Here is a 72,089-nt window from a genome sequence, read left to right on the forward strand (position 1 = left end):
GACCCAGAAGAAGCTCTTGGCTTCTGGCTTTTGGCCTGGCCCATGGCTGGCATCTGGGGAGTGATACAGTAGATGGAAACTTCTCTCTCTCTCTCTCTCTCTCTCTCTCTCTCTCTCTCTCTCTTACCCTCTCTCTGTAGCTTTTTCAAATAATAAATAAATATAAAAAACCAGAGAGACAATAATTGCATGGAGGCTCTACCAAGGAACATGGAGTACACTTTCTTATGAAAAAGCATTTTCAGTCCTGATTTACTATCTTTTTCTCCTTCATTTATGTAAAACAAACAAACAAAAAAACATAAAAATTTAAGAGGTAAAGACTGTAGGAAGAGAGAGACAGAGAGAAGAAGTTCACATCTGCTCATTCATTATCCAAATACTCACAATAGCTATAGTTAGGCCAAACTAAAGCCAGTAGTGAGGAACTCAATTCAGGTATCCCGCACGGGTGAAAGGGACACAAGCACTTGACTCATCACTGTTGTCTCCAAAGGTGCTCATTAGGAGGAAACTGGTCAGGAGCCAGATCAAAGAATCAAGTCCAGGTACTCTGGTGTGAGGTGTGGATTTCCTACATGGTCTCTTAACCACTAGGCCAAATGTCAGCCCCTTCTTCATTTTTGTCTTGGAATCTTTGAGTTCTATAATATCTTACTTGATAGAGAGAGTTTCCTCTTTATTTGTAGTAAGTGACGTAGATGGGCAAAGCCCAGCTGGCGTTGAGAATGGAAGAGTGAGCGGGTTGACGCTTGGCCCTTTGGAAAGCCAATGCTAGCTCAGTCGTGACATTTCTTCCTCATCTGGCACATCTATTGAAATCAGAAGCAATTAGTCCAACCTCCTGTCCAGGCCTGGTGCTAACAATCTTAAGTTTGAATTTCCCTTGTGTTGTAGAACACATTCTTACTTCACTACCCTTCAGACTAAACACAACACATATTCATCAGTCTGCACAATTCTGGGCCAAAGTTCAGTAGTGACAGTACTTCATTTACAGTCACATTCTTGTCTCAGCTGATCCTGTCCACTGGATTCTTTGAACTCAGCCTGTGCTTGTGTGATCCTTACATATACACTAAATACAAGGCAAAGATGAGGTGTTAAGGCTCTAGTTTTTTTGGATTTCCAGAAGCTCCCTAGACGTATGTTGGTAACAGTATTTTGCTGGAACAGAATTCTAATCATTGACAAAATACACTGGAATAACCCACCATTGCCAATTCACTATAAAGGTTCAAATGTTGAAACTCTTTTGTCAAAGCAACACATTCATAAAGCCAACTCCACAACTGAAAAGTCACTTGCATGGGTTAATATAGGGTAAAAATTATGAATATTCAAGAAACCATTTCCAATGTTGGCATCCTGAATTGGAGTGCTGATTGTAGTACTGCCCACTCTGATTCCAATCCAGCTTCCTGCTAATGTTCTTAGGAATACAGTGAATGATGGCCAAAATGCTTGGGTCATTGATACTCCTGAGGGAGACTTGACTGGAATTTCTGGCTGCTGGCTTCAGTCTGGTCCAACTTTGGTTGTTGCAGACATTTGGGGGAGGGAACCAGTTGGTAGAAAATCAACCTCTCTCTCTCTTTCTCTTTCCTTCTCTTCCTTTACTTTCTCATCCTCCTCCACTTTCCTATCTCTGATGCTCTGCCTTTTTAATAAATAAATACAGCATGGGCTATGATTAGGAAATCACAACTTAACGGTATCTGCTCAAGCCATGCTTAAAGCCAAAATCATTTCTTGCATAATTTGTTCTCCTAAATTTTGCAACTTGCTTACGTCTCCAGATCCACAACCCACACATGGACTTACTGGAGAGGGACAAAATGAACAATATTCCTTTTTGTCATGACCTGGATCATGGACTAACTGAGAGATAAAGTTTTCTGCACATAAGAATTAAGTATTTCCTTCATTACCAGTAAAGTGTAGGTTGGAAGACAAGACCTGCATGTGAGCAATCAGACTTGCTAGACCTCTGATTCAGACACATTGACTGATCCAGCCATAGAATATGCTACCTTACAAAACTTCCTGTGTGGAAGGACAAGGAACAATGCATTGTGAATGCATCAGCTAGAGATGACGCTTTCAAGACACATTGTTCGTACGTGGAAAACCATCTCATTTTCCTTCTATCAGGGATGACAGTGCTGGACCCTTAGAGGAAGTTAGAAGAGAGACCCATATGTGAATTAGGTCTAGAGTTTTAGTAAGAACTTTCCATGTGGAAACATTAGTGGGTGAAGATTCCAGTATTAAGTGGCATGCTGCGCAATTGTAGTGACACATGATTTTTTTTTTTGAGAACGGATAAAAAATTTGTCATTTTTAAAGTATGAGAAGTAAAATAGAAGAGTAAAAATTAAAGAGACAAGGAGTTATCAACTTATAAAACCTGTTTGGGAAGTAATTCAGAGCTTTTGAATGTTTTAATCAGGAGAAATTAGTCATTTTCATGCTTTGACATTTTTTGTTTGTGTGTCCAGTATATGTTACAACATAGATCACAATGCCTTAGGCAAATAAGAATAAAGAACAGCACTGCACTGAGCCACTGAGCGTTTACTCTATACCATGAATTGTGCTAAGCTCTTTACATGCGCCAGTTAATTTAATCTTCAAGGTTTTCTAAAAGGAGGGTTTAGTATATTCCACATGGCCTGGAAAAAGTTACCTAAGTCCCAAAGAATTCAAGGACATAACCTGAAGTAAAAATTAGTAGTCAAGCTTCAAACTGAAGGCTGACCTCTCCAAAGTCAAAGCTCTCAACCATTGCTCTTTACTTCATGTATAAGTCCTTTGCTCCCATGTTTTGTCTGAAAAACAGCATTTTACATCAAGAATGAAGGTGTATGAGGTAGGTGTTTGACCAAGAAGTTAAAATCTGATTAAACATCTGTGTCCACGTTGAAGTACTTGGGTTTGATTTCCAGCTTCAGTTCTGGACTGCAGCTTCCTGCAACGTGAAATGCTGCAAGACGGCAGGTGACAGCTCAGGTAGTGGAGCCCCTGCTACCCATACAAGAGACTTGCTTTGAGTTCCTAGCTCCCAATACCTGCCCCAGCCAAGACCCAAGTTTTGTGGGTGTTTGTGGAGGGAATCAACTGATAATAGCTATCCCTGCTATATCTATCTCATTACCTCTTGAATAAATAATGAAGTTAAAGTAAAAGAAAGGAGAAGTAGAAAGACATCGGTGCTTGGGGAGTTTGATTGGTGCCCTTCAGGAAGTAACGAGTTGGGTTCTATGTGAAGGAAACTTTAAGAGAAAAGACTGAATCAAGTTAAAGTTATCTCTGAACAGGACTGGAGAACCAACCTTGAGATACATCTATCAGATGACAAAATACAGCTACAAATGAAAATTCAGCTAGAGATAAATATGAAAAGGAACTGAGACATCAAGGTAGGAGGGTACCAGACAAAATGCTGCACAAGAGGGTAAAAATCTGGTCTAGATCAGGAGGCAATCTGCTTAAGATTCAGGGTAGGGTGAGATAATGTGGTGCAAAAATATCTGGAATTCAAATAGAATGAACAGTTGAATAGTGTGTGACTATCACAGAATTTATATTATTAGCAATGGTGCTAATAATCACAAGAACCTAGTAGACTTTAATGAAAGCATAGCACTGCTGGAAAATTGCTTAAGTTTGCATCCCAGCATTACTATTTACTAGCTCTGTGACCTTGGGAGGTTGTTTAACTACTCTCCTCCTCAGCTTCCTGATCAGTAACATGGAGTCAATGACACTTACATGCTATGGTTGTTCTCAGGATTAAGTAGGATAATATGTGTAAGACAAATTTCAGTGTCTGGGGAATCCCATAATGCTTTCTATCAATATGCTTGGTATCAGCATATGGAAATGGAAGTACAGAAAGGCTTATGACTTCCCACAGATTAAACAACTGGAAAAGAGCAGAGCTCGAATTTGAACCAAGGAAGTTTGGTTCTATAATCCAGGTATCTAGACACTAGTTAATGTTTCCCCTTGCAACATTTTGTGACCTACTTAGGGTCTTTACTAATTTATCAATTCAAAACTTGAAAATATCAATTGTATCAATAAAACAATATCTGTCATAACTGACTTTTGTGTGTCTATCCAGTCATCCATCCAATATTTGCAAGAATACATTTTGTTTTTAATATTGACTGTATTAATGTATATTCATATGTATTACATATAGTAAAAGGTTTCCCTCATGTGATTTCTCATTACATTTGAAATGCTGTTCATCCCTAGTGAAAACTGCATTGATTTAATTTTAAGTCCTCAAAGAAAAGAAGGATAGACCAATCCAGCTGTTCACTTTCTCTGGCAATTTGTCTCTGCTACTATCAACTTGTTCTAGCACTACTTCACTCTCTCTGCCAATCAGTTAAGGCCCTGTTGTCAAGGTGGCTTGATGCCAGGGTTCTGCCATATGATTTTCACCATTTCAGGTGAAAGTAGTGGTAAGTTGTGAAGTGGGGATAATCAAAAAAGCTAGGTATGGAACAGAGAGGGTGAAATTCAACTTTGTGAGTGTGTCATCCTCAACAGTAAAACATTCAGTTTTTCCTTTTACTAGAAACTCCATGCTGTCAGTGAACCAATCACTGGAGACTCTCTGTGTGGAAGATGTGAACTATACATAAACACACACACACACACACACAGAGAGAGAGAGAGAGAGAGAGAGAGAGAGATATCTTCCATCCGATGGTTCATTCCCCAATTGGCTGCAACGGCCAGAGCTGAGCCAATCTGAAGCCAGGAGCCAGGAGCTTCCTCCGGGTCTCCCACACGGGTGCAGGGGCCCAAGGACTTGGGCCATCTTCTACTGCTTTCCCAGGCCATAGCAGAGAGTTGGATCGGAAGTGGAGCTGCTGGATTGGAAGTGGAGCTGCCAGGTCTCGAACTGGCGCCCATATGGGATGCTGCCGCCTCAGGCCAGGGCATTAACGCACTGCACCACAGCGCCATCCCCTCTACATAAACTCTGGTTTCATCTCACCACCCTCACTCTCATTCTGCACCCCCAGTCAGACAGACTTAGAGAGGGTCCGAAGCTCTGTATCACTGATCATTGCTGTGATTTTACTAGTTCTGTTCTGGTTGAAGTATTTTCTTTTCCCCTACTCTGTATCACTTATAACGTCAGACAAAATGTTCATGGACAGATTCTATTAAGAGACTTTTTTTTGGCACAGAATTTTTGTTGAAATCCACACATTGTCTCATTGTGGGCATTTTTCATGGACTTTTGAAGCCTTCTCATGTGTTTATATCTCTTCCACAAGAGGTTACTGGAGCTGCTGGATCAAAGTCCCAATGACTGGGAGGCTTAAAAAACAGAAATTTATGTTATCACTGTTCTGGAAGCCAGAAGATCAAGATCAAGATGTTGTCCTAAGGCCTCTCTCCTTGACTGGTAGATAATCATCTTCTCTCCTATTCTTTACAAGGTCATCCTTCACTAACTACTTGTCACCAAATATCTTTATATGAGGACAACACTTGCATTACATTAGAGCCTATCCTAAAGAACTCATTTTAATTTGATGACCTTTTAAAGGACCCTCTTTCCAAAACCAGTGAGATTTTGAGGTATCGAGAACTAGGACATGAATGAATTTTTAGAAGCCGTAAATCAGTCCACAATAGCCTTTAATCCTATTAGGGTACTTTTGCTGAGATTGTTGGCAAGCAACATATACCTCCATTGCAAATGGATCTAGCTGTGTTGTGACTCTGCATGCTCTTTTAATAGACTGCATTTTCTCCAGCTATGGCTTGGATGTTGTTTCTCTTTCCTCACGAATTATGTCGCGATCTTCCTCAGAATATTGGTGGCTAGTATATTAAACTGGTATGTGACCCAGGTAAAGTAAAGAAAATTAATGGAAATATATATATGTATATATGTGTATATATGTGTATATATATATATGTGTATATATATATATATATATATATAGGTGGTTGTCTGGCACAACAGTTAAATCACTGCATGAGATGTTCATATCCTACATCCAAATGCCTTTTTTGGGTCCCAGGTCCTCTGCTTCTGATAGAGTTTCGTGTTAATGTACAGCCTGGGAAGCAGTAGGTGATGGCTCAATTACTTCAGTCCTTACAACCCAAGAGAGAACTGGATTGGGTTTGGAGCTGCTGATTATGGCCTGGCCCAGCCCTGGTAGTTACAAGAATTTAGGGAGTGAGCAAGCAGATGGAAGATTTTTCTCTCTGTCTTCAATATAAATAAATTAAAATTTAAAAATGTATATACTTAGTAGATATAAATCTGTATCTACCTGTCTATTTTGTGTGTACTACTTAACTCCCCCTTTTACATCAGATTTGACTCTCTCAGTTGTATTATACTTGAAAAATTAATTGGTTTTGATTTTTTCATCAACTTTCAAGGTGACGCTTGACTTTGTTCTTCAATACGCATCACTTTCCTTTCCTTTTTATATTACGAAGTATCTTAAAGGAAGCTCCTCTTCAAATAATGTACAATTAGTAATAGTTAATAGACGGCTGTAAGGCAGGATGCCTGTGGGTGATTTCCCATACAAGAGATGATTAACCCAGACATTCAAAGTGAGCAGGGGACGAGATGCAGGAGGTGATCTCGATCAAGACTAAATGTCTGGATTGCGGAAAGCAATGTGCAAGCCTCTTTCCACAATTCTCTTCTGGTCAAATGTGGATTTAGGTAACAGGACCATGAAGTTGCATGAGTTGTTTTACCTCTGTATATTTTGGACAGTCTTGTATTTGATTTCACCAGTAACTAGGGAACCTGAGGAGATAAAAGTACTAGGAAATAAGCGGCAAATAAGTGGACAGTGAGACCTGAGATGGCAGACATGAGAGACAAGGAAGATACCTGCTTCATAAGATCACCTTGTAAATCTCTGGAGATCCTCTGTGCAGCCCTGCACGCTCATGGCAGTGTTTGCTTCAGGTGTTTAATGAACTCCCAAGAGATCAATAGCACATGGCAGGTAACTTTGAAAAATTTCCCCTGATTCAGTCAAGTGTTTTAATTTCTCATTAATTCTGATGATGCAATCTCTTTTTGATTAGCTCAGTTGTTAAATATCCATTCACAAGTGTTGATAAGGGTGTAAGAAACTTCTTTTTTTGGACCTCTGAATTCTATGTGAACTTAGCACAGATAAGCCATGAAAAATTACCTTTCCAAATTCCCAGCCATTAAGTGCATGCATTGAATCTATTCTGGATTCAGTTAGATTTTTCTTTATCACCTGTTTCCACAAACAGTACCAGAACATTTTAGAAGCACCTATTCATTTATTAAAATATCATGCATCACCCAGCATTGTACACAGCATTGAATTCGTCTTTCAATACAGACAGGAGGATGATTAAGGCCTGAGTCTACAATGTGGACAGAGATTCATGTGTGTGAACAAATTATTTCAATATAAATCATATGTGAAACTGGTTTTATCAATCACACTGGTTTGTAAAGGTAAGAAAAGCTAACTTCATTCTTTTTCCATTGATCCTTACAACTTACTGTCTGTGATGGCACCTTCTTTATTTCTGTTCGAAGCTTTAGAAATATTGCATAATGTTTTGATTTCAATTAGAAAAATATTCCATTCTTCCATTTCCTTTGAGTGGTGCTGGAAATCCATTCTCTTTGAGTTACCAGGTAACACCAGTTCAGGCCACTGTGACATTGAACATTCAGGACTCGGCCACATTAAGGCATGGATCTCATTTAGCTTTGTATGTCTGCAGTGAGGTTCTTTTCCTTTTGTCTCTCACATCATCGGACTTGTTGCTATGCATCACAAAACGTGCTTAGATCACTATATGACCTGAAGTTTTTGTGTCATAATGCACTCCATACGTATTCTGGAAATTCCTTTTTAGCCTAAGATAGCTAATAATAACTACATTTGAAAGTCACTGAGGGCCAGTGCTGTGGCTCACTTGGTTAATCCTCCGCCTGAGGCGCCGGCATCCCATATGGACGCTGGGTTCTAGTCCTGGTTGCTCCTCTTCCAGTCCAGCTCTCTGTTGTGGCCCTGGAGAGCAGTGGAGGATGGCCCAAGTGCTTGGGCTCCTGCACCCACATGGGAGACCAGCAAGAAGCACCTGGCTCCTGGCTTCGGATCGGCACAGCGCCAGCCAGCCATGGCGGCCATTTGGGGAGTTCAACAGTGGAAGGAAGCCCTTTCTCTCTGTCTCTCTTTCTCATTGTCTATATCTTTATCTGTCAAATAAAAAAAAAAAAAACTCATCTTTGTGGGGAGCAACTGAGACTAGACTAAATTACTGGAACTAGGACTAATCCTATGCATCTGCTCTCCCACAATATGGTGCTGAGAGAGAGACCAAACAACTTCTACGCAGCTGCCTCATCAGTTTGATAAGCTGCAGGAGCTGATCCTGCTCCTGATTGGAGGAGAGCAGCGTGCTCAGTGTGTGGGCAGCAGAGTTGGGATTGGTGGAAGAGGACTATAAAGGAGGAGAGAGACAACATGCACCAGGAACATCTGAGGGAACACCTGAGGAACATCTGAGCAGCCCCTGAGAGAGCCGGCCGGCGGTGTGCCGCTCCTCCGCGGAAGCTGGGAAAGCGGCGGCGAGTGGGCAGCTAACCTGGGACGGCGTCGTTCCTCCATGAGTGAGGGACCGGCAGCTAACCCGGGAAGAGCCGGGCAGAAAGAACAGCACAGGGTCCAGTGTCGTTCCTCCGTGAATGGGGGAGCGACAATCTTCAGTTTTTTTTTTTTTTTTTAAAGAAAGTCACTGGGAGTTCCATAAGTATCATTGCTGAACGCTGAAATCAAAGTTAATGAATTCATACTTTAACTTCTCCATAGGCAGATCCAAAAATGCCAATGACTTTTTGGGTGCTATTGACATGAGGGAAGTTAGACTTGTAGGAAAAAGAAATAGTGGTTAAAATATATTACTCTTGGAAATTTACAAAAAAAAAAAATAGGACATATGAACTTATTGCTAGAGTCCTTCTTAGTAGAAATTCAAACTAGAGAAAGATTCTGAAAGTTAAGATTTATGAATTAATCCACTACTGAACCAAATAAACAGCTACTGGTGCGAGTCTCAGTGCATCTTAAAATTATCCCAATCTGTTGAGGACACTCTTGTGTGCTGTTCATATGTCTCCTTCAGGACTGAAACATGTATCCTTCAGCACCTGGGAGTTTGGGCAGCTGATGGGTTTTGATGAATCATTACTAGTAATGACCCTTCAGTGAAGGTAACCATTGTAGTGGAACTTTTACCAATAACATCACTCAGAAGCCTTTAACTGATATCTTCACATGTCTGCTACAGTTGCAATATATGTCACTCAGTCTCTCCCCAAATATGAGAGAAACAGACACCTACTTTGTTCTCCCTGTAACCCCAGGATATATCACTGTGCACAATATATAGTAATGATTTAGTAAATGTTTATTGTACAAATCAAATCACAAAGTTATCTCAGTATTTCATCCCAGACCCCTTTTATTTTTCCATCAAATGGAATCTTTCATTCACCATCACCCCATACCTTTTTGTGCTCAAAAATTTCTTGGCAACTTTTATAGCAAGACCTTTTATAAATGAGAGGAAACAAACAAAATGAAATAACAGCCCAAGGGGGAAAATCTCCCACCATCGCTATAATAGTACTATCTCGCTGAAATAGAATGTATGCTACAAGTGAAAGCTATTTTGTGTAGTGTTCAGTTTCCCTGGAGCCACAATAAATTTTATAAAGGTAAAATTAATTTCACTAATGTATTTATTGACTCTAATATATTCAAATATTATTTCAACATGTAATCAATGAAAACATTATATTTTATTCTGTATTTCTTTTTGATGGCATTTAAAATCGAATGTGCATTTCACACTTCTGGTACAACTCAATTGGTACTAATAATATTTCATGTTTTAAATAGCCACAGGTGTATATTAATTACTACCATATCTGACAGGGCATGCATATAACATTAATTTTCAAATGTATTTACTTAAATCCTACAGTATTATTTATTTGCTATTATTTTTTTGCACACACACACACGTGTGTGTGTGTGTGTGTGTGTGTTGTTTTTGTTGTGGTTGTTTTAGTTTCCAAATCATGCTTCTCTAATTCTCTTTGCCGGCAGTAACCAGGGCCAAGATTTATATTTGATTGCTTTGAGGCAGATAAAATGTTTTCCTGCATATATTAAAGAAATGTTACAAGCGTGAGTCAAAGTTTTATTACAGTCTTGCATGAGAGATTTTTACAAAACCCCTAGTGGGCCAATTCAAAGATTTACTCTTGGTAGATATTTTACATTGCAAGAGACAGAATCAGTAACTTCGTTAGGTTTTCTACTAAATATAGATCATCACATTAGATACCCAAAGAAAAGAAAGTCTCTTTAAAGGTCACTGGATTCTTGACCGACAGTCGGCTGGCAACCAATGGGGTGGGAAATGTTCCCAGAATACAGCTTAATTGTATTAAGATTCAGCAGAGAATCTCTTCTCATTGTGTCAGGAATATCAATTTCTCCCCAGAAGGAAGGTTCTGTGAATTAGGTCATTCAAAGTATTCTTTCTCCTCTATGCAGCAGCTTTTCCTGTTCCATACTGCTGATGTCATTACCCACTGTAAGATTTTTCTTTCTAGAACCAATTTGAAATTTTTTGTTCCTCAGACTGGACCATTGAAAAGTCTTAAATTGTAACAAATAGAGTGTTGGTAATAAAGTTTTCAGGAAATGAAATGAGAAAAGGTAGTTGGTACTGTGAGTTTTATATGCCACTTTCAGGAGTTTTGGTCTTAAGTTTCATCTCTAGAGCATCATGACCACATCTGAAGAAGCAGAGGTAATTGAGCAAAGTATTTTAATAAGCCCACCTTGGGAACGGTGAGATTGCTACTCATGTCCCGGCTAACTGGATGTTGCCAACGTTTACACTGAATGATGGCATTTGAATAAAAAGGAATCAAATCTTTAAATACACATGATGGATAACCCACTGTTACTCACCTGCTCTCCATTTTTTCCAGCATTCATTCAAGAGTTTTCACTGCTCACAAACCTTTCTTATTCTCATATTCAGCTTCCACTTAATTCTCCAAATTGTTCCTGTCTTGTTTCTTGCAGCTCTTCCCTTCTCTGAACCAAATATTGACCAAAACATTAAGGGAAACTCTTTTTCCTTAATTTCCTCCAGACAATGCTTTTCCCAAGTAGAATTAGCTGAATTTGAGGGTCAATGCCAAAGGGTCAATCTACAGAAGTCACAGTCAATTATTGGGTAGATCCACTTTTCACAGTTTAACCCAGGGATCTATTACTTTGATGTCTTCCAGAGACACTGACTCTCATCTTGAGCTTGTTACTTTCAGTCATGAACTCTTATATCTCTTTATGTCTGAGAACAATTATTCTTCCTTCCAACATTGCCCGCAGAAAGCCAAAATTCTACCTATGTTTATAGGCAAAGCAACAAGTTGTCCTTATCTTAACTCCAGGCCATTTGTATCTTAGCCTGAAGAGTCTGCTTTATACCAAGTGTTCAGCAAAACCTTTGCTAAGCCATGTCTATATTCCCCCTGAGGAACTGCAACTGGCATTTAAATTATCTCTCTCATTCACTCCATGCAAACTTTTCGTCTGCCTCAGAAATATTTCCAGGAAAGGTAGCAGAAAATGTCCACTGAAATCAAAGGATAGATCCCCTTACCCCAAAGATGTAGGACTGATGTGACAGCTGGATGCAGATCACTTTCCTTTCACCAAAATGAAAGGGGTGAGGGTCGCCATGGTTGGAGCCTGGTGAAACTTCTATGTTCTCCCTGATAAATACAACTCTTAATATAAAACCCTGGGATTGCCATGGAATCTCTGAATGCTCTACTGTTACTGAGAGATGTCACCCACCTTTCTCAAAAGGCACCTCAAAAATCATACCATTTACCTAAAAGCAAAAACTAAGACATCATCAATTATTTAAATGGTTCATCCAAGCGAGACACACATCAGAAGAGAGATTTCTGGGCTAGCGCTGTGGCATAAGTGTAAAGCTGCCACCTGCAGTGCTGACATCCCATATGGGTTCCAGTTCAAGTCCTGGCTGCTCCACTTCTGATCCAGCTCTCTGCTATGGCCTGGGAAAGCAGTAGAAGATGGCCCAAGTGCTTGGGCCCCTGCACCCACAGGAGAGACTTAGAAGAAGCTTCTGGCTCCTGGCTTTGGATCAGTGCAGCCAATTGAGGAGTGAATCAGTGGATTGAAGATCTCCCTCTCCCTCTCCCTCTCCCTCTCCCTCTCCCTCTCCCTCTCCCTCTCCCTCTCCTTCTCTCTTTGTGTAACTCAGACTTTCAAATAAATAAATCAATCTTTAAAAAAAAAAAAAAAAGAAAGGAAGAGAGATTTCATCTGTTACCTGCAGAATGTGTGATTGTGGCATTTCTCCGTGGCTGTGATGGGCCTCTGCATGAGAAAATACAACCGCCTGGCAGGTTCATCTAAATGCTGTTGTTCTGCCGTGTGTGCACAGGGCGCTGCCACAGTGCAAGGTGGCAGGAGCACATGCTGCTTCTAAATGAGGGATCCCTGAAGCAAGGTGTCCTCAGAGCTGTCACCTCCATCCAGACACACGATCAGCTCAAACTTGGCATGATTGGCCTTGCAGCATCTCCTCTTCACAGCCGAGCTCTCTGGAAACCAAAATTGAAATGCAGTTTGAAATGTCTTGCATGTGTTTTGGTTCTCAGTCTTCTTTGTCTTGCTTAAAGTAAAAAAGATGAAATGAACAAAATTTTCTTTTAATCAACCAATACTAAATATGTTTGTGTAAATTAATGTGTACCTAAAAGCCCCACCCTCTTGTATATTTTATCATTACCTTCCAAATAGGCCAAAGTATTACAAAAATGGTTTGCTTCAAGTTGAGATGTTTTATTGGAGCTTATCAGAAAAGGCACAAAGGTTTCCTATGTTGGAACAGAAGAGTAAGAGAGGCATTGTGCAAATATTCCTAAAATTCCTGGCATCTCTTTTATTTCTGTGGTTATTATTACATAGCATTTACCATTTGTTGGGCTAATAAAGTCATCTGAAAAATTAGAATACCTTAAATATTTTATTATTTTATTAGTGGAAGGACACAAGGGTGGGAGAAACAGAGATCAATGTATCTTGAGCCATGTTTGCCTAAGCACTGGAGTAGATGTTTTAAATGTTTTGTCATATAATCATTACAAAAATCCAAGAGGTTTGCTCTCACTTCAAAGACAAGGTAAATAAAGTCAAACCTGCATTTCCAGGGAAGTGATGTAGGATGTTCAGATAACATGTTATCAGGATGAGAAATTATTATGTTCCACCCTCACTGAACAGGGACCTTCCAGAAAAGGGATCAAAACTATAAAAAATAGCTGGCATTGTGGTACAGAGGGTTAGTAGACTACTACAATGTCAGTACCCCATATGAGCACCGTTTTGAGTGCTCCACTTCCAATCCAGCTCCCTGATAGTGTGCGTGAGATAGCAGTAGAAGATGACCCAAGTTATTTATTGGGCCCTTGCCATCCACATGGGAGACAGAGATGGAGTTCCAGGGTTCTGACTTCAGCCTAGCCTAGCCTTAGCCATTGTGGCCATTTGAAAAGTGAACCAGCAGATGGAAGATATCTCTTTCTCTTTCTCTCTCTCTCTCTGTCTGTCTGTCTCACTGTCTCTCTGTAACTCTTTCTTTCCAGTACATAAATCTTGTGGAAAAAAAACAAAATAGTTAAATGTGATACATTACCTTTTGTAGCCAAAAGATTCCATATGCATTATCTCAAAGCATGTTGATAATTCTGTTTGGAGCTGACTGCAGACACAGGCTAGAAGCCACAGAGAAAATGAAGTTTCATTATGTTAAAATCATACAGAGTCACCAGTTCCAAGCAATGTCCACCGCTTCTCCATTGGCCATATTCATTTGTCTTGATTTCAAATGCTTTTGGCAGTTTCTAGATTTTCAGTCAATCCTCAAAGGAGCAAGATTTGCCAAGAGTTGTTCCTGGATGGTAGAGGGAAGTGTTGGTTTCAAAGGCAGTTCCTGAACAGAACAGTTTCATGCTTGTTTCCAGCCAAGTGAGCTGTTAGTATGAAAGCACAGCTACCATACAGCAGCAGTAGGAAGGGGACTGCAATCCTTTGAGTGTAAATGCTGTGAAAATTGGATATAAAAATGTCACTTTGTTTAACCATGTATACCACTTTGTGAACACATGTGTCTATGTGTGTCTGTGTATGTGCATTATACATATACTAGACATACATCTGTTTGCTACTTACATATGGAATTTATATCGACATGGTTAAAATGTAATTTAAACATCAAGTGTAGGTTTATATAGAGAGAGATGCCAAATTATTTATATATATAAATGTATACTTATCATCTAAAACATATTAGGCTAAAACTTGTGAAATATGCTTATTCATTATGTACATATATATATATAACACACATATGTTTTTACATATATATGTCTCTATACACACATATATGTATATTTCAATCTCCCAAATGTATGTATATGTGTGTGTGTGACATGTGAAAGTATGTACAGAAAGCAGAGGGTCATAATTCCAGTGATGGAAATATCTTATGGAATCAATTAGCTTACCACAATAGGCCAGGAAAAGGAGGTAAATATAAGTTACAGTTCTGGAGAAAACATTTTTTAAATCTTTGTTTAAGATAAAAAGGTGCCCAGCGCCGCGGCTCAATAGGCTAATCCTCTGCCTGCAGCGCCGGCACACCAGGTTCTAGTCCCGGTCGGGGTGCTAGATTCTGTCCTGGTTGCTCCTCTTCCAGTCCAGCTCTCTGCTGTGGCCCGGGAGTGCAGTTGAGGATGACCCAGGTGCTTGGGCCCTGCACCTGCATGGGAGACCAGGAGAAGCACCTGGCTCCTGGCTTCGGATCAGCGTGGTGAGCCAGCTGCAGTGCACCGGCCGCAGCGCGCCGGCTGCAGCTGCCACTGGAGGGTGAACCAACGGAAAAAAGGAAGACCTTTCTCTCTGTCTCTCTCTCTCACTGTCCACTCTGCCTGTCAAAAAAAAAAAAAAAAAAGATAAAAATTGAGATGATCAATTAAAGTGTCAGCAGTTCAGAAAGTTAATTGAAATCCAGCCCACTAAGACCTTCAATGTCAAAATAATATTTTAATTATAAACCAAATATGGCTTTCAAGTGTTTAAACTTGCTGCCAAGGACAGGCAGTGTATAATTTTTTCCATTGCAACATGTCAATTTGGGAATCAGAGGTGTATGATACAGCTCAAAGATTACTGTCTATCATGAAGACAAATATGTTACCTCGTTTATGTGTAATTGCCATTGGATTTTTTTTAGACTTACTTATTTATATGAAAGGCAAGAGTTACAGAGAGAGGGAGATAAGACAGAAAGAGAAAAAGAGATCTTCCATTCATTAGTCATTACTCAAATGACCCCAGCTTCTGTGGCTGGGCCTGACCAAAGCCAGGAGCTTTGTCTGAGACTCTCACTTGGGTGGCAGGGACCCAAGTACTTGGACCATCTTTTGCTTCTTTCCCAGAAGCATTAGTGGGGAGTTGGATCAGAAATGGAGTGGCCAGGACTCGCATTGACACTTACACGGGATGTCGGTATTGCAGGCTGCAGCTTAACTCACTGCATCACAAGGGTGACCTGAATTCTCATTTTTATTCACACCAAATTCTGTTTTTTCTCTCACTCTTATTATTTTAAATCATTGCAAGCAGGCACTCAAAATCAGTGAAGGGATAGCAAAGCCTTATAGCAAAAAGGATAGAATTTTTAAAAGATGAAGATTGGAATACAGCCAACTAACCAAATACTATCATCTCAATGTCTTTCTGTGCCTTGTATAAATTAATATTTTGCTTTTATTCATTTCAAGTGAATAAACAACTTTTCACAAACTTTCCTTATTGAAGTCAAATTTACATAGACTCTAATTCGTGTTAAATGAATTGAATGTTACTAAGTCTGGATGATGTGTGTACCTGGACAATCACTATATACACTGCATATGTGTATCTTTGCATGCACACATATAAACATATATTATGCATTTTTTAAAACTTTTATTTAATAAATATAAATTTCCAAAGTACAACTTTTGGATTATAGTGGTTTTTCCCCCCATAACCACCCTTCTATCATCCCATCTCCTGCTCCCTCTCCCATTCCATTCACATCAAGATTCATTTTTAATTATCTTTATATACAGAAGATCAATTTAGTATATACTAAGTAAAGATTTCAACAGTTTGCACCCACACAGAAGCACAAAGTATCAAGTACTGTTTGAGTACTAGTTATATCATTAATTCACATAGTACAACACATTAAGAACAGAGATCCTACATGGAGGGTAAGTACACAGTGACTCCTGTTGTTGATTTAACAATTGACACTCTTATTTATAACGTCAGTAATCACCCGAGGCTCTTGTCATGAGTTGCCAAGGCTATGGAAGCCTCTTGAGTTTGCCAACTCTGATATTATTTAGATAAGGTCATAGTCAAAGTGGAAGTTCTCTCCTCCTTTCAGAGAAAGGTACCTCCTTGCTTGATGGCCCGTTCTTTCCCCTGGGATCCCACTCACAGAAATCTTTCATTTTGGTCACTTTTTTCTTTTTTTGCCAAAGTGTCTTGGCTTTCCATGCCTGAGAAACTCTCATGGGCTTTTCAGCCAGATCCGAATGCCTTAAGGGCTGATTCTGAGGCCAGAGTACTGTTTAGGACATCTGCCATTCTATGAGTCTGCTGTGTATCCCACTTCCCATGTTGGATCATTCTCTAATTTTTAATTCTATCAGTTAGCATTAGCAGACACTAGTCTTATTTATGTGAACCCTTTGACACTTAATCCTATCATTATGATCAATTGTGAACTGAAATTGTTCACTTGGACTAGTGAGATGGCATTGGTACATGCCACCTTGATGGGATTGAATTGAAATCCCCTAGCACGTTTCTGACTCTACCATTAGGGGTAAGTCTGATTGAGCAGGTGCTGAACTGTACATCTCCTCCCTCTCTTATTCCCACTCTTATATTTAACAGGGATCACTTTTCAGTTAAATTTAAACACCTAAGAATAATTGTATGTTAATTAAAGAGTTCAACCAATGGTATTAAGTAGAACAAAAACAAAAACAAAAAAACACTAAAAGGAATAAAGTAGTATGTTGTTCCTCAACAGTCTGGACAAGGGCTATACTATGAATCTTTAAAGTGTTTATGTACTTGGTGATGTAGTGAGTAGTAGAATTCTATTTTGCAAGCAATTCTGTGAAGCTATGTGAAAACACATGTGGCTGAAAATCAGGAAACCTGAATATTGGAGTTTGAGGTGGCCTGATCTATGTTTCTCTATAATATCCAAAGGAAATTTTACATCCATTGTGATATAAGCTAAAAGAATAAGTCAAAGTGAGAGTGTGGGGATTAAATTTTCTTGTGCAAATTTTACAAGAACTAATTGACAGCACCTTTTCTCAACTCCTATTCAGTGATGTGTTGGATCTGCACTAAGCCCAGGTAAACTTATTCATACCCAAAAACTCCACACATGCTACAAATCTCCTTTTTCCCTTCTACTTGAGTGGATTGTTAAACATTTGTCACCATGCCCCTATTGAAAAAAAAAACTCATACTACTAAGAGAAACAGCACTGGTGGAGTGTGCTTCCTAAAGCTACATTTTGGACATAGAATCCCCATTCCTATTCAGCTAGCATTGGAGAGTAGCAGTTGATCTTACAGGGTCCCTGCAGAGTTGGCTCTGCAATGAGCTCACTGCACAGCCAAGATCAATCAAAACCCATGACCTGCATAGGCAAACCTACTTCCACAAAAAACATTGGCAATATCTTGGCTCTATATGCTGTGGCCTTGCTTCTACATGTACCAGTCAGATAAGACATCCATCTCCTAGCGGGTCAGACAGGGTTTTAGACTAATGGAGATCCTTCATCTTTAAAGAAACAGAATGTGGGGAGAATCTTCCCATCTCCCCCACGCACTGCAGAGCTGGTTCTGAATACTCAGTACTCAGTTGTTTCTCAATACTTCTTGGGTCCATCATTGATGTTGCCAGAGTAGCTCCCATGTTCTTTAAAAAAGTTTTTTTAAAATTGCCTCAGATAATTCCAAAGGGCCCCTTGTTGCTGCCTTTCTATTATTTACAATTCTAGTTTTCTGTATCTGTGGTTTTCTGCAACAAAAGCTTTAATTCTATTTAGCACATTTATACATTCTAAAGAACTGATCCATTCCACTCTGCAACCTCACCTTTCAGCAGGGCACTTTTGAAAGCTTTTAACGGAGAGCAAATAGCAAGAGTGCTCTGACCTTCCTCTATATGGGAGCAACATTGGATCCAATAAATAAGCCACTATACTAATACATATATAAAATGGACATATTCATCTTACTATCTGGCAGCTGAAGTAAAGCTTCATTTTCATTTCTGAGTGGATTGTTGGAAATAATTGCCTTTTCACTTGAAGGAATCTCCGGCAGCAGGTTCTTGTAGATGTGATATTATTCAGTAATTGTTAAGAAGGGCAAAGATTCCCCGAGGCATGTGAGTGCCCATATTCTGTGCCTCTGCTTCTTGATCATTCTCTAGTGTAACATATTTCTCACAAACATGTGAGTTCATACAGACAGATGCTGTGGTTTTTATCTGTACCTCTAATGTCTAGTAGAGATTTGGTATTGCAACAGTTTGTATTAGTTAGTAGAGGACTCAAGGGACGCATGATGAGTCAACACTGTTCTGAATTACTGGCTACGATTCAGGAGTTTGACTCCTGAGAAACTAGGTCTGGGTTTGGACAAGCCAAAGAAAAACTTAGGAACCTCATGCAAGTTCTTCCCTTTTTATTTACAGCAGTTGGAGAAAACATACACAGAAACACAACCACTTGTCCATGGTGGCCACCTGGACTGCAACGAGATATCTGCTCCTCAGCTTCTTATATGAGCTTATAGAGAAGAGTAGCATGAAGCCAAGTCGTTACATAATAGGTTTGTGGGATGGCAGACAAGCAGGTGGGCCTTTTGGTTACCACGTCACCAATTACAACAGAGAAACAGAGATATTGGAGCACAGAGATAAGAAGGCATGGGCAAGTGTTGTGGAAATTTGAAAAACATCGTCTTTCCCAAGTTTGTCTCATCAACACTCCACTTCTTCAAGTTCCCTCACCGTACAATCTACATGTACATTATCTTCCACAAAGGTCCCCGTGCAAGAAGTACACATAGGGTTTGTGGCATCACATTCAAAAGCCATAATAATATAAGCTACAGCAGCAAACTATAAGACACAATATAGAATATCCCAGCCCTGATCCAACTATAACACATAATATATAATACCCCAGCCCTGATCAGATTTTATTACACCTGATAAACCTGACCTTCTGATAGGTTCCAGGCTTTCATCATGTGGCCATAATGAAACATTTTTGTCCTATAGGTAGCAGTTGTCTATTTAATCATTAAGCAATAGCATTTTGGGGGGAGGGGGGGCTTTTCCAATCAGCACACTTTATTAAGAGTTCCAGCTTCATCATTCCCTGAATAGGAAAGAGGCATATGGCCTGTCACTTGGTGCATGGTCTTTTTCTTCTGATGTCCATTCTGCCACAAATCTTGCCACATGGCTTGGCTCCGCAAGGGCTGGTGCATACCTGTCCAATTCTCTGCATGCCATGTCGCCATCCAATTAGTTCCTGTTAGTCTGTGCAAATAACAATAGATGATCATTAATAGTTACCAGCCGCACAGCTTATAGCTCAGTGCATTGAATGCTTTGTTGATTACCTGATTCATACCGAATCATTTCAATGGAGGCACAGCATACTGTGTGGGATGTCTTCTACTGGATCCATCCATGTACCAGGTTTCTGCAAGAATCAGCAGAGTTCCATCCTAGAATGGACCAGGTACTAGTTCCGCAGCACATGGGACCTCAGGAAGTATAGTTAGTTATACAAGCCATGGGCCCCCAGATCTCTTACAGTTAAGCCCATAAAGGTTTTGCCTCATTGCTGCAAATAGTCCCCCTTCTTTGCCAAGGTGGTATTTTGTGTTGTCCTACTATGTGGTTTCACTGCCCAGTCTTGTACCCAGCTAGCAATAGGGTACAATGTACACCCAGTGACAGGAACTGTGTCCAATATGCATTCAGTAGCCATCAAGGCAGAATGGACTGCAGTGAGCTGTTTTTCAATTAAGGAGTACCGAGTCTGCTCCTTTCTGTAGTTGAGGACCAAAACAAATTAGGATATTTCAGCCTTTCATGTCATTGCTGAAGCCCCCGAAGCCCTGCTATAGTGACATGCTCATCAAGCCCACAGTAGTAAGTTGGATTAAACACATTGAGGGTGTAGGCAGCTTGCACACAGCACTTAGCTGTTGTGAAGGCCACTTGCTCCTGCTCATCTCATTCCTACTCGACACTCGCTATCACCAAACAGTACAAGAATTTGTGTGAAAGGCAACATAAACCTTCCACAATATCCCAACAATCCTGCAAACTCCTGTAACTGTTTGACAGTTGTTGGGGTAGGAAAAGCCTGAATCTTACCTATCACTGCCTTAGGAATGACCTGGCTTTTATCAGACTACATGACTCCCAAGAATTTGGCAGAGAATTCAGGTCCCTGCATTTTGGACTCATTAACCACCCAGATAGAGGACTTTAGATGGTTCAACTATGAAACATCTGTATGATTGGAGGCACAGGCCACTGAGCCAAATCTGTGACTAGAAAACCACAATACAAGGTGGGGCTATGTAGATAGCCTTGTGGAAGGGCAGTGAAATTCCGCTGCCATCCATCTCAAGTGAAGCAGAACTCATCTTGACTCTCAGGAGATATATCTACAGGAAAGGAAGTGTTAGTCATATCTACAACAAAATTATAAGTTCCAAGTTCATGACTGAGGTGTTCGATATCACTCAGCAATGGAAATGCTGCCTGCAGGGAGGTACAACTTTATTAGCGCCTGATAACCTACCATCACCTTCCATGTTCCATCTGGTTTCTTCACAGGCTATACTGAGGAATTAAATGGGCTATGTACAGACATGATAATGCCTACCTTCACCAATTCCTGAATAGCTCCTGTAATTTCCTCATGACCCCTGGGCAGCTTGTACTGCTTAGTGTAAGTCATTCACGTGGGCATGGGTAGCTGCAGTTGTGAGTGCACACAGCATGCCATCTCATCACCACTTGATTCTCACGCACTCACAGGCAGAACTTCCCTACTACAGTGTTCAGCTATAGAACTTGTAGGATGCAAGTGCCCTGTATGCACTCAGGTATGGAGGGCACACTGACAATATATTCCTGGGGTGGTAAACACACATTGCTTTTACTTGAATAGAGTGTCTTCCATAGCCATCTATGGCTACTGGGGGCCCTAGAAACTTCTCTGGGGTGCCATACAGTAATGAGCATTCAGCCCCTGTTAGCCAATGCCAGTACTCAGTCTCTGAACATTAGAGGGGAAACAGTCAGTAGCAAGTTCCACATGTGGCCTCCAGTCCCTATATGCCCTGGTCAGGTAGATATCTTGGCCTCCCCCAGTCAAATTTAAATGTCTGATTGTCTACAGTGCTGTTCCAGACAGCTCATAGCCCTTCAAAAAAATCTTGCAACCACACTGCTTGTACCCCTAGTATCCAATTGGGTACTGTGCTCACATTAGACCTCCTATATGTTTGAAACCTTTGTTCTGGTTTCAGTTGCTGCCACAGTGTTAGCAATATCTTGTTAGTCTATCTATGTATTTTTTCTCTGTCTTCTCCTGCTGCCAAGAGCTAGACCCACATTTGAGTTAGAGTGGCCTTTATTGGTCCTCTCTTTTTTCTTTTTTCTTGAGTTGCAGTTCACACCCTCTTCTGCCCATACATTGCTTCACCTTCTTCCAAATCAGCAAGCGTCTGGACAATCACATTGATAAGCTGTCCCCCATATGGGTCTAGTATTGCCATCAAGGAACCAAAGAAAGCAGAAGGAGCAGTCTATAATCCAACATCCCACATTCTTGTGGTAGAAACTTTCTCACCTGGCTCATGAGTTCCGATGCTATAGAAAACATTATGCATACCCAGTTCCGGCAATACTTGCTGTAGGTCAGCATACACCTGCCACTGAGATGAGTTGCAGGCCTGTCTCTCATGACTCCTGAGACTCCACCAGCAATCCATCATTTTCTGCTCTTATAGAAGTCAAAAAGAGCCAGCCCACAGCTCCAGTAGCCATTTAAGCGTCTGTTAATCAAAAGTTTCTTCAAGGGCATGCAATGTCTACCTTACTACCTTACTACCGAGTGAGCCATCTACTCCAACCCACTGTTGTGGGGGTGCACAGGCTGACAAAGCCTCAGGCATCTGGTACCATACATTTATGACCGGCAACTCCTGAATTCTACGTACAATGGGGAAGAAATCTCTACCATTGTGTCCTGAGTTGAGTCCTGCCAGCTATGCCAAGTGTGATTCAGGAGTTTGACTCCTGAGAAACTAGGTCTGGGTTTGGATGATCTAAGTAAGAACTTAGGAGCCTTTTGCAAGTTCATACCTCTTTATTCACAGCAGTGGGCAAAAGCACTCACAGAAACAACCACTTGTCCAAGGCAGCCGATCAGAATATTATGATGTTTTTGGACCAAGCCATGTCCTTCAGCTTCTTATATGAGCTAATGGGCACAAGTGGTACAATGTCAAGCCTTTACATAACAGGGTTATGGGCACCTAGCCAAGCAGGTGGGTCTGTTGGTTACCATGACACTGGTTACCATAGAGAGAGATCTGGGAACACAGATAAGGGGGCATGGGCAAAAAGTATGGAGACTTGATATACATCACCTTTCCCAGAGGTGAATCTCCTCAGCACTTGCCTTACTCATGCAATAAGGTACATCTGCAAGGACTGGTGTTTAGCGTAGCCATTGACACAGCACTCAAGACACCTACATGGGGCTGCACTGTGGCACAGCAGGTTAATGCCCTGGCCTGATGTACCAGCGTTCTATATGGGCGCCAGTTTGAGACTGGCTGCACCACTTCTGATTCAGCTCTATGCTATGGCCTGGGAAAGCAGTAGAAGATGGCCCAAGTCCTTGAGCCCCTGCACCCACGTGGGAGACCTGGAGGAAGCTTTTGGCTCCTGGCTTCAGATCAGTGCAGCTCCAGCTGCTGCGGTGAATTGGGGAGTGAACCATTGGATGGAAGATCTCTCTCTCTCTCTCTCTCTCTCTCTCTCTGACTCTCCTCTCTCTGTGTAACTATGGCTTTCAAATAAATAAATAAATACAATATTTTTTAAAAAAGACCCCTACAACCTTTGTTCCCATGTCAGAGTGGGTAGGTTTAAGCCTGATCTTCCTAATTCAAATTTCCTGCTGATGTGCACCTGGGAGACATCAGGCTCAAGTAGATGGGCTTCTGCCACTGACATGGGAAACTTGGACTGAATTCCCTGCTCCTGGCTTTGGCTTGATCAAGCCCTATCTATTATGGAGAGTGGACCAGCAGATGGGAAACTTCTCTCACCCTCCCTTTGTCTCTTCCTGTCACTTACCATTCCAGTGAATAAAATAAATTTTAAAGCTTAAAAATACACATGAATATCAAGACTAAGTCATCTAGTTTCTGTGCTTAGGTGTTCAGGGGATTCAGGAGAAAAGTCTACAACACGTAATTAATGAAACAAGAAGCCATGTGTGTTTTAACTAAAGGTGACCCTTTGATCCCAGCTCAGTCATATTACAATATACCACCATGTTTCCTACTAATCAAATTTTAACATCAAGAGAAAACCAGAACTCAGATGAGCATGATTTCAAAAGCTGATGTGGAAGTTGTCTGATCTTCTCAAGGACTGAAGTAGGAGTGGAAATTCCTTCCACAGGAGACAGGGCTTCTTCACATGGTAATAACTACTCAAGTTATTATGTAATTGCTATTTAGAGCAACTCAGTACAGAGCGATGACTTGCAAAACCCAACTTTAATTAGAAAAGGAAAGCCAAATTGGAATGATGATGCTTTTTTATTTCGATGTCTTCCTAGAAGGAGTGTTGATTACTTAACCAGGGGCAGGCCTCAGCTAAGTTGCATGCATTCCACATTAGAAACCTGGGTACCTGGTTCAATTCTTAGCTGCAGATCCTTGCTACAGCTCCCTAGTAATATGCTTCCAGGGAGACTATGATGGCTCAAGTAACTGGGTCTCTGCCAAAGACATGAGAGATCTGGACTGAATTTCTGGCTTCTTGTTTTGGTCAGGCCCAGCTCCAGTTATTGTAGCCATTTGGAAAATGGACATATGTAAGCTACCTTTTATTCAGACTGTTGTGGAGAGAGACTTCAGAACAAACTGAGCTTAACTGCATTGAAATAAAAGGTGGGAGACTTTTAAAGGCTGTTGAGTTTTGTTCAGTGTGATATGGAGACCTGAGTTTGATAATTAGCACTTATTAAAGTTGGGTTACAACTCTCTTACGGAGACTGAGATACAGCGATGCTATCTTTCTTGATTATTGCATTTCAGAGAAATGACTTCCAGGTACTTGGTCCTTGAGAAAGATGTATCTCAATAAAACTGAGAAAACATCAATAATACTATGTTTTGTAAGGGAAATTAGAAACCTATGTACATATTTTAGCTGAAAAAATAGTAAGTTCTTTGGACAATTTTTAAGGTAGGAATTTTAAGGGATTGGGACTGGGAGGGCTGGGTCATTGTAGGAACATGATCTTGTGCTGATCAATGGCAAGCTGGAGTTTGGTTTAGTCTGTTAGTGGGGAATGGGGTGAAGAGGATGGGTAGAGTATATGCTGAGACTTTTTCAATCCTCCCTGGCAGAAATGCAATTGAACATATACTCTCTTCTTTATATTATATACTTTTTTCAAGAAGAAGAAATGATTGTCACATTCATTCTGAATGAGTATAAAGAAACCATACATGCATCTGGTGCATTATTTGTAACATTTTGTGCATGTCTGTGCTAATATTGATTTCCCTGAGATCCTTAGGTTTACTAATATCTACTTGGGAATATGCAACATTTTAATAATCATTATTTTCATAGCTGCTTCTGTCATGAACCTATTTCTCATTTCATCTGTTGAAAATAGCACCAAGTAGAATATGTTGGAGACACATTCCTCTTTCCCTTCAATACATGAACAATCCCTGCAGTTCAGCTGATAAAATGGGTCTTATGTTCCATGCCTTACCCTCATAGTCTCTACGTCTCTTTGAATCAAAACTTTTCTCTGTTCTAGTGTACTTGTCTTTTTCTGCCACTCAGGAGCTAATATGACCTTTGTGTGGCTTATCTTAAACTCTATAGCGGTTCCCCTTTGTGTGCAAAGTCAGAGGATTTATTTATAAAGCAATTGTTGAGCACCTGTTACCTGTTAGGTATGGCACAACTGCTGAATTCTAACTTTTCATAGCATAACAATCTAATTCTGAACTATCTTTCTAATTATACTTATTTATTTATAGAGGCAAAAAATCAGAGAAAGAGAAAAAGACAAACAGAGAGTTCCTTACCATTTGCTGGCTCAGTCCTAAAACATTTGTAACAGATAGGGTTGGGTCAGACCAAAGCCAGAAGCCAGAAATTCAGTCTGGATCTCACAGTGAGCAGCAGGCATCCAAACCACCTGAGCTATCACCTGCTGCCCCACAGGGTTGGAATTTGGGGCTGAGCTGCGATGTCAGCCCAGATACTCCAATGTGAAATGCAAGCATCCCAAGCAGTGTTTTAACTGTGTACCAAAAGCCTGCCCTTTCAATCATTTGTATGTGTGTGTGTGTATATACATATGTGTGTATATGTTTATATATACACATATATATATGCCATTCTAATTACTATATATATATATGTATATATAAGGAAATTGCTTTCATCTGTAAGGCTTAAATCAGATATCAATGTTCTTTACATACAAATATGGCTAGTTCTAATCCTACATAAAGTTTATTTCTTCTAGGTTGCTGCAACAGTTGGTACGACTTCTCATAATGGCACATATCTGATTACATACGGATTAGAAATTTGCATATCCCACCCCTTTCAGCAATAGAGTTCCTTTGTAGTAGTCTTATTTAATTATATTTATACTTTTAGAATTCTGTAATATCACTGAAACTCTTTCACTTATTTCTCTGTACTGGAAATATTATTAAATATGCCAGGGAAGACAGTCAGTCCAACTAATATCCCTTATACAAAACATCAGAAACAAAAGAAATATTGCCTGAAAGTAAAGATAAAGGAGAATGGTTAAGAAGTCTGGACTCAATTTTGACTTGGTTATGTTCCCTTTTATCTTTTTTTTTTTTTTTTTTGACAGGCAGAGTGGACAGTGAGAGAGAGACAGAGAGAAAGGTCTTCCTTTTTTTCCGTTGGTTCACCCCACAATGGCCACTGCAGCCGGCACACCATGCTGATCCGAAGCCAGGAGCCAGGTGCTTCCTCCTGGTCTCCCATGCGGGTACAGGGCCCAAACACTTGGGCCATCCTCCACTGCACTCCCAGGCCACAGCAGAGATCTAGACTGGAAGAGGAGCAACTGGGACAGAATCCAGCGCCCTGACCAGGACTAGAACCCGGGGTGCCGGCGCCACAGGTAGAGGATTAGCCTTTTGAGCCGCAGTGCCGCCCAACTTGGTTATGTTCTACCATCCATTACCTCGGAGAACTTCTTTACACATTGTTTGATTTGCTTTTTAACTAAAGAGCATATCACATAAAGCGTATGGTCGTGTGCCTGGCATAGAATAGCACTCGTTGGTGACTGAATCAATGACAAATGACCTTTGGCCCATCAGTTGCATGAATATGACATCACAGTAAACACAGCCTGAAGAGTTGTATTCTTTAGTATTTATTTCCGTACTTACAAGGAAAGTAAACTGATATTGTCATATCCTTTTTAGTTCACGTTAGACAGAAAGAGTAGGTGAAGAAAACGGTTACTATAAAAAGGGATGTCTTTTTCAATAGGATCAGCAATGATTTGAGTGGATGAGAATCACCTGTTGACTCCTACAAGTGGACATTATAAATAATTCACTTAGTATTTTCTGTTCAGAGTGAAATTAATTTAAAGATGAGACCAGCCTGTGAGGCCTCCAAAAGCCATGATTTGTTCATGACCTAGGCCCCCTCAACCCTCTTGGAAAGGTTTCCCCTTATCTCAAAGGAAATGTATATGGACTTTGGATCCACTTCATTCCAGATAACCAAGGGTGGATCTGACCGTGGTGGGAGAAATTTGACAGACGTCTGGTTCTGTACCAAACTATTTTTCACTGGCTGACAAGGGTGAGGTGTGGCGGCTTTATCACTTTATCACCCTGCCACAGGTTTCCTGTGACCCTAGATGAGGAAGCATTCTTCCGTGCCTACTGTCATCATCAACTTCCCTCTGTAGTCACCAGAGTGCATGTGCCAGAACCATTTGAAAATATTTATTTAATAACTATTGTATTCCAGATACTGTGTGGAGTGTGGTCGTGGCAGCACAAGTTATTTCAGTATTTCTTACAGCTAGGGAATATATGGTCTCTGAATTACTTCTAAATTCTCTGTAAATGTGAAGCTGGCCTAAATCTATAGATTAAAGAGATATCAGATAGTTCTGAGTTATAATCATGGCTTAATTCTGCAGATAAAGCTCTGAAAAGGGCCTGCATCTTGCAATAGGGTATTCAGGTTCTTTTCACTTTTGGAACTCTAAGACTGATGACCTTAAAAAAGTCAGTTAACATTTCAAGCATCACTCTCTTCATCTCAGAAATAATAACCACAGCAGTTCATTCCCTTGCTTCTCAGGGGGATTATGTGGACTAATTTAACCAAACATGGGGAAAGATATGGTCAAGTGTAGGCAGAGAGGTGGGACAGAAGGCAAAAACACAAGGAAAATTAAGATATAAGGATATAACAGAAACGAAAAAGAATAAGTGAGTTAAGTAGAGTGGCACCCTGTCTTTAAAAGGGAAGCAGAAAGTTTCAGCCTATCGGCTATATTTATTTATTTTTTTCTATTATTTTTTAAAGATTTTATTTATCTGATAGGTGGAGTTATAGACAGTGAGACGGAGAGACAGAGAGAAAGGTTTTCCTTCCATTGGCTCACTCCCCAGATGGCCGCAATGGCTGGAGATGTGCAAATCCGAAGCCAGGAGCCAGGTGCTTCTTCCTGGTCTCCTATGTAGGTGAAGGGGCCCAAGCACTTGGACTATCTTCTACTGCTTTCCCAAGCCATTGCAGAGAGCTGGATTGGAAGAGGAGCAGCCAGGACTAGAACTGGCGCCCATATGAGATGCCAGTGCCACAGGCAGAGGATTAACCTACTGTGCCACAGTGCCGGCCCCAGCTATCAGCTATATTTAAAAATAATTGAACTGCTGGGTAAATGGACTTGTTTTAATTTAACTTCTGCTCCAGACTGGAGTGTTCATGATCTTCAACAAATCACCTATCTTATTTTACTTTGCTTTCCATTTTTAACCTTTTTTTAAAAATTTGAATGGCAAGGCTAGAGAGGGATCTGCCATCCTTGGAGTCTACTCCCCAAATGCCCACAACAACAAGGGCTAAACGAGGCCAAAGCCAGGAACCCAGACCCCATGAAGGTATCCCATGTGGGTGGCAGGAAGTCAAGCAGTCTAGTCTTCATATACTGCATTCCAACAAGTGCATTATCAGGAAGCTGGATTAGAAATAGAAGTGGGGCCAGGTGCTCTGGCTCAGTAGGATAATCCTCCACCTGTGGTGCTGGCTTCCCATATGGGCACCGGTTCTAGTCCCAGCTGCTTCTCTTCCAATCCAGCTCTCTGCTATGGCCTGAGAAAGCAGTGGAAGATGGCCCAGATGCTTGGGCCCCTGCACCCACATGGGAGACCCAGAAGAAGCTCCTGGCTCCTGGCTTCAGATTATCTCAGCTCTGGCCGTTACAGCCATTTGGGGAGTGAACCAGAGGATGGAGGACCATTCTCTCTGTTCCTCCCTCTCACTTTAGATAGAGACAGAATTTTTAATTCTATCTCTCCAATAAATAAATAAATAAATAACATGATTTTTTTTAAAAAGGAAGTAGAAGTGGCACTTACATATGGTAGTGTTTTTTCTTAAATTTGCTGCTGATGGACCAGTTATATAATGTGCAGGTAGCAATGGCCTACCTTCAGCCAACGGTAAGATCTGCCCCCATTCTTTTTATGAAAACCTTATCAACCCAAGTCTCTCAGTTCTTAATGAAATACACTCATTGTCTCAAGGTTAGTCTGTCATCCCTCACATGTTTGACTTTTGTTATCTTCAAAGATTTTGCTAATGATTGCGGAGGAAACGCAAACTGAAACCAATCCTCTATATTGTTGCACTTCTTCCAAAGAGATGCTTTTTATCTTTTTCAGATGAATGGGTGAATTCTAAACACCTTCAAAAGAAAGTTGATCTTGCAATCCATTGCTTAGGGAAATGACAGCCTTGAAATATTCCCGAGTTCCTCCAGTTAATGTACTTCGATTCATCCTTTCAGACTAAGCTTAAATATTTCATTCAGGAAATATTTCCCAACCACTCCAGTGAAATGTGACTTCTTCATCCGTGGACTATAGGAGCCAAGTTTGCTTTTCTAACACATGGTTGTGAGCTACCATGCATTCTCCCCCCTAGGTGGCAATTCATTGACTTAGTGGGTAGAAATTATTTTTATTCTCTCCTTAATTCTTTTCTCTCAAAACAATGCCTACCACAATGTTTTTCATATACTGTGTAAGGTGCTTGTGGCCTCAGTGTTTTTGAATTTTATCTTCTCCCCTTATTTGACTGCGAATCTTCTGGGAAGCTAGCAAAGATAAGAATCATGCTTTTGTGTATATTTTTGCTTGCTGGTTTTTAGTTACCTAGTGTCTTTTGGAGTATTTGGCATTCAGTCATTCCTAAAAACACATGAAAGATACAATCAGAAAAAGAAAAAGGAGGAAAATGCATAAGGAAGAAAAGACTGAAAGAACTGCAATTATGTTGGAAATGACCATTTCAGAGAATGGCATCACATCAGGACACCAAGGACTATGCAGAGGGAGCTGTTTTGACCCCCAGTTGTAGTAAGGGTGAAAAACAGTGATTTTCTCTGGGTGAGGTTATGGTGGAGGGATTGGTGTAAAAGTCAACCTTTGAGAAACAAGTGAAATAATTGGGCTGACCATCAACATGACTGGGCAAGAAAAACCGTCAGGAAAAGCCACATATAAAATAGTACTGGATGTTGAGAATGCCAGGGAACACTTAATATTTCAAACAGATCACAGAGCAGGGCCTGTGACACACTGAGTTGGCCTGCACAACGCTGCAATGGTATTGTAATGGCTCCTTCAGCCTGGTACAGGATGCTTTAAATTCAGTGGTACTACATGAGAAACAACAGGGATATTGAGAAGGCAGAATATCATGAATGGAGTAGATATGACATGCATGAGGGTACTAGTTGAGGAGAATAGAGTATATTTACCATAGAGCCTTTATAACATCATACACTATATCATACGCACAAAAGACTATAATGAACTTAACCTTCAAACCACTGATAAAAAAGTCTCAAAATATCAAAGGTAGTACACATTTCATACTCTCAAAAGTAGTCTCTGAGGACATACACACATTGTATATACAGCTAAAGCAATTCCTCTTCTATCCATTCTAGAACCTAAGGTTTATCAGCCATGTTCTAGGGAGATCAGCATCCCAAACCAAAGTAGGCGTGTGAGGAATGTCAAAAGCTAAAGTGTTCCCAGGAGCCAAATGCTGGTGTGTGGTGTCTCGAATCCTCTGGAAGCATGACTGGGAGTGGATGTAGTAGGGACTGGCTGGAGGTTGAGGTGAGGCTCCGCTGAAGCCCGTGCACAAATTCACGCACATCCGACTGTGGGAGAGAGAAGCTGACAGACAGAAGTGTAATTTTGTTACCTTGGTGTTGTTGAGACTCATGGCTTCTTCATAAAATACTCATTGAAGTTGTGAAGAAAAGTAGAGAAAACAGGAGTGGCCTTAAGCCAGAAGATTTACCATCTGAATGTATTTATTCTGCTAATTAAATATTCATCACCAAAGGCTTCTAACTTGGAATGTCATGGAGATACGAAAATAATTACTCTTCTATAGCTTAAATGTTCCAATCCTCTCCAATTCAGCAGTGGAGCCCTCTAAAATGACAGATCTCAGATCTCCAGGCCGTTTCTCTATTGTCATCCTCCAAAAATGAGGAAAGTATTTTGAGACATACACCATTGTTCTTGTACAGATGTCTGAAACTCAAGTCTTGGCATTTTCTACAGGTTCTACGAAGGTTTTATTTTTTTTTCTTCTTTTGAGTTTGATGAACACCTGTGTTCTGCATCCTGAAATTGTAACACAAAATTCAGTCCCATTCCCTTCCTAATTTTAGACCTCACATTCAAATCAGAGAACAAAGATTGACAAATAGACTCTTGAGTCTATGGTACAAAAAGTTTATTTCCCCATGTCTCAAATGAAATACTGAGCACAGTTTTTAACCATTATGAAACATTTATTTGTTGCAAGACAACTTTGAAATGAAGTATGTTTATATAAGCTTAGATATTATGGCTATTTTCTTCCTTTGTAATAGCCTTATATTTCAAAGAATTTTTTGGATCTATAAGAATGCAAAGAAAATCAGAAAATTAAGTGGGAAAATACAAACAATATTTTCCACTGAGCTCGGTTTAAGTAACAGATCAACTAGAGAGTAAGAGCAGCATGTCATAATTCCATTGTTGTATGCTTTGCAGTGAAAGCCTTCTTACAGAATTTGGAACACATGAGGCATAATTGACAGAGAAATATAAAGCAGGCTAAGCACAAGGGGGCATCAGTAGCAATAACAGGAAACATGGTACTCTCTCTATGAAGCTTCAAGCCACTACTTTACTCCATATTAACAGACTCCCTCGGAAATAGCTCCAAAGATTTTTGAAGAGAACAGGCTTTAAGTCATAAAGTAGTAGGTGGTCGGTGATCTAATAAAGTGAACGGGGTCATAACAGTAGAATCATGAATAGTTTAAGCAAATCATGGAAATTATTTTTCAGGGCATTCTGGTGTCTTCTCATTTTAAATTAAATGTAATAATCTGAGAAATATTTTTTACCTTTATAACAGAAATATTAGACATCACAATAAATAAAGCTTGTAACATTTTTTCAAGAATATTTTACAGAATGTTTGCTATGTACAAAGGATATCTCTAGACTCTGAATATGTAGCAGTGAAAAAAATTAAATAATAATACAAGTGAGTTAGGCGACATATGAAAGTTTGTTTTACTCAAACCCTCCAGTAGTTCCTAATTATTTTTCTCTCAATCCATTTTTCTTTTAAAAATTATTTTTGTAGGACCTTTCAGCATTTTGAATAACAATTAACCAAACTAATAGTTGTATACAGACATTCATTACAACACTATTCACAGCATCCAAAATGTGGACATAGTCCAATAGATGAATGGATGAACAAAATACAGAATATGCAGTGGAATATTATGCAGCCATAAGAAAGAAAAACCATTCTGGTACAACATGGATGAGCTTGAAAAAATTGCTAAATGACAGAAGTGAGATAAAGTTGGCAAATATTTTGTGAGTTCATTTACATGAAATATTCAAAATAAATAAATGCCTAGAGACAGAAAAGAGAGCTATAGTCACCAGGGGCTGGAGCTAGGGATGAAGAATGGAGAGTGACTACTTAAAGGGGAAGAAGTTTTCTTGTGGAATGAAGAAAATGCTTTGCAAACTAAGAGAAGTAGTGGTTTCATAGCATTGTGAGTTCACTTAATACCGGTGAATTGTACACTTTTTTTTTTTTTAAGATTTATTTTTATTTATTTGAAATACAGAGTTACAGAGAGAAATAGAGACAGAGAGAAGTCTTCCATATGTTAGTAAACCCCCCAGACGGCCTCAACAGCCGGAGCTGAGCTGATCTGAAGCCAAGATCCAGGAGCTTCCTCCGGGTCTCTCACGTGGGTGCAGGTGTCCAAGGACTTGGGCCATCTTCTACTGCTCTCCCAGGCCATAGCAGAGGGCTGGATCAGAAAAGGAGCAGCTGAGGCTAGAACCGGTGCCCATATGAGATGCCAGCACTTCAAGTCAGGGCTTTAACCCACTGTGTCACAGCATCAGCCCAAGAGCTGTACGCTTTAAAGAGGTTAGTCTGATCTTCTGTGGATTATACTTGAGTAGAAACATCAAGCGAATATGGAAAAATTTTGAAAATGTTGAAAAAATAAAATTCTCTTTATACTTTATTTATTTGAACTGTTTTAAATAAAATGATGAGATTAATTTTATTATTTAGTTACTAATATCTGGATGAAATGAGGATATAAACTGCTGTGCCATCACACAATTGGTTTGATTGGGTTAACTGTCAGGACAATAGAAATCATTGAAATGACCAGGTCTGGTTGTGTCACCACTTTTAGACCTGGTCCCAGTCAAGGGTTTCTTTACTTCAAAATTCCTATGGCAGTTGCTTTAGGGTTTTGGACCAGTAAGTGGAAGAAATCTGCACAGTGGAACGAAGTCTGTCCAAGAGCCAGGAGACAGAAATTTAATTCTCATTTAGTTGAAACCTCCAGTGTGGTTAAATCTTGGAGAGAAGCAGTAATTTCAAAGAAAAGAACAAGCTATAATCTAACCTGAGAGGCTATCCAATCTTGAGTTCAAAGTAAGGTAATGCACAAACAAACTAAAAATATGAATAGGGGATAAAGAAAACTTCATTGAAAATTAAAAACACAGTGTTGAATCTGTGTTTATTTATATAAATCAGATCATAAATTGTTATTTTTTTCTTATATGTAGACTTATAAAATCTGTTTAGTGGAGATAGTCACCTTTTTCACATGGATGGGATATTTGTTGGAATAGGTTGGGTTCTCAGAAAAGACATTTTTGTAAACAGAAAAAGGTGCTTAAAATCTAAATTTCTTGAGAAATATCAAATCAGAGAAGGTATAAAAAATTGGGGGTGACAGTGTTACAGTGTACTGGGTAAAGTCTCCACCTTCAATGCCAGGATCTAAATGGGTGCCAATTCAAGTCCCAGCTGCTCCACTTCTGGTCCAGCTCTCTGCTAATAGCCTGGGAAAACCAGTGGAAGATAATCAACGTACTTGGGCAGCTGCTATCCACCTGGAGGATCTAGAGGAAGCTCCTAGAGCCTGGCCCTGTGCTAGTCACTACTGCATTTGGGGAGTGAACAAGTAGATGAAAGATTCTCTCTCTCTCTCTCTCTCTCTCTCTCTCTATATATATATATATATATATATATATATCTGTGTTTCTTTCTATAATTCTGCATTTCAAATTGGGGGGGTAAACCAATGGAAAAGGAAGACCTTTCTCTCTCTCTCTCTCTCTCACTGTCCACTCTACCTGTCAAAAAAAAAAAAAAAATCCAAAATGTTGCTTGTCCTGCAAGCCCGCACTGTTGAGGACAGCAGGGTGACAGTGTCCTTCCCACAAAAAGCATCGGAGACAAGTTTTGGAGAACATGTCCATCTTTATTCAGGGCAGGGATAAGAGGTATAACTAATTCAAGGAAACACCAATACTATAGGACAGAACTGACAGTGGTGCCAATATGCCTCTCCAATCAGCTTGAAGGCCATGTAGCCAGGGTAGCTTTTCAGGTGGACCTGGGCCACACCTGGGAGCAGTTTATCTGATTGACAGATGGTGGACGTGGGAAGAAATGTACCTGGAGCTCCCGCCGCCTACAAATAGTCAGGTTAACTGCATGGACTAGGCAGGCAGCCTCTTGGGATCGCCCACATTAGGACTTGAACTGGCACCCATACGGGATGCTGGCACTGCAGGTGGTGGCTTTACTCGCTTGCCACAGCACTGGCCCCTAAAGTACCAATAAAGTACTACTATTAAATTTCCTGTATAAATATGTCATCCATACCCATTTTTTAAATTCCATTTACATTATAGTGGATAAACAATCTTTAATTATAAATTAAATGCTCAGTGCTAAAACTTACCATGATTCTTGTATATCACACCATTTCTCTTGCTATACATTGTAATAAATGGATTTGTTTTGTCTGCTTATGCTCTTAAAAATTGTAATGATGCAGTGCTTAGAAATAACGCTTGTTATTAACCCCACCTCAGTAACACTAAACTGTAGATTTCTGTAGTGGTATTGGTATTGTAGTTGTTGAGCCACTGATAACAGCACTTATTTATTATTGCATATTTTTTGTGGATGAGGGGTTTGTGAGCAGCTTAGCTAGGTGCTTCTGATTCAGGATATCTCATGCATCTTGAATTACCATTTCAACCCCAGCTGTAGTCATTGCAAATATCCACTAGGAACAATAAATCCATTTCTGCATCTGTTGACAGGGCTTGGAAGATCCTTCCAAGATCACTCCCTTGGCTGGATGAATGCCTCAGAAGATCTTCTCAGTTCACTCCCAGGGGTCTCTCTTCATAGCTTTTATTACAAGGTAGCTGACTTTCCCCAGAGCACATGATCTAAGAGAGCAAGAGAGAACAGTCAAAGTAGATGCCACAGTCCTAAGCGATGTCATCTTTGAAATGGGAATGCATCACTGAGGCCATATTTTGTTCATAAAAATGATTCACTTACTTCAGTCTACACTCCGGAGAAAATCACCTAAGAGCCTGGCCTTATTGTAAAGATATAGCTAGTTAATGTTAATTAAACAATTTTGTTAAACTCTCAGAATTTCAGTTTTATTCTCTTGTAAAATACTTCCTCATACAGACCTTACAGTGTTTTGGGCAAAAGCAAATAATGATCTTCAAAGTAGATAAGGGGAAGTGATAGCAGATAAAGTCATTATCATAGTCAATCTCCATCAAACAGGAGAGAGGCATATGCTTATTGAAATACCCTAAATACTCCCGATATGCACACAACAGCGTCCTCAGAAGGAGGAGGGCAAAAGGTTGCTACGATTATTGACTATTGAGTGCTGAATTGCATAAGCCTTAGAAGGCTTAATTTTTCATTATTTTCCTTGATTCAGTCTCAGTGATGGCCTTTAACCTCCATTTCACTTAGTTGCTAAGACATTTCTGAAGGGTCACTAATTGGTGGAAAGTCACAACACAGAGACACATATACATACAAATTCCAAAAGATGAAGCAAATGACATAGAAAAGGTAGGTGCTAAGGCACTTTGTGCAAGAATCGTCCTTAAAGATATGTGAAATCAACGAAATTTGTGCTATATCATGGCCTTGTGAAACTGAGGGTTTATGCCACAATCCCTAGAGATCTGACTTAGAGATCTAATTACTTTCGTTAGGACCATATTTACAAGCTCTTATGTCTGCAAAGGCATGTATTCATTTAGGTGGAAACATACTAGAGAAATGTATGAAGAAAGCTAGTTTTAGGCTAATTTTTAGGAATTAATAAAGTATGTAATTTTTTCTTGAACAATATCACCGCCTTTAACTTTTCCCTGCCATTAGAAGTACTCTACCTTACGTTCATCCTCATTTCTACCTTCATGTGGCTGGACGAACTAATTTCCAAACAGCAGACTTGCACTTCACTGAGATGTCTCTCTCTCTCTTTTCCATGAACTTAATGATTGCTATGAGATGCTTCAAACTGTGCCTTGCCTGGTCTTTTGCCAAACAGACATGTTGGGGTGTACAGCACTTATGATACTGACTTCTGTGGAATGTGAATCTCAGGCAGGAATTCCAGTAACTCTGTAGCTAAGGCTTCTGTTAGGGAGAATGTCCAGCTCTTTCTATTGTATTGGTCTGATTACACTTGCAGTTAGGGGGCAGCATGAAGAATCTTGGATTATATTGTCACTGTTTCTATCTCTTCCTGAATGAAGTCTTCCTGCTTCAAGGTCTGTGCTAATTCACCTCTAGATCCACCACGTAAGCATTTAAGAAACGCTCAGTAAATGTTTTATAGAATGGAAATATATATTGAATAAAACAGAGCAGTACGGAAGTACACAGAGAATTTTGAAATAAGGAAGATCATGGTAAGGGCCATAAGTAAGGCACATAAAGATTTCCATAGGGACCAAACAGAAAATAGCCATCACCTACCTGTTTAACCATGTGGGGCTGTTTTGAAAATCAGTGAGTGAGGGAACTGGTGATTCTGAAGCTTAAAATCAGTGCCATTACTTACTTTTGAACATTGAAAACTACTGGACTGAAATTTCCTAGTAAATGCATTGACAACACTGATAGTAAGCAACATTAGAAATGCATATTATCATACTCATTTCTAATTAATCAACACCCAAGTGATTGTCAACATCTAGTAGTATTTATCAATTCTCCTAATAGAGCAATATGTAAGAAGTGTATTTATACATATCATATAGTCTCTGTCACAGAACACGAGGCTAAAAAATGGGCACTTTTATCTCTCTTATTAAAACATTGAAGAAGGAGGAAGGGGGGAGGAAGAAGAGCAAGAGAAGGAGGAAAAAAATTTTCAGTAGCAAGTAATTATTTGCAAATATTCAGCACTGTGCTAAGAGGAAATTCAGTTAATTTGTGTGGAAGATATTCTCTTGTGTCACAATTTCTATTACACAAAAGGTGAGAAAAATAATGGACTTCAGTGAGAGGTTAAGAGACAGTTCTGACTATTTGATCTCTTAAAAGCTATTATACTTTTAAGACTTGTTGAAAATGACCCTTGTTCTTGCATTTCTTGATTTCTATAACAAATATGTGACTTGGTTTGTTTGCCTTGTGGTTTCTGGAGACAAGATAATAATTGGGGGACTCCTCAGGAGGAAGGAATATCTGCTCTGTAGACCTCAGTCTTTTGGTTTTTTCTTCTTTAAAAATGTTTTAAAGACTTGATTTTGTTTTTTTTTTTTGTTTTTTTTTTTTTTGAACAAGATTACAGCCACTGAAACACTGAAGGAAGGTACAGAAATACCCCAGTTGTGCACAGCCTCCTCTGTTATTAACCTCTTCCTTCAGAGCACGGCAGTTTTCACAATTGATGGACTTATGTGAAGATGCTGCCTGTACCTTTAATTTAAATTAGGGGGTAGCAAGTTCAGTAACCAGGTTAGGAAGTTTAAATAATTTGACGAAGGTCAGGGTTTATATTGGAGCATCACAATTTGATTTCACCATGGCTGACTCTCAGAATCCAGTTGCATATTATGACCTTCTTACAAATTACTTTACATGGCACGGCATAGCTGAATAAACTTAAGCTCAACTAAAGTACTCAAATTCAAATCTGGGAGATGGAGGAGGCAGCAAAGTACTGGTTCCTCAGGAATCCAGAGGTTTTGCTTCTTCCTTTCATAAGGACACGTTCTGCCTCGGGTGCTTTCATTTGTTTTGTTTCTATCATGGTCATGAGTTCAGTGCCAACTAGACTTGTCCATTTAGCCCCTGGTGCCTTGTAGATTTATAAGACCACAGATAAGTGAAGAAGTTCATGCAGGAGCTGTAGAATAAATGTAGGCTTTGGAATCAAAATTCACGTAATTCACTTTAAATTTTGTCTGAACTCCTTGGTATCCCAGTGAACTTCAGCAAGATATTTACATTTTCTTTACTTTTACTTGCTGCATGCATTCATTCCACTGCATTTAATTTCTGCAAACTCTGTAGGTGCTGCCTTCTGCACACCAAGGAGCTTGCAGATAGCAAAGCCATGCTCTATCCTCAGGGAACAGATTATTTTAAGAGACATATTAATAACAAAAAAGCATACTTGAATATACACAGGAATAAAAATAAAGCAGAATGGAGATTGTGACTTAAATACAGATGTGTATAAAGCCTAATAATACAAATTTTATCTTATTGAGTGTTCACATGTGGTAGTAATAAACCATAGGATATGTATTTTTCTAAGACTTATATTATTTTTATCTGAAAGGTAGAGTTACAGAGGGAGAGGGGAGACAGAGAAAGAGGTCTTCCATTTTCTGGTTTACTCCTCATATGGCTGCAGTGACCAAGTCTGGGCCAGGAGAGAGGAGCTTCCTCCTGGTCTCCCAAATGGGTACCGGGGCTCAAGGAGTTGAGCCATTGTCTGCTGCTTTCCAAGGCCATTAATGGGGACCTAGATTAGAAGTGAAATGGCTGTGTCTTGAACTGGCACCCATAGAGGATGACAGGGCAGGCAGGGGTTTTACCTGTTGTTTACTGCAACACTGGCCCCACTATGTATTTTTCCTGTTTCCAGACCTGGCAGGATGGTTAACTAGGGTTTATCTGGAGTAATGATGATTGAGTAATTGTAAATCAAGTGATTATATTGAGGGGGAGACAGAGCACATCCATTCAGAAGAAATGGTAAATGTATAAACACAGAGTTTCTCCAAAAAATATAAGGCCTCATCTCTGGATACTGGGAGACTAGAAGGCAATGAGTAGAGTGGGACATGAGGTCAAGCAGACCCCACCTGGCCATAGTTAGAATTCTCCATCTTAATGGTTTATGAAAAGTCGCAGAGGGACTTTGAGCAGAGAAGTGGCACTGTCGTATTTCCTTTTCAAGAAGTGCCATCTTTTCATGGACAGGATTCCTACCTATTTTACATGCAACCAGTACACAAGACCAACTATACAACACATGAGCCAGGCACAATGTCTGAATCAAAGTAGATGTACACAACCACTAGCTCTTTTCCAGCTCATTCCCTTATTAAATACAGAGAATTATATTTCTGTAGACAAGAGGTACCCTGCTTAGAAAAGGGATTTTCAGTGGTGTGTTTCCTTGAAAGTAGTTTTGTCCCCCTTTGTTTTTGGACAATAAATGGGCCTAGGCCTGAAAAGTGGCCTGAGAACATTGATTCTTACAAAATCTCTGGGGAGGCAACAAGTGCAGAGTCAGAACAAGAACTAAGCAGAGAGAGGGCTTGATCTAAGTGGGAGGCAGATAATGAGTGGATTAGCTCAAGTCAAAGGGAGTGAAATGAGGGAGAAAATGGAAGAAGTGAATGCCTGTTGAAATAACAAGTAACTGGCTGTGACCTTTTGGCTGCAGATGGCTCAGTCAACCAACAGGCCTCTTTTCAGCAGGCACTAGATTCTCTAGGAACTGCAAGGGTCTCAGGAGGGGGCAGGGGCTTCCAATTCTGAGCACAGAGAGTTCCCCTCAGTCCTGCAAACAGCTGATGAGAGGGGAAACCTACTTTCAGTGCTGACAAAAGCACCCCCAAGGGAGCTGATGGTTTATAGAATTACTTCCAAAGGAAACTCTCTTCCAGTTGATGACAAACTGGATCCAAACAAACTCCACAAACACCACATTTCAAAAAGTGATGTGCTCAGGTAAGAACATTGCTGAGACCAGGATTCGTAAATTTATTACTCCTTCCATTTATTCTTCGAGAAACTTTTCTGTGCCAAGGACTGTTTCAGGTTCTGAGGATCAAATGCTGATCAAAATCTCTGCTTTCTTAGAATAGGACATTGTAGGATGAAGAGGTAAATAATAGATAAAGATTGTGCTAAATTAAGGTATATTAGATGGTGATAATTGCAGGGGAAAATATTAAAAGTGGTAGATGCCTGGCCAGTGTGCAGGGCAGAGGTGCTGGGGTGAGTGTTGTTGGAGAAGGTAGCAAATGGGCAGGGTGTGGAGTGGGTTACCCCTGTGCCATCTATGGAGAGGGGAGACTTCCTTGCAGAGGAAATCAGAAGAACCCAGCCCAGATGAAAAGAGATGAGTGAAGGAGGACAGATTGTTGAGGCCAGAGAAGGACCATATGAGGCCAGGTAGTCCAGTGGCTTTTATGCAAGAGGAAAATGGGAATACAGTTAAGAGTTGTGAGCAGGCTGGCTCCATGGCTCAATAGGCTAATCCTCGGCCTGCGGCGCCAGCATGCTGGGGTTCTAGTCCAGGTCGGGGTGCCGGTTCTGTCCCGGTTGCTCCTCTTCCAGTCCAGCTCTCTGCTGTGACCCAGGAAGGCAGTGGAGGATGGCCCAGGTCCTTGGGCCCTGCACCTCCATGGGAGACCAGGAAAAGCACCTGGCTCCTGGCTTCAGATCAGTGCAGCAGTGGCGGTAGCGGCCACTTGGGGGGTGAACCAACGGAAAATGGAAGACCTTTCTCTCTGTCTCTCTCTCTCACTGTCTAACTCTGCCTGTCAAAAAAAAAAAAAAGAGTTGTGAGCAAAGAAATGACATGACATGACAGATCATCTGGCTGTTGTGTTGAAAATAAACTACATCAGATTAAGGGCAGAGGTTACAGTAATCTGGGATAATGATGATGAAAACTTGGACCCAAAGCAATGATGGAGGCACTGAAAAAAGGGAGAGATTCTGGATCTATTTTAAATCCAGACATAAGCTGATAGGCTGATTAGTTAGATCTTACATGTAAGGAAAGCAAGGTGTCACCAACTGATTTCAGAAGGACTTGAGCAAGTCAAAGTACTGGAGTCTAGGAAGTCAGAAATTCAGTTTTGGGTTCTCTGAGCTGAGGCATACGTGTGACAGTAGAGTGGGGGATTGTAAAGGTAGTGTGGTGCCTTTACCCCTGTCTCTGGTGAACAGGTAATGAGCTTCCATAGTTCAGTGGGGTACAGGATTCCAAAGACACATCTTGGCTCAGAAGGAAAGACCTTCGATTTGTTGGAAGTGATGGCCACGAGTGCATCACTAGAGAACGTGTGAAAACAATGTCCCCATTTTAAGTAATATTAGTGGGTGCTATGGTTTCAATATGCCTTCCCCAAATTCCTGTTGCAATGGCCCCGGGTACAATATTATGAAGAGGTGTGGCCTTCAGAGGGTGATTAAGTTATGCCTTCTTGAATGGGATTAATTGCCTCATAAACAGAGAATTCCCCTACTTTTCTGCCATGTGGGTCACAGCTTTCTTCCTCTCTGGAATATGCAAGGACAAGGCATCATTTTGGAAGCTGAAAGCACTCAGCAGATGATCCTGTTGCTGCCTTGAAATTGGATTTTCTAGCCTTCATAACCATGAGCAATAAAGGTTTATACATTACACAGTCTAAATTATTTTATTGCAGCAAAACTACTATCAGAATAGGAATCTCACAACCTTTTCTGTAGATTAGAAGTCTCACACAGGGTCCATTTTTGCAAGGTTTTTTTTTTTTTTGACAGGCAGAGTGGACATGAGAGAGAGAGAGAGAAAGGTCTTCCTTTGCCGTTGGTTCACCCTCCAATGGCCGCCACAGCCAGCGCACTGCGGCCGGCGCACCGCGCTGATCCGATGGCAGGAGCCAGGTACTTATCCTGGTCTCCCATGGGGTGCAGGGCCCAAGCACTTGGGCCATCCTCCACTGCACTCCCAGGCCACAGCAGAGAGCTGGCCTGGAAGAGGAGCAACCGGGACAGAATCCGGTGCCCCAACCTGGACTAGAACCCTGTGTGCTGGTGCCGCAAGGCGGAGGATTAGCCTAGTGAGCTGCGGCGCCGGCCCCATTTTTGCAAGTTTTATTTTTGAGCTTGTCATAGTGACAGAGCTCTCCCACTTAGCTCCAATCTCTCCCACAACTGGTTCTAAAGGAGATCCACAGAGTTCTTTCTGCTACTCAGGCAGGTTAGACAATAGGATGGAGCTCCTACTCCCTCACAGAACTGGGGGCTCCACCATTAGTGCCTTGAGGAGACCTTGCCAATGAAGGAACCCATAAGGACTGATTTGTCTACTCTCCCTTAGCAGAGGATTAGGCTGAGCCCATCGAGCTTCTGTTTGTAACATCTCACCACTCTCTTGCCCTGAGGGCCATGTGCAGCTCCTGATCAGACTGAAGTTATTCACATTTCATCAACACTTCCAAGGTTATTTTTCCATTAATGTAAAAACCTAAGGTACTTGGTCTGTACATTTGATATATGAATCTATCTACATCTATACCTTTCATTCCTTCTTTTCTACTACAGTAAATATCTCCTGACTTCCCTCCTATGGAAGGCTGAATCCTTGACTCTGCGTTAGATCATATAATCACTTGCTTATTCCGTTGCCTTTCTACTGTGATTATCCTTTTCCTTTCTGTAGCATCCAATTTTCTTTCTTAAAATATCTCTAATATTACTCATTGAATATTATAAAGTGCTCTGTAATCTCTCTCTTGATTTGCCATCACTCTAACTCCTCATTCTTTCTAGTTCATGTACAGAAAAATATAAGAAAAATTGGCTCCATTTCTGTTCCAACATCCTCAATTACCATTTTTTTTCCTTGAATACATTTCTATCCAATTTTTCTCTCCAATACACCACTGAAACTGCTCTGGTCAAGGGTGTTAATGATCTCCATATGGTTAAACCAATAGTCAGTCCCAGTTCTCATTTTATCCAACCTGTCTACAGTGCCAGACATAATGAACCTTTGCCTAATCTATAAGCATTTTGATCATTTAATTTATCTGTATGCCCCTCGTATCATACCATCTGTGATTCCTCAGTGTTCTTTGTCAGATTTCCTGTATTCTGTGTATTTATAAAATCAAATGATGGGACAGGCATTTGGTATAGCAGTTAAGATATTGGTTGGAATGTCTGCATCCCATATCAGTGTGCCAGGGTTCAAATTCTGGCTGTGGTTCATGATTCCAACTTTCTGCAAATGCATTCCCTTGGAGGCAGCATGTGATGGCTCAATAATTTGGTCCCTACCACTACTGTGGGAGACTGAGAATGAGTTATTGGCTTCTGATATTACTGCGATCCAGCCCTGGCTGTTGTAGGTATTTGGGGAGTAAACCAGCAGATGGCATTTCTCTCTCTCTCTCTCTCTCCCTCTCTCTCTCTCTCTCCCCTTCAGCCACCTCCCTCTCCCTCTCTGTATGCAATGCATGTGTGTCTCTAAGTTAAAACCTCTCCACAACATATTTTCCATTTCATTAAATGGCATCACTATTCAAAAAAAATTGCACAGTTCAAAAGCCTAGTAGTCACCTCCGAATCCTTTCTTTGATTCAACATTTTTATGCAACACAGAAACATATTCTGTTGGGTACATCATTATCATGCTGAGTGTATAACTTTCATTTTTCTTTTTCTTTTTTTTCCTTTTCTTCTTTTCTTCTCTTTCTTTCCTCCTCTCCTCTCCTCTCCTCTCCTCTCCTCTCCTCTCCTCTCCTCTCCTCTCCTCTCCTCTCCTCTCCTCTCTTCCCGTCTCCTCTCCTCTCCTCTCTTCTTTTTTCTTTTCACCTTTCCCAATATGGCCACCATGGTTTGACTTCCAGGCTATCATAATATATTCCTTACTAATCTCTCCACTTCCACTGTTCTCCCTGACAATTTATAACATAATTCTTTGTTGCTTTGTTTTTGTCCTCTGAAAATAATTCAACCAGAATGTAAGCATCTTTGATGAAAGAGACTTGCCTATTTTGTTTATCAGCATTTGCTCTGTGCCCCAAACTGTTATCTGACACATGATAGGCACACCTTTGAGTCATTCTTTAAAATGATGGAGTTATAATTGATTAATAAGTTACCCTGTTGGCTTGATATTTTAATATAAAATTAATTTGGAGCACCAAGGTATTTATTTTAAACAGTATATATATATATATATGTATATATGCATATATTATGATTCTGTCATGCCAAATAAATATGTACAGTTTCCATTCACATTGGAAAAATATCCCTTATTTATTTTAGCACGAGGAAGTAAAATCTGCTTTAAGAAATATCTCTATTATCTGAGGTTATTTATTTAATAAATTGTATACTCTGCACATTATAAAATATCCTCCAGAAACATTCCAATGGTGTACTGGAGTCTGCTGGTCCTAGTCCATGGAAGTTCTTTGTCGACTCCTCAAGAATTTTCAAAGCTTGTTTTTCAAATGTTAGCTTGAAATCAGCTATAGAGGAAGAAACCAAAGTTAGAAAATGCCACAAATCAGGTATTTTTGTTTGTTTTGCTTTGTTTTTTCCCTTGGAGTCCTGGTTTATCAACATATCACTCCCAATGGCATTTTTATGTAACTAGAACAATTAAGAAATTATATTATGCTATTCTGTAGGGCAAAAATAAAACATTAGAAGTAGGAGAAGCACACTAACAGAATGCCTACACAAGGTTCTCTGTAGAGTCCACATTTTTTCATTTCCATAATAACACTGTACATTCATGGCATTGTGTCATTTTTATAAGTGAAAACTAAAAGCATAGGGCCTGCTTCTTTCCCTCCAATCCCTTTTCTTACCTTCCTCTCTTCCTATCTCTTTCCTTCCTTCCTTCCTTCCTTCCTTCCTTCCTTCCTTCCTTCCTTCTTTCCTTCTTTCCTTCTTTCCTTCCTTTTTTCCTACTGTAGTAACAGGGTTTAGAGAGTAAATTCACTTGGTTCTTTGAGTATCACTTACAATTAATTTATAAAATTAAAGACATAAAAAATTAGAGCTCCAGATAGAAATGAAGCATAAAGAAGGGATGTTATCAAAAGCCTCACTATTGGAAATAAAGTATGTGTTATACCAGCATTAACATGACATGGAGAAGAGGAGAAAGGGGAAGAATAGCTCCATCACCAAGGGCTGAATTAAAAAGAGGACAGGTAGAACAAAAAAAAAAAAAAAAAAAAAAAAACTTGCTTAAACATTCTTTATTCATTCACTCATTCATTCAACAAGGACTTATTGCTTAACTGTGATGAACCTCACGAAGCCCTGTGGGGCATTTTGAGCCAGATATGAGTACATGTATAAAAACAACATAGTCTGTAGGAAGCAACAAATATAAGGTCATGGAATACTTCAGGGAACAGGGATGGTGTTACTAGTCAGCTGAAGCAGAAGGGCTATGTCAGATTTAATATTAGGTACTGGCACATGAAGTTATTGAGACTGAAAAGTCCCACTGAAAGTCCTAGCATTGGTTGCTAGGACTGAATCTGAAGGCCTGAAAACCAAGAGTGTAAAGGATTAATGACATGGCCCACTAAAGAGGCAGTGATACTAGAACCTTCCTCTGCCTTTTCATCAGACTTTGGTGATCAATGGATCCAATGATGCAGATTCACATTAAGGAGGGCTACCTGCCTGACTCTAACAAATCAAATGCTAATCTTTTACGGAAACATCCTCACAGACCCACCCAGAATTATCTTAACTAGGTTCTTGGGCCTTCTATGGCCCTGTCTAGCTGACATACACAATTGGTCACCACAGATGGGTATGATTCTGGCATAAGAAAATGGCATTTATTTTAACAGCTTTAAATGGAAAGGATGGACTTTTCCTAAAGAGGGGAAACAGAGATCACATCTCAGAACAAAGGCATTACGCAATGTGTTCTAGATTCAGAGAAATACTTTCTGTGATTCTAGCCAATTTTATATCCCTCTACAATGTGCATCATTTTAGAAGAACCAATAAATAAACAATATTTCTTTGCATAGAAATGGATATAGTAAACACATGCATTAGTTTATCTTGATTCTGCTATAAATTATGGCAAATCTAGAAGCTTAGACTAGCACCGATTTCTTAAGTTTCTGTAGTTCAGGCTGATGAGACTCACTGGGACACAATAAAGGTGTCAGCAGAACTGTGGCCCTTCCTGGAGGTACTGGGGTCCAGTTGGCTTCCTCTGTTCATGAAGACATTTGCAAGATTCAACTCATCATGACTGTAGGAATGAGGATTCTGTCTCCTTGCTCTGCTCCCAGACCGTAATGGCTACTTTCTTCTTTCATTTTCACAGCTAGCAACAGCAGGCTGAATATCTTTTGAATGTTATATTTCTCCTCTCCCACCAGTAAAGATTTTTACACTTTAAAGGCCCATATGAATAAAACTGGATATTTCAGAATCATCTTCTCTTTTCAGCATCTATAGCCTTGATCTTATCTTCAGGTTTTCTTTTTTTTTTTTTTCTTTTTTTTTTCTTTTTTTTTTTTTTTGCCAGGCAGAGTTAGACAGTGAGAGAGAGACAGAGAGAAAGGTTTTCCTTCCATTGTTTCACTTCCCTAATGGCTGCTATGGCCAGCGCTACGCAGATCCAAAGCCAGGAGCCGGGTACTTCCTCCCGATCGCCCATGCAGGTGCAGGGACCCAAGCACTTGGGTCACCTCCACTGCCCTCCCAGGCCACAGCAAACAGCTGGACTGGAAGAGGAGCAACCAGGACTAGTACCGGGTGCCCCAACCAGGACTAGAACTACAGGGTGCCGGCGCCACAGATGGAGCATTAGCCAAGTGAGCCAGGGTGCTGGCCTTCAGGTTTTCTTTTGCCAGGTATGATGCAGAATTGTATATGTCAACTTGACTGGACCACAGGATGCCCAGATGTATCTTATTAAATATTTTGGTTTGTCTTTGATGGTGTTCCTGGAAGAGATCAGTCTTTGAATTGATGGACTTAGGAAAGTGGATGGCCCTTCCCAGTGTGAATGGACATGATGTAATCAGATGAGAGCCTGGGCAGAAAAAAAGAGCAAGTCTTGGTTGGTCTGTTCTCTACTGCTGCTTGAGCTGAAGCATGGATTTTCTGCTCTCAGAACTCTTGGTACCCAGGCCTTCAGGGTTGGTCTGGGATTTATAACAGCAGCTCTCTTGCTCTAAGGGTTTCAATCTATTCTACATCTTTCCTGTGTCATCAGCTTGCATAGGGAAGATAATGGACATTCATTTCTCTAGAAAAGTCTGTCTAAAACATTTTCATGGTAACATATTCATAGACCTGGGAATTAATGTGGAAATCTGAGAGTGGATGCTATTTTTAAATGAATAACTACATAGAGTTATTTGCTGAGTTAAGAAGTACTTGTTAAAAGGTACAACAAAATGACAGACTGTGTTGAGGTTAGATGGCTAAGAAGACACATGGTTTGCTAACATGCCCTGTCACTACTAATGTTGAGGAAAATAATAAAAAATACACTTAAGAGATGTTATAAGGCATGGCCCCCTCTGCCTTCTGAGAGGAGTAGAGAGTATATCCTTCCATTCCTTAGATTGGATGAAACTGGGGCACTAGGTGCTAGTCCACTAGCAGCTAGAGAAAAAATAGGAGGTCCAGTCTCACACGTGTCAATTATGACTAGAAGAAAGGATAGTGTTCAACAGATTCACTAACTGTGTACCTATTTATGTGCACTGAGTCGACAGGTGACAAGTTAGAGATGACAGAGACCACCATGAAGAAGGTAGACATTATGTCACACCCATCACTATACTGCAGAGTTGAGTCTCCTCCGTCAAGCTTGCTAAAATAGGAAAGAGAGTGAGAGGGTAAAGGAGATAGTGAAGGTGCATGAACAAGAGTAGTTTGATAAGATATTAGAGGTTTAGACTGGAAATAGTTCACAGAGGACACAGCCTCTCCTATGTAAGGTGCATGAGAGCTTTTTTTCCTGACAGCTGTGGAACTGCAGCTTCAAATAATCAGAGGAATGACTTTAGAGAAAAGCAAACAACTTTCAGACAACCTGTGCTCTCCTTTTGAGTTCTATCATTATTTAACTGAGATGTGGAGAGAAAATAACTGTCTCAGATGTTTAAGCAGTCCAAATTTTAAAGAAGGCATTTTGTTACTGTGAACAAAGATATATTAATACACTCTCACTATCAGTCACTGAATATTAAACAAATAAATGATGAGTACAAAACAAATTGGGGGTTGATTGAAGAGGTGGATGATGGAGGGCAGAGGTCTATTAGGGATCTGTTTGCATGAGAAAACTTGGAGAAAATATGCACTGACACTAGCAGTAGATACTAAGAGGTAAAAAAGGGCATCAGTGGGGTAACTTTAATAATAGCAGTTAGGCATGTGCAATGTGACTTTGAGAGCTAACTTTTGGGTACCTATTTGCATGATGATAGAAATTAAGTAATTAGAATTGCCCAGTGAAAGCAGCTTTTCCCTTACTCAGCCAGCTCATGTGTTGTTAGAGAGAGAGATGACTGAATTATATCAGGAAGGAACCTTGTGCGTGTTCTAACAGTCTATTTTTAGGGATCATGAATAATTACACCAGATGGCTGTTAAATCTGTTGGCATTGTTTCTACTGTATATTCATTGTTTAGAAACCCATTTTGTTAGATTTCAAAGAGAAGTATAAAGTTGCAATAGTCTACAGATTTAGCATTGATCTCTTTTGTAAAATTTTTCCACTGCGAGAAGGTTAACAGGGATGCTGATATGAGATTTTTAATATATTATATTGGCAATGGAGCTAGAAAGCTCTCTCATTTCCAATGGTTGCTAGAAGTGTGTGTGTGTGTGTGTGTGTGTGTGTGTGTGTTTGTATGCACGTACATGCCTGCAAGTAATATAATTGCTTTGATTTAATTACTTATGTCCACAGAATGATTCTGTATAATTTTATCAGAATTATCTGACAGAGACACTGAACTTTTATTTTCTGTAGCAACTGGAAATGTGATTTTTTTTCTTTCTCTATTTTACTTTCTTTAAAAATATCTTATTTATTTGCACACAGAGAGAGAGAGAAAGAGAAAGAGAGAGAGAGAGAGAAATATCCCCCACCAACTGATTTATTCATCTAATGCCTGCAACACTCAGGGCCATGCCAAGCTGAAGTTAGGAGTCTGGAACCCAGTCCCAGTATCTCATGGGTGGCAGGGACCTGCATACTTGAGCCATCACTTATTGCCTCACAGGGTGTGCGTTAACAGGAAGCTGGAATGGAAAACAGAGCCAAGACAAACTCGGACATATGTGGGCATCTGCTGCATCAAATGCCTGTCTCTCTCTCTTTTTTTCACCCTTTGCCCCTTCCACCATTCACTTTTCCTTCCTTCCTTCCTTCCTTCCTTCCTTCCTTCCTTCCTTCCTCCCTCCCTCCCTCCCTCCCTTCCTCCCTCCCTCCCTCCCTCCCTCCCTTCCTCCCTCTCTTCCTCTCTCCCTCTCTCCCTCCCTCCAGTCCTTCCTTCCTGCCTTCCTGTTTTTATTTCTTTCTCTCTTTCTTTGAAACATTCATTGATTGCACCACTAGTCCTATCATTTGTTCATTGCCTTTAAGCTTCTTTTTATACACACAGATTAAGTAATTTCAAATTTCATCTCTGGTAAATTATCAATAATGTAACAAGCTGGAAAAGGCAACATTATTTCCTAGTAAATGATTAAATATATGAATGGTTCTAAACAGAATTTTTCTACATTTTTTTCTCACAGATTTTGAACTCACAGGTAATATAGTAGGATGTGTCACATGGTGACATTTCAGTTAATGTCAAACTGCCTATACAGTGGTATAATATATAGCCCAGGTGTGTAGTAGGCTATACCACCTGGGTTTGTGTAGGTATGTTCTACCCCATTATAGTCACATAAAAATAAAATCATCTGATGCTGCATTTCCCAAAATCTATGTCTGTCATATGTGATGAGTGACTGTATATTATAAGAAGACTCTTGATACTAGATCTACTTTTAATGCAATGTTTCCCAAATATTATCTACATGAATTCTTTTGGAACTCATGTATGTTTTAAAAAAACAATTCCCTTATTATATAATAAAATGAGTCAATTCAGTCATTTTTGTCTATGTTGCACAGGAGCAATCAAAATGCAAAAGATGAAGCTGATCAGAGAACACGGACAATGTCTTAAGAGTCTGCTTGTGGGTCGGCACCATGATCAATAGGCTAATCCTCCCCCTGCAGTGCCAGTACCCGGGTTCTAGTCCCAGTTGGGGTGCCAGATTCTGTCCCGGTTGCTCCTCTTCCAGTCCAGCTATCTGCTGTGGCCCGGGAGTGCAGTGCAGGATGGCCCAAGTGCTTGGGTCCTGCACCTGCATGGGGGACCAGGAGAAGCACTTGGCTCCTGGCTTCAGATCAGAGCGGTGCGCCGGCCTCAGCGCGATGGCCGCAGCGGCCATTGGAGGGTGAACCAAAGGTAAAAGAAAGACCTTTCTCTCTGTCTCGCTCTCTCACTGTCCACTCTGCCTGTAAAAAAAAAAAAAAAAAAAAAAAAAAAAAAAAAAGTCTGCTTGCAAAAGGGAAATAAATAAAATATAAGATGATTTCAGATAACAAAAGGTGCTTTTAATATCAAAATACAGGGTAATCTGACAGTCACTGGAATTGGACTATGGGCTTCCTTGGTTGGGGTTCTCAGGGAGTCCCTCTCTGGGGTAGAACTGAAAGCTGAGACCTGGATCAGAAGGGACAGGTGATACAATTATTTCAGGGAACAGTTAATCACCAAGGGGAGCAGCACACCTTAGGAACAGGAAGAATAGTGTGGATGAATCTAAGCATATAGGATTCCCTAATCCCAGTTATAAGCAAAGAATGAAGATAATTAGGCACATAGAAAGGGACCCTACCCCAGAGGACCAATTAGGTATTTTCCTAATAGCAACAAGACCTTGTTAGAGTATTTTAAGTGTGGACAGTGATAGATGGGTTCACTTTTTAATGATACTTGGGCTGCTTTGTGGTGAATTGAATAGTCAATGACAAGAACTCAAGCAAGAGAAAGAGTTGGGCAGAGATTGGGCATGGCCAGAGACAACTATGACAAAATTAAGCAGCACTTTCATGTTTTCCTTATATTCACAGAGATCAAATAAAGCAGGGAAAGTGAAAATGAATATATAAACATGGATTCACACAGTATTAGTAAAATTTTTAGCCACAACTAATGATTTAAAAATATTTATCCGAATGCCTTAAGGGCTAATTCGGAGGCCAGAGTGCTGTTTAGGACATCTGCCCTTCTATGAGTCTGCTGTGTATCCCACTTCCCATGTTGGATCGTTCTCTCCTTTTTAATTCTATCAGTTAGTATTAGCAGACACTAGTCTTGTTTATGTGATCTCTTTGACTCTTAGACCTATCAGTATGTGACCTATTCAGTATTGTGAACAGAAATTGATCACTTGGACTGGTGAGATGGCATTGGTACATGCCACCTTGATGGGATTGTATTGGAATCCCCTGGTATGTTTCTAACTCTACCATTTGGGGCAAGTCAGCTTGAGCATGTCCCAAATTGTACCTCTCCTCCCACTCTTATTCCCACTCTTATATTTAACAGAGATCATTTTTCAGTTAAATTTAAACACCTAAGAATAATTGTGTGTTAATTAAAGAGTTCAACCAATAGTATTAAGTAGGAAAAAAATACTAAAAGGGATAAAGTATTAAGTTGTTCATCAACAGTCAGGACAAGGGCTGACCAAGCATGGAAAGCCAAGACACTCTGGCCAAAAAAAAAAAAAAAAAAAAAAAAAAACCTAAATGAAAGATCTCTGCGAGTGAGATCCCAGCGGAAAGAATGGGCCATCAAAGAACAAAGAAGGAGGTACCTTTCTCTGAAAGGAGGAGAGAACTTCCACTTTGACTATGACTTTGTCTAAATAATATCAGAATTGGAAAACTCAAGAGGCTTCCATAGCCTTGGCAACTCATGACAAGGGCCTTAGGTGATTACTGACGCCATAAACAAGAGTGTCAAATTGTTAAGTCAACAACAGGAGTCGCTGTGCACTTACTCCTCATGTAGGATATCTGTCCTTAATGAAATGAATAGACATCGAGTGATTGATCTTGCTGATACATGTATCTGAACATACATGTAAGAAGTATGAATATTATAAGTATGAATACTAATTATGAGTGTGAAATTATTAACTAATTTAGATACATTTTTATTTTGTTTTGTTTTCATCGTGTAATAAAATATTAAAAGTTTATTTGACAATAAACAAGAAATACAATAACTGCATTTAATAACACAGTATCATATTATTAATGCCATATGACATTGCCACCTAGACTTTCAAATATACATATTATAAATTTTGTTTTTTATTTTTTCAATATTTATTTTATTCACTTGACAGGCAGAGTTACAGAGACAGAGAGAGTTATAGAGACAGAGAGAGAGGTCTTCCATCTGCTAGTTCACTCCCCAGATGGCCGCAATGGCTGGAGCTGCGCCAGGAGCCAGGAACCTCCTCCAGTTCTCCCACGGAGGTGCAGGCCCAAGAATTTGGGTCATCTTCCACTGCTTTCCCAGGCCATAGCAGAGAGCTGGATTGGAAGAGGAGCATCTGGGACTAGAACTGGCGCCCATATGGGATACTGTCGCTTCAGGCCAGCTCATTAACCCGCTGTGCCACAGTGCCGGCCCCCACACATTATAAATTTTATAATGACCAGACAATAAAGCAATAGGTTTGTGTTACTGTGAAACCGATTTGAAAACACAGCTGGATAGTCAACAGTGTTATTTATAATGATCAGGTGTCAGCATCAGCATCCTTGTCTCTGTAAATATTCAGCGTGACACCACCTTTTAACTGTCCTTATAGTTGTCCCAAGACAGGCTGCCTAGTTCAGAGCTCCATGTCACTGCCTTCAGCAGTAAACTCCTCTCTTTTTGATTCAGTTCTAGAATTCTTTCCTCTGATTCCATTGAGTAAGAGTTAGGGATTGTTCCAAGGGACTGTCCCTCATAATGCCTGTATTCCCCTGTACCATAGTTGTTTATGTGTCTGTTCTCCCTTAAGCCCATGAATACCTAGAAGAAGGAGAGATGACACCTGTTACCTTCCGTGATTGACCCAGACCTTGGAACATGGTCAGTGCTAAATACATACTGGATGAACATAAAAAAACATGAATCTCTATGAAAAATAACACGTCAGTTGCCTGCATCCCATTCTGGACTCTGCTTTCCGTACCAGCTTCCTGCTAATGGAAGTTGTAGGTGGCAGCAGGTGACTGGTCAAGTACTAATCCCTGACACTACCTAATTGTGAGAACCAAATTGAGATCTGGGCTTCTTTCTTCACCTGCCTCACCCTCAGCTGTTGAGGGCATTTGGGAAGTGGGACACGAGATGAAAAATCAATCTCTCTCTCTCTCTCTCTCTCTCTCTCTTTCCCTCTCTCTGCCTCTCAAATAAAATAAAGATAAATAATAAAAATTTAAAATGTCATTATTCATTATGTGGTTCTGTGTAAGATTCTTACGGGAATAAGTAACTAATGTTTTACTCTTTATAAACAAATAGGAGGGAAATAATCAGCATCATTTGGAATTTGAAATATTGAGATAACACAGCACACCCACCAAAATTAAAAAAAATTCCAAATATCAAATGTTAGTGAGGGTATGAAGCAACAGGACCTTCCATTCATTTCTGGTAGAAATGCAAATCGTACAGCCACGTTGGAAGACAACTGGAGCATTGCTTACAATGCTATACTTACTCTTACCTGGGAATTTATCCAAATGTGCTGAAAATTTGGATCCACACAAATGCCACACATGAGTGTTTATAATTGCTCCAAACTGGAAGCCACCAAGATGTGTTTAAAGAGGTGAATGGAGAATTGAACTATTGTACCTTCAAAGTAGAATAATTTTCCAGCAATAAAAGGAAATGAGGAGACAGGTGTTTTGCATAGCAGTTAAGAAACCAGTTAAGGCACCCACATTTCGTATCAGAGGGCCTGGGTGTAAGTCCCGGCTCCGCTCCTGATTCCAGGTTCCTGCCCATGTGCACCCTGGGAAACAGAGGTGATGGATGACATACTTGGGTTTCTATCGCCAATGTGGGAGACCCAGATGGAATTTCAGAATCCTGGCTTTGACCTGGCTGAGCCCTGGTCATTGCAGTGTTACAGGAAGATAACTAGAAGATTGATGATCTCTCTGTCTTCTCTCTCTCCCCCAACCTCTATCACTCTGCTTTTAAAAAAATAAAATAAACGTTTATTTATTAAAAAGGAAACATGCTATTCAGGTACAAAAAGACAGAAAACTTTAATGTACATCAAGAGGAACAAATTTGAAAAGATTTCCTTCCATTACAACCATATAATATTCTGGAAAAAAGTGAATATATAAAGACGGTGACAAGTTCTGTGGTTACCAAGAGTTTGGAGGTAGAGGAGGTGGGATGAATACATGGATCACAGGGAATTATTCTGTCCCATAGAACTATACAACACAATGTGAACCATAATGACAATCGGGAGGTCTCCATATCAGTTAATGGTTTCTAATGAATGTACCATACTCATGCAAAATAGGAATAGGAGGAGGGGAGTGTTTGAGAACCATTTGTACAAGCTGCTCAATACGGTGAAGCTCAAACTGCTAAAAATCAAGAAAGTCTGTTAACAAACAGAACAACAGCAACAACGACAAACCCAATCAACCCGTTGATTGTTTAACTGAGATTTCTTTTGTAAAATTCTTCCGCTCTTTACTGCAATTGAAGTTATTATAATATTTTAATGAAATACAGAAGGATGTGAAAGTACTCTGCAGCTTAAAAGAATTACATATCTTGGGATAGACTTTAATGCACAAATAGGTGCTTGAAAATCGGAGTCTATTGCTTCTTTGAGATCTTTTCGATTTTTCCCATTGCATTTGGAATAGAAGTAACTTGATAGGGTTTGCAGTAACTGGCTTCCTTTCGCTTCTCTCTTCACAGCATCTTCCAGTCTCTCCACAGCTCATTGTGCCTCTACCTGTGCCTCCTCCTCCCCAAACTCACAAAGATCTTGTGTTGGTTCTTTCCACATACTGGAAAGTCTTTCACCACTTCACCGGCTTCTTTTCACAGTAGTCAAAATGTGATGAGAAATGGCCTGACTTTTCTCTTTCACTCTACCTGTGCGGCCTTGCTCCAGGCACTCTGCAGCATCGGCCTTGCATTGTCATCACGGCAGTTAATTTTGCACAGATGTGCTCACTTCTGTGTGACACTGGCCACCAGAGGGTACGCTCCTTAAAAGCAGGCATCCCGCTTGCCATTTCACCGCTGTTTATGAAATGCCTAGTAAAGTGGCTGTCTCACAGTGAGTGCTACGTGTACATCTGCTCACTGAAATGATGGAATATATGAACATTCAATGAAGGACACAGAGCAAAGACATCTTCTTAGTTCTGGGGTCCAGAATTTTTCTTCAATTTTGCCGCACATGAATTGAGAAGTTCTTGTTGCATACTTTACCTCTTGGAACCTTAGCTTCCTCTTTTTTCAAATGAAGTTTTCAGACTACATGGGACCTTAAGTCTTGTCTTTCTAAAAGTCTTGTGCTAAAATCGTACCTTCTTTGTGGTTCAAAGTGATTGAGATCCCACTGGAGAGCCACTAATTCAGAAATATTCTATTAGCAGTGGAATTTCTACGCTGATATATGTCAGTTCAGCATACCAGAACTGCCTTTCAGAGTGACATTGTTACACATCTGGTCAAATAAATTAATATCCCCATCTGGATTGATGCTTCTGGCAGGAACACCTAGTACTAATACCACATGACTCCTCCATCATAAAACATAAGATGTGTTATCCTTTTGTGACATTAAGCAGTGAAAGCGTTGGCTTTACATTTTCTTGCTTCTTTTTCCATGTAGTCATTCATTAACCTAAACATGGCATTTGAGGTCATAAAGAGATGAAAAGTCTCACATATCTTCATGGTGCTCTTTGTGTCTCGATTGATCCTGTTTCTGTGGAAAACAGAATATATAAGGTCAATAATTAGGTAAAATTTTGCAAAAACCAATGTCTGTGTTGTGAATCCCCATATGAATATTTTTGTTGGAAGCAGGTAGGAATCTGACCTCCTCACATAATTTCAAATCGTTGCTGCCTCTGGAAAGACTTGTGTAGTGGGATTTCTACTCAGAGCTTTATGAACTGACTTTTCCTTTTCACACAGAAGGGTGTTTTGCTAGTTGAGACAACTGGGTGGTATCCTGAAGTCCAGTCTTCTGCCTATAGGTATCTACTTCTGGTTTCAAAACTCAGCATGGTTGACAATGATGGATTGTGATGCTTGCATTGGCACTTAGAACCATCACATCGCAAGGATGTTGCTCTGCACTCTTCATTCTCTTGCTGGAGGTAAAATAGTTTGTGGCAAACGAGTCAGTAGTAGCCAAATGATGGACACCTCCTAAAGATTGTCTTGCCTGCTTAAAAGCCCCAGAAAACCTACATACCTGAGTGACAAATGATATTTGGGGACCTTTCTAACAATGATGTGAGACGATCTTGTTCTCTCTCAACCAGAGCCCAGTCAGAGAAATATTAATGGTGAAAACATGAGAGACAGAATTGAAGGGATAGGAGTAGCTATTAACCCAAAGCAACTTAGAGGCAAAAGAATCATTTACATTTCCCAAGTATATATGAGCTATTAAAACTGCTGCTGGGAGATGAATAATATATATTTAAAGTGGCCTAAGCATAGTATTTGCTTGGTAAACATTAGTCTTTCCCTGTATTACAAAATGAATTTCATATCCTATTTGCTTAACTATGAGAGTGGCTGAATAGTTGAAGCTTCCTACGTGCCTAACAGAAACTGATGTGAATGGAATGCTCCGCCTCATTTCATAGAATTTTTAGTGCCATGGAGGAGGCACACACACAAACATGCTTGAAGAGTAAGTGAAATGCATTCTAAGGGGGCAGAATGGCCAGGCAATGCTAAAAGCTTTGGTATGTGTGATTAATTTGAGTCAGACAGCTAGAAAAGCATCGTGTTGTCAGGCACGGGGAACTTCTGGCCCACAGGCAATGTAAGTCCTGCAAATCATGTGGTCTGTCTCTGCTAAGGCCTCTGCAGGCAGCGTTCAAAATCCAATAAATTGAAGTAGCATAACATTTAAGAAGATGACTTTGTATGTCCTGAAAGTGATGTTATAAATATCCAAATGTCCCTCATCATAAAAACGTTGGCCACCCATTAGTGTTATTTGAATTGAGATTTGCAATATGCTAGGAATACGAGCAGAGAGGCTGAAAGAACAAGACTCAGATTATTGGATTTAAAGTAGTTGAGATAGATATTGGGATGGAATAGCTAATCAAAAAGGAGATATATGGGGAAAAATGACATGGAAGGAAGAGAAAGGATATGTATAGCATTAGGTAAGATGGGAAGGGAAGATGAGGATTACCTCCTGAAGGTAATTAATGCCAAGATTTTCAAGTTCCAGTTTTATTCTGGAAAGAGGGGAGAACAAAATTTAAAATATCTTCTATCTTCTTATTTGCTTGCTTAGTAAGGAAATTATTTAGTATTAGAGAGCAAACTTTACATTTAAAATGACCCAAAATCTCTCTCTCTCTCTCTCTCTCTCTCACACACACACACACACACACACACACAGGCACATACTACACACAGAAGGCAAATTAGTTAACTGTGTTTATTGAAGTAATGTATGTTGTTACCATTTACTATTATTGCCATATATGTTTAATATTAAGAACTGAGTAACCTTAGCTATGTATTTCTAATTCAAAACTTTTAGATTGCACAACTTAAGCTGTTGATGACAAAGGTTTTCTTTGCAAAATGAAGGCTATAATTCATAGTGGATGGTATCTCTGGGAGCTGGAAGAACAATTATCATGAGATGAATTTACAAATCGAGCCCCTGAATGAGAAGGAAGCCCACCTGGGAGGCAGAATACAGGGTCAGGACAGAGGTGGATCTGACTGCTCCTTGTGATGGGGGTAGGATGAGAAGATGGCAGCTCAGCGTGAGCTTGGTGCCTGGGAACGCTACCTGCCTCTTTCACCAGTGTGAGAATGAAAGACTCTTCAAGCAACACGTGGTCTACAGGGTTGATCAAAGTTCATGGGAATCATGAGAATTCCACACTGGTGCTCAGTGCTAGATGAAGGCAGGGCTCTGAGTCACAGGGGATATAGATGGTCGGCTATGTTCTGTGAGCCTTTTACCCTGTGGAAGTATCAAGTCATACTTTGACATCAACCCTGTCACATATACAAGTTCAGGATAGCTTGTGTACATGTATAACTCAAAGTCTTCCCTTTCTTGTACTTTTCGTGCTATCTCTACTTAAACCCATCCCACCATCTTTCCCACAAGGCCTTACTACTTACTTACTATTCACTCAATTGCTATATCACTAAAATTATGTAAAGACAGGTGGAAATCTCATTCTTAGAAAAACTGAAAATAGCATGCACAGCTTTAATAAAGTTCTTTTACTCTGCCCACTAATATTCTTTAATATATTTTTAGTTTACTTCATTTTTATTGTTGGAAAAAATGGAATCATATTTTTTCTATCTCCCAGGTCTTGGCAAATCCACAAAATTTCTCCTAAGTTAGCTAACCTAACTTTTTAAAAAATTGTACTTCATTAACTTATTTAAGTTTCTCACTTTCTTTAGGATACATCTACCTCAAACCTCATTGGCCTTCCAATTGTCAACTTGGTCAATTATATTCCTTTAACTATAAAATAATGTGAACATCTGAATTGTTTATTTCATATAAATGCATGTATTTCAAAGGCTAATTAATATCATATTGGCCACAATATGCAAAACTATTTAATATTTCTGATTTGTGATCAAAATATCATGACAGATATATTAGAAAGTAATTTTAATTGATTTTATTATTTATACATAAAAAATGGACTGAAATATTTAAATGTCATAATATTTAATATATAAGATACTGGTATAGATGTATCAAAATGAAAATAAAATGTCTCACCACTGGGAAGCTGTTTAAACACTTTTCCAAAAATTTGGCAAAAAACTGATCTCAAAAAATTAATATTATTTGTTTTGTTAATCTCTTATCAACAAATCCTTAAAATGATAAAGACAATATTTGTACTAAAATACTTATCACATCATTGTCTATTTATTGAGTAGTTATTACATTCAGGGTACCTTTTCTTGGACAAGGACTTGGAATCAGACAACTATCCTCTTACTGACCCTGCATTCTAGTTGGTGAGTCTGACAGTGATGAGTACTAACGCAGAATCCTGTGGAGAAAGCTATTTTAGACATCTAGGAAGACCTTGCCAAAGAAAGCCTTCCTCCTCACTGGAGCAGAGATTAGATGAAGTGAGGAAGTGAGTCATGAGATATCTGGGGGAAAGCATTTAAAAGAGCAAATATCTTTAAATAACTCCAATAACTGAAGGATAAAATTAGCTTGATATGATCATATCGTCTTGATTTGCACAGGAAATTGTGATTGACACTTGTTGACCCAGATTAAGTGTAATATATTCCTGCTTTACTGTTATAAATGGTCTGGAGCAGATGATAAATTTATATGTTTACAATGCATCTGTGTATAAGAATTTAGGGAGTTCTTTCCTTGATAAACCGAAATTTTTACCCAGGGTGCACTTGGTTTCCTCTCCCATGATATAAATCTAAGTTTCAACCAAGATCCAGAACACATTCCATTATTTTCTTCTCTGTCTCCATTTGCGATTTTATTCACTTTTTTTTAAAAAAAGTAGTATTTAAATTCAAGTCACAAATTTATATTTTACTGAACAATCATTCTGACAAGTGCTGAGGATACAAAGAAGAACAGCATGAATGATCTTTGTTCTCACAAAGCATAGGGGATGAATGAGGGGAAGAACTGATAAACAAGAGCTCATAATGTGATAGAAAGGTCTATGACATGAAGAAGACTCCACGGAATCATGGGCAAAGTGTTTCTAAATTGCACTGAGGTTTCTTATAAGAGGTCATTGGTAGCAGGTCGTTCATTTTGAAGGATGAGTGTGGTTACTTAGGTGGACGAAGGACAAGGGCAGCTATTCAAATAAAGTGTTGATAAGAAATAGAGTGCAAACTGTTGAAATCTTTACTTAATATATACTAAATTGATCTTCTGTATATAAAGAGAATTGAAAATGAATCTTGATATGAATGGAATGGGAGAGGGAGCAGGAAATGGGAGGGTTGCAGGTGGGAGGGAAGTTATGGGGGGGGGGAGCCATTGTAATCCATAAGCTGTACTTTGGAAATTTATATTTACTAAATAAAAGTTTAAAAAAAAGAAATAAATCACAGATGAGTATGTGGCACAGGAATCAAAGGCAGCTGTTCCTAACAGTGTAAGAAAGTGGTGCAGAGCATTTCAGACGTGGAAAGCCGACACTGCATCAAAAAATGTCCTACATGAAGGACCTCTGTGGGTGAGACCCCAGATGAAAGAAAGGATCATCAAAGAAGGAAGTGCTTTTCTCTGAAGGGAGGAGAGAACTTCCACTTTGCTTGCGGCCTTGTTAAATACTGACCGTTTGTGGATTCAAAAGGCTTCCATAGCCTTGGCAGCGCATGTCAAGATCCTTAGGTGATCACTAACATCATAATAAGTGTGGTAATTGTTAAATTAACAACAGGAGTCATTGTGCCCTCACTTCCCATGCAGAACCTATGTCCGCAGAGTTGTATTATGAGAGCTAATAGTAAAACTTGTATTACCTGGAGAATATTCTTATGTCTCATAAGTTATAGTTATGTCTACATGCATTTCTTTAATAAGGTTTTTCAAAAAAAAGAGTGCTTAAAAATAATTGAAATAAACTTCAAGATACATTGACTTTGAAGAGTCCTTGTCTTGACTGTTGAGAAACAGTTTTTTTTTTTTTTAATACAATTTGTTGAACTCTTTGCTTGGTATAGAGTTAATCGTCTGTGTATTAAGTTAATTGAAAATAGATCTTAGTAAACAATAAGACTGGGAATAGGAGCGGGAGGATGGAGAGAGGTGGAGAGTGTGGGTGGGAGGGCAGGTATGATGGGAAGAATCACTATGTTTCTAAAGTTGCATTTATGAAATGCATGAATATTGGATTCCTTAAATAAATGTTTTCTTGGGAAAAAAAGAAACAAAGTGGTGCAGAGAAATGGCTGGAGGTGAGAATGGACATCTGGGTAAAAGGCCAGGAAATAAACAAATTGTGTGCAAGCTCTTGTGCTCAAAGTTTATACTACCCACGTAGAGGAGTTGCTTTTTTAAATTGATGAGTGGCATCATGGGAGTCTGATTTAGAAAAAAATATCCTTTCCTGATACACAGAAAATCACATTTATATATAATAAAACTCAGCTTTGAAACGTACAATTCAGTGTTTTTAGTATGTTCATAAGAGTGTGCAAACAGCACTGATATCTAATTTATAAACATCTTCATAGGCATTCACGCAGCTATGCAACAGAACCGGCCAGGAAGCCTTTTGAATGCACAGTCTCCATCAGTATGTGGACAAGGCCATAAGCAAAGTGGAAGTTCTCTCCTTCTTTCAGAGAAAAGTACCTCCTTTTTTGTTAGGCCCTTCTTTCCACTGGAGCTTCTGCATTGCTAAGGAAACGCCCATCATAGTGAAGAAGCAACCAAACAGAATGGGAGGAAATATTTGCAAATTATGTAACTGATAAAGGATTACTATGCAGAATCTATAAAGAGCTCAAGAAACTCAACAACAGCAAAATAAACAACCCAGTGAAGAAATGGGCAAAGGACTTAACCAGGCATTTTTCAAAAGAGGAAATTCAAATGGCCACAGACTATGAAAAAATGCTCAGGATCACTAACCACAAGGGAAATACAAATCAAACCTACAATGAGGTTTCATCGCACATCAGTTAGAATGGCTCTCATACAGAATTCAACAAATAATAAATGTGGTGGAGATGTGGAGGGAAAAGGTACCCTATTCCACTGTAGGTGGGAATGTAAAGTAGAACAACCATTGTGGAAGATAATATGGAGATACCCCAAAAAGCTAAAAATGATCTATCATATGATTGAGCCATCCCACTCCCCAGAATTTATCCAAATGAAATGAAATCTGCATGTGAAAGAATTATCTACCCCCAAGTTTATTACATCTCAATTCACAATAGCTAAGATATGGAATCAACCCAGATGTCCATCAATTGTTGACTGGGTAAAGAAATTATATCATATATATATATATATATATATATATATACTATATATATAGTGAATAGTACTATATATTATATAGTATATATATAAAATATATAAAGAAATTATATATAAATGTATAAATTATATATGCTATATATAGTAAATAGTACTATATATTATATAATATATATACTTTTATATATATATTTATATATATACTTTTAATATGTATTATATATATAAAATACTACTATATATTATATAAATATATAATATAAAGGGATACTACTCACCCATAACAAAATAGATGCAATTGGAAACCATTATATTTAGTGAAATAAGTCAGTCCCAAAAAGGCAAATACCATTTACCTTCCCTAATATGGGGTAATTAATAGAGTATCAAAAATGTAATGTGTAGGAGTGTAATGAACATTTTGAGATCCAATGATTGTTTATAGCCCTTGTCTATTATTGAGAAACTGATTTTTTTCTCAGTATTTGTTGAAATCTGTCTTTAGTGTAGAGTTTATATCATGAGTATAAAGTAAACTGAAAGTAGATCATTGTAAAAATTAAACGAGGGAATAAGAGAGGAAGGAGGAAGTAGGGTGGGAGTGTGGGTGGGTGGATAGGGTGGGAAGTATCACAATATTCTTAAATGTGCAAATGAAATACATGAAATTTGTTTACCTTAAATAAAATATACAGTGCATGATAAATCATGTAACTAAAGCTATGGGAATACAATTATTGATAGCTTTCTTTCTAAGCACAAGACTTGAGGAAAACATTTTCTTCATGAATAAGGGTAGACCTCTTTCCCCAAATGAAACATCATTTCTGTCTCTCTGTTGTCTGAACAGGAACACTGACCCAGCAGCAAAGCTGTACCATCCTTCTGTTAACGCAGGATTTTCAGTGTTTATATCTAAGAGAGAAGGGAGAGATAACTAAATACACCGGGTTGAGAAGTCAGAGAAGGCAGTGGCTTCCACAAGATGTTCCAGCTCCCAGGTCTTAACAGGCTCCTCGTGAGGACACTCTGCCTGGCTGAAGAGGAGGAAGGGCAGTGTGTCCACACTGGAGAAGAAAAAATTTGAAGTCAAAGTCAAATGTTGAATGTCTCACAGGTCACAAAATTTAGTTTATAAAAATAAATGTTGCATTTGTTCAAGGTTTTCACTTTCCAAATGATGTATTTATTTATTTGAGAGAGAGAGAGAGAGAAAGTTCTACTCCTTGCTTACTCCCAAAATGTCTGCAACAGCCAGGGTTTTGGTAGGTCAAAGGCAGGTGCTGGAAATTTCATCAGAATCTCAAGTGTTTGGGTCATCATCTGCTGTTTTCCCGGGTGCGTTAGCAAGACGTGCAATTGAAAATTGAACAGCCTAAACAATGAGGAAGGCCCTGGTTTCTACTCTGATTCCTTAGGAGCCAGCACTTGTTATCTCTGAATCCTTTTTTCTGTAGAGACCCTCACTTAGGTTCTCATGGTTTCAGTGCTAGAGCCCCATGTTTAGACCCATCCACATGGTCATTCCTCCTCTCACTCAACTCCCCACAAGTGCTGATGTGGGTCTACATGTTCATATGCAATCAGTCACTGTCAGGCTTCAGAAATCCCTAGCAGTTTCTCCTTAGAGGTGATTGAATCAACCATTTTGGGAGGCCAGCGCACTTTGTAAACTTTGTGCCTCTTTCTCCTAGACAGTAAAGCAAAACCTAATGCTATTAAAAGCAGCACAAGACTATGCCAACTGCTACATATTCTGACTCTGAGTAAGAATAGTGGAAGAAACAAGAAAGAAAACAAAACGAGATTTTTTTTCTCACCTTTCCAGTGACTTCAGGCAGGGAGTGACCTGAGGCAGCACTTCCCAGACAGATTTCTAAAGGTTTGCCTTTGACACTTTTACCCTAAGTTAGGTTGGATTATGTTAATGGGAGTCTTCAGAAACTTCATGAAAAATTCATATTATGGAAAAAAGTATGCAGCATTTTACTTTTTCACCAAAAAACTTTACCTTTTAATTACATTTTCCATGAACTTTTTGAAGTTCCATCATACATAGTTAATCTGATTAAAAATATACATTCCATTGTATATGAAATGAAGTTGAGAGAAATAAGATAGTGCTAAAAATAATCTAATGTGATGTTAACACATTTTAAGAAGTGTGACATGAAGAAAAATTCAAATATGACTCACTTTTTGAATAAATAATGCCAGTAATTTAGAAAACATAAGAAGGATAGCATTGAGGTGAAGTAGGGAGGCATGTAACATGATTTTCCTTTTTTGTCACATGGTGACAGACATATATATATATGTATATATATATATATATATAACTTAAGGAATAGATAGGTATAAAATTTTTTTCTCTTTTATTTAATGAATATAAATTTCCAAAATACAGCCTATGGATTACAATGGCTTCCACCCCTATAACTTCCCTCTCACCCGCAACCCTCCACTTTCCCACTCCCTCTCCCCTTCCATTCACATCAAGATTCATTTTCAATTCTCTTTATATACAGAAGATCAGTTTAGCATACATTAAGTAAAGATTTCAACAGTTTGCACCACATAGAAACACAAAGTGAATAATACTGTTTGAGTGCTAGGTATAGCATTGAATCACAATGTACGGCACACTAAGGACAGAGATCCTACATGAGGAGTAAGTGCACAGTGACTCCTGTTGTTGACTTAACAAATTGACACTCTTGTTTATGGCCTCAGTAATCACCCTAGGCTCTTGTCATGAGTTGCCAAGTCTATGCAAGCCTTTTGAGTTCACCAACTCTGATCATATTTAGACAAGGTCGCAGTCAGAGTGGAAGTTCTCTCCTCCCTTCAGAGAAAGGCACCTCCTTCTTTGATGACCTGTTCTTTCCACTGTGATCTCATTCGCAGAGATCTTTCATTTAGGTTATTTTTTTTTTCCCCAGAGTGTCTTGGCTTTCCATGCCTGAAATACTCTCATCGGCTTTTCAGCTGGATCCGAATGCCTTAAGGGCTGATTCTGAGGCCAGAGTGCTGTTTAGGACATCTGCCATTCTATGAATCTGCTGTTTATCTCACTTCCCATGTTGGATTGTTCTTTCCCTTTTTAATTCTATCAGCTAGTATTTGCAGACACTATTCTTGTTTCTGTGATCCCTTTGGCTCTTAGTCCTATCATTATGATCAATTGTGAACAGAAATTGATCATCTGGACTAGTGAGATGGCATTGGTACATGCCACCTTGATGGGATTGAATTGGAATCCCCTGGTATATTTCTAACTCTACAGTTTGGGGCAAGTCAGCTTGAGCATGTCCCAAATTGCACATCTCTTCCCTCTCTTATTCCCACTCTTATATTTAACAGCAATCACTTTTCAGTTAAGTTTTAACACCTACGAATAACTGTGTATTGATTACAGTATTCAACCAAAAGTATTAAGTAGAACAAACAAAAAAAATACTAAGAGGGATAATGTATTAAGTTGTTCATCAACAGTCAGGGCAAGGACTGATCAAGTCACCGTTTCTCATAGTGTTCATTTCATTTTAACAGGTTTCCTTTCTGGTGCTCGGTTAGTTGTCACTGATCAGGGAGAACATATGATATTTGTCCCTTTGGGACAGGCTTATTTCACTCAGCATAATATTTTCCAAATTCCTAACAGGAATCACTTTTCAGTTAAAATTTAAATACCTAAGAATAATTGTGTGTTAATTACAGAGTTCAACCAATAGTACTAGAACAAAAAAAAAATACTAAGAGGGATAATGTATTAAGTTGTTCATCAATAGTCAGGACAAGAGCTGATCAAGTCACTGTTTCTCATAGTGTCCATTTCACTTCAACAGGTTTCCCCTTTGGTGCTCAGTTAGTTGTCGCCAATCAGGGAGAACATATGATATTTGTCCCTTTGGGACGGGCTTAATTCACTCAGCATGCTGTTTTCCAGATTCCTCCATCTTGTTGCAAATGAACGGGTTTCATTGTTTTTGACTGCTGTATAGTATTCTAGAGTATATATCCCATAATTTCTTTATCCAGTCTACTGTTGATGGGCATTTGGGTTGGTTCCAGGTCTTACCTATTGCGAATTGATCCACAATAAACATTAATGTGCAGACAGTTTTTTTGTTTGCCAATTTCTGTCTCAGTTATGGGTCTATTTAGGTTTTCGATGTCTTCCTAGTTCAATTAGGTAGGTTGCATGTGTCCAGGAATCTATCCATTTCTAATAGGTTTCCCTGTTTGCTGGCATACAAGTCCTTGTATTAATTTCTGATAATTCTTTTTATTTCTGTGGTGTCTGTTTTTACGTTTCCTTTTTCATCTTTGATTTTATTGATTTGTGTCTTTTCTCTTCTTTTTTTAGTTAGTTGGGCCAATGGGGTATCAATTTTGTTTATTTTTTCAAAAAACCAACTCCTCGTTTGGCTGATTTTTTGTAATGTTTTTCTTGATTCAATCTTGTTGATTTCTTCTCTGATTTCAATTATTTCTCTTCTCCTACTAGATTTGGGTCTGGTTTGCTCCAGATTTTCTTGATCCTTGAGATGCATTAAAAGCTCATTTATTTAGTGTCTTTCCAATTTTTTGATGTAGGCACCTGTTGATATAAACTTTCCTCTAAACACTGCTTTTGCTGTACCCCATAAGTTTTGGTATGTTGTGCTATTATCCTCATTTACTTCCAGAAAATTTTTGATTTCTCTTTTAATTTCTTCTATGACCCATTGTTCATTCAGGAGCATGTTGTTCAATCTCCATGTGTTTGCATATGTTCTAGGGATTCCTGAGTTGCTATATTCCAACTTCATTCCTTTATGGTCTGAGAAGCTGCATGGTATGATTCTAATTCTTTTGAATTTGCTGAGACTTGCTTTATGGCCTAGTATGTGGTCAATCCTAGAGAAGTTTCCATGCTGAGAAGAATGTAAATCCTTTATGAGTAGGATGAAAAGTTCTGTAGATATCTGTTAGATCCATTTGGGCTATAGTGTCGTTTAAATCTATTCACTCCTTGTTGATCTTCTGTTGATCTGTCTATTTCTGAGAGTGGAGTATTGAAGTCCCCCAGTACTATTGTATTGGGGTCTAAGTCTCCCTTTAAGTCCCTTAACAAATCTTTTAAATAAACCGGTGCCCTGTAATTAGGTGCATATACATTGATAATCATTATATCTTCCTGTTGAATTGATACCTTTAATCATTATATAGTGCCCCTCTTTGTCTCAACAGTTTTTGTGGTAAAGTTTATGTTGTCCGATATTAAGATGGCTACGCCCACTCTTTTTTCATTTCTGTTGGCATGGTATATCTTTTTCCAGCCTTTCGCTTTCAGTCTGTATGCATCTTTGTTGGAAAGATGTGTTTCTTGTAAGCAGCAAATAGATGGGTTTTGTTCCTTAACCCAATCAGCCAATCAGTGTCTTTTAACTGGACAGTTCAGGCCATTAACGTTCAATGTGACTATTGATAAGTAGTAACTTTGCCCTGCCATTTGCCAAAGATATTTTCTAATATATGTTTTGAACTTCCTGTGATCTTTTCTGTGAGGTTTCCTTCCTTTACCTTCTTTCATATTGATGACCGTGTTTCTGTGTTTCTGTGTGTAACACATCTTTAAGCATCTTTTGCAGGTCTGGATAAGCGGCAAAAAATTCTTTCTATTTCTGTTTGCTGTGAAAGGTCTTTATTTCACCTTCATTCACAAATGAAAGCTTTGCAGGATATAATATTCTGGGCTGGCAGTTGTTCTCTCTTAGTACCTGGGCTATATCTCGCCATTCCCTCCTGCCTTGTAGGGTTTCTGATGAGAAGTCAGCTGTGAGTCTGATTGGAGATCCTCTGAGAGTAATCTGATGTTTCTCTCTTGCACATTTTAGGATCTTTTCTTTATGTTTCACTGTGGTGAGTTTAATTACAACGTGTCGTGGTGAGGATCTCTTTTGGTCATGTTTATTAGGGGTTCTATGAGCTTCCTGTACTAGGATGTCTCTGTCCTTCTCCAAACCTGGGAAATTTTCTGCTAGTATCTCACTAAAAAGGCCTTTTAATCCTTTCTTCCTCTCCATGCCTTCAGGAACTCCTAGAACCTGAATGTTGGTTTTTTTAATAGTATCCTGAAGATCCCCGACAATATGTTTTAGATTTCTAATTTCCTCTTCTTTTCTTTGGTTTGACTGTATCATTTCCTGTTCTCTGTCTTCTATGTTCGATATTCTCTCTTCTGCTTCACCCATTCTGTTTGTAAGGCTCTCTACTGTGTTTGTCATTTGATCTATTGAATTCTTCATTTCATTATGATTTCTCGTCACTATCACAGTTTCATGTTCTACTAGTTGTTTCATTTCATTTTGATTCCTCTTTAATATTTCATTTTCGTGAGAGAGATTTTCTTTCTTCTTTTTTTTTTTTTTTTGACAGGTAGAGAGGACAGTGAGAGAGACAGAGAGAAAAGTCTTCCTTTCTGCCGTTGGTTCACCCTCCAATGGCCGCCGCGGCCAGCGCACCGTGCTGATACTATGGCAGGAGCCAGGTACTTATCCTGGTCTCCCATGGGGTGCAGGGCCCAAGTACTTGAGCCATCCTCCACTGCACTCCCTGGCCACAGCAGAGAGCTGGCCTGGAAGAGGGGCAACTGGGACAGAATCTGGCACCCCAACCAGGACTAGAACCTGGTGTGCCAGCACCGCAAGGCGGAGGATTAGCCTAGTGAGCCGCGGCACCAGCCTTCTTTCTTTTTTTTTAACTTTTATTTAATGAATATAAATTTTTGAAGTACAGCTTATGGATTACAATGGCTTCCCCCCCATAACGTCCCTCCCACTTGCAACCCTCCCCTTTCCCACTCCCTCTCCCCTTCCATTCACATCAAGATTCATTCTCGATTCTCTGTATATACAGAAGATCAGTTTAGCATACATTAAGTAAAGATTTCAATAGTTTGCTCCCACACAGAAACATAAAGTGAAAAATACTGTTTGAGTACTAGTTATAGCATTAAATATGAGAGAGATTTTCTATCTTGTCCATTAAGGATTTCTGTAGTTCAAGAATTTGTTTTTGAGAACCCTTACTGTTCTTATCAATTTTTTGAGATCCTCTTCTTGCATTTCTTCTATCTCATCATCTTCATAATCTTGAATTGTGGTGTCTATTTCATTTTTGGGCGTCATAGTGTCTTCCTTGTTCTTGTTACCTCGGTTTCTGCATTTGTTGTTTGGCATATTGGAGATATTCTTTGGTTTCTTTGCTGTGGTGTTTTCTTGTTATACTATGACTCTAGATTAAGAGGACTGTCTGCTTTTGATAGATCCTTAGAGGCTGTGATGGGTGTGGCCAGAGAGCTCTGTTTGGTTCTTCAGAGTTAAGGGTGTGCCAAAGGTGACTCACCCAGATTGTTCTCTCCCTCTCTCTCTCTCTCTCTCTCTCTCTTTTTTATTTTTTGACTCAGTTGGGAAGTAATTCTGCACAGCTGAGTGGAATTGAGGGTAGTTGATGTATGAAATCTGGCCCCTGTGGCTATTCATCTGCTTAACCCTGGGACCACACAAAGAGTTTATGCAGCCCTCAGTGTGGTCTCAAATTTCTTGCAGTCTCTCACCAGGTTGCCCAGGTTACCGAGTTTGTGTACTCGGTGAGTTCTCTCACCCCCCCTCAGATTTTCACAGTCTCAGTTCGTTAGTGCCACACTTTCACTAGGTCTTAACCTCCTGTTATTTCTCCCCACCAGAGTCAGGTTTTTCTGCTTGGTTAATGGCGGGCACCACTTTACATATGTAAAATGCCGCCTGCTCTTTGTCTTGCTCGGCTTGTAAAGTGAGTGGAGAGAGAGGCTAATGTCCGTGCTGGTTCCCCTTATTTATTCATTTTTTTCTCTCCCCCAGTCAGCCTGGTGAACTTTCCCCAGTGGGGCTTCAGGCCTTGTTCCCTATAGGCTCTTTCTGCTTTTCCCTGCCAATGTCTCGGGTTACCGAGGTTTTTGTCTCACCTCCCCTTCCAGCGCTGGCGCGCAGACTCTGCAGCTTGGCTTCCATGCAGTGGGTGACCTTGCTCTCCCCGTAGGTCCTCCATGTCACATCCACTAGATCCAGAAGAGTTTCCTCTGCAATTTTTTCCTGAGCCTTTTCCTGAGGCTACAGTAACTCCACTTTTATTAAATTAAACTATCTTTTCCCGGACTATCTGTGCACACCCTCACTATTCCGCCATCTTGGCTCTGCCCCTGGTATAAAATTTTTAAATGAAAAGGAAAATAGATTATGCAAGTTGTTATGTCCATTGCTTCTTCAGAGCTATTGAACTCTTGGAAATGTTTCCTAAGGCAGTAATTTAGCAGTACTACAACGATGAATGTGCAAGTATATTCATCTCAGGTTTGTTAATAAAAGCAATGGAAATAGCTCAATGCTCATCAATGTTGGATAGATTTTATAAATGATGGTTATTCATGTAACGGGGTACACTGAAGTCTGTTCAAAATTCAATACATATTTTTATGCCAAATTGGAAAGATGCACATCACATATTTTTCCAGTGGAAAAGCAATAAAGTAATCTTTCTTATAAACAATATCTGTGCTTGAGGAAGGGGAAAAATGAGGGGTAAGAACAAGAGTGTGTTCCAGAAAGACAAACCAAGAAGATTCTAGAAGAGAGCAGGTAGCTTAAAACCTGTCATTGATGATTTAGTGATTTTGAAGGAATTTCCACTATTAATTTATGTATCCATTAAAATGTTAATGTTTTCCCATACTGGCATGGATTAAACTGTGTTTCCCAAATTCAAATGTTGAGGTCTGAACCCACAGTAGAATGATGTTTGGAGATGGGGTTTTGGGCAAGTAATTTATATTAGATGAAATTAGCAGAGTGGGGCCTCATGAAGGCATTAGTACCCTTTATGTTTTGTGAAATAAGTCAGTCTCAAAAGAGAAAAATATCATATGTTTTCCTTGATTTGAGGTAATTGGTAAACAGAGTATGTGAAAGAAACTGACATTTTGAGATTTGATTATTGTCTACAGACCTGAGGAACAATATTTTTTTCTCTTCCTACCTGTTGAAATCTTTGTTCAGTGGAGGACTAAGCTAGTGAGTATAAAACAAATTAAAAGTATGCCTTGCAAAAATTAAAAGAAAACTAAGATAGGAAGGAGTAGAGAGGATAGACGTGAGGGAAGGAATTGGGGTAGGGTGAG

The 72,089-nt window shown here is 39.6% G+C and overlaps 1 long non-coding RNA gene across 1 annotated transcript; it reads right to left on the bottom strand.

Annotated features, from left to right (window-relative positions):
* Positions 1–30,129: 30,129 nt before the first annotated feature.
* LOC127486228 (uncharacterized) lies at positions 30,130–53,561 on the bottom strand. Its single transcript, XR_007912981.2, has 3 exons — positions 53,368–53,561; positions 35,219–35,717; positions 30,130–31,541 (listed from the first exon to the last, which is right to left on the bottom strand). It is a non-coding gene; the product is annotated as an uncharacterized lncRNA (long non-coding RNA).
* Positions 53,562–72,089: the final 18,528 nt, after the last annotated feature.

The sequence above is a fragment of the Oryctolagus cuniculus genome, chromosome 2, assembly GCF_964237555.1.
Source record: "Oryctolagus cuniculus chromosome 2, mOryCun1.1, whole genome shotgun sequence".
Taxonomy (NCBI): Eukaryota; Metazoa; Chordata; class Mammalia; order Lagomorpha; family Leporidae; genus Oryctolagus; species Oryctolagus cuniculus.